Source organism: Panthera uncia, chromosome A2 (assembly GCF_023721935.1).
Source record: "Panthera uncia isolate 11264 chromosome A2, Puncia_PCG_1.0, whole genome shotgun sequence".
In the NCBI taxonomy this organism is placed as follows: Eukaryota; Metazoa; Chordata; class Mammalia; order Carnivora; family Felidae; genus Panthera; species Panthera uncia.
In genome coordinates, this window is record NC_064816.1 from 54567147 (window position 1) to 54637181 (window position 70035).

Below are 70035 nucleotides of genomic sequence, written 5' to 3' on the forward strand. Positions count from 1 at the left end.
TGCACCACCTCATCTCAGACGAGAGACTCGGCTTCTTCAAATCCCCGAAAACAGTCCCCCCTCCCAACACATTTTTGAGCAGCGTAGACCTTACTGATGACGGGAGGGAGGAGAGATGACATTACAGCGATCATTTTTTATGAATATTTGCCATCCCGAGTCATCAAATGTCATTTAACCCCACATCCAACCAGGGTTTTCACTGTTACTTCTCCCAGTCTACACCCAGCCACTCTCCACCCTTCTCTTCTCTGTTTTCTTTCTTCCCATCAGCCAGCTCTCTTAGATGAATGCCTGGAAGCCTGACTCTAACTGACTTGGGTTAAAACAGTGGCTTCTGGGAAAGTCTCGGCATACCAGCTTCAGGCATGGCTAGATCAAGGTACTCAAACAATGTCACCAGAATATAGAAGCTCTGCCTCTCTCTCAAGCAAGTTCTCTCTCCTGGTAGCCTTTGGGGCACTTACCTCCTCAAAGCTCTAAGTCCAATAGAAAGATCATCTCTCGTCTGAGACATCCCAGTGAAGTCCTGGAACTGGAAATCATTGAACCAACTTGGAAACATATTCATCCCTGAACCCATCAGTGGGGGTGGGGAGCGGGAGGTAGAGGAGGGCCAAGAAGATTTGATGTTCTGATTGGCCAAAGCTTAGTCACATACCCACTGCTGGAGCCACAGCCAGCCCCATCGGACTGTGGGACTGAGCCCCTCCCAGGACAATTAAGGAGGAACATATCCCATATGTGTTAAAAAAACACGTATCCCCCACCCATGCCTCTCTCTGGAGCCTGCAGCCCAAATCCCCCTTCTTGTCTTGAAAAATAGGCCAACTCTGGCAGCCGGAGACTCCCCGGACAGTGGAGGCCCCGGGGAGGAAGGCTGGTTTAGCTGCAGAACAGGCTTGTCTCAAGGTTGGCTTTTCCAGGCTGCTGAATGCTTTGGGTGGTTAGGGGCATTCCGCCCTCGCCATCCTGTGCCTGTTCAGGCGCTTCGGAACTTGCTCGGAGAGTGGGCAAAAAGGGTCATAATAACTGGTCTCCAACACTACGTGTTGGCATTTCTGTAGCCGGGCACCCAGCCCAGGGCTCGCGGTAAGATGGTGAATGAATGGACGCGTGAGCGTATGGATGGATGCGACCTCAGACGTGTCTTGGTGAGAAGGGCGCGGGCACAGGGGACTCCAGCACAGGGTCAGCCCTGGGTGAGTGGTCCAGTGGACAGATCCTGCTTCAAGGCGGGTGGTGCTCCTGGAGGAACTGCCCTTGACTCAGTGACCGTGGGTTTCTGGCATCTCCACCTTGAAGCCTGCCTGCCCCTGCTCTGCGCTGAGCCTGGGGCCAGTACCTCTGGGCAGGGGCTGAGCTGAAACTTACAGAAAAGAAGACAGAAAGCTCAGCTCAGCTGGAGCAGGGAGGAGGGGCTTCCGCCTGGCCTCTGTGGCTTTGTTGTCCGGGAGGGGAAAGATGAAAAGGCCCCGTGGGGGTGGGGGCAAGTAGGACAGCTCCTTCGGCAGACCAGACCACCGTGGAAGGGACACAAAGATGAGGCCATTGGAAGGCCAGCTCCTTTCTTCTGCCCCACTGCGGCAGCCCAGCCTGACCTGGGGGGGGGGGGCCGGGGGCACGGGGGGGCCAAGTCAGCAGGTCAGGGGAGGGAGGAAAGCAGACAGGCAGAGGCGGGGCAGTGGGGCATGGGGTACCATCTGGAGCTAGGAGGCGTCTGGTCACGGATTCCATTAGTCTTGGAAGCAGGTGTGTGGGTGGCCACTGGTGGGAACTGAGGCCTTTCTCTCAGAGACAATACCCAGGGCTCACAAAGAGGCAGTGGTGGTCAGGCACCTGCCACATGCCCCAGCCTGGGACCCTCCACAGATGGGCTTGATGGGGAGGTGGGGGGGTGGGGGCAGGCTCAGGAGGCCCAGCCTGACCTGCGTTTGAATCCCAGCTTTTCCACATATTTTCTGTGGGACTTGGAGCCCTTCCCTTTCTCTCTGTGAGCCTCAGTTTCCTCATCTGTAAAATGGGGATGACGAGAATATTACTACTAATAATACCCATTTCCTGGGGTATTTGAAGATTCAGAATGCTAACATGTATAAAGCACCTAGAAAAGTGCTTAGTGTTGAGAGAAAGCTTAATGAATATCATGTTACTATTATTATTGATCCCTTATCACAATACCCCCCATAAATAGTAACGGTCATGGTGGTTGGTGTTAATAGTAACAGAGCCCGACCCCTAGAGAGCCTTCTGTCTGGAGACCAGCAGCAAACAATGGACAGTCTCAGCTGATTGTAGACGGGACCCTAATCAAGTTGCAGAGTGTAGACAAGCATGGAGGAGGCATGAATGAGGCAGGGGGGTCAGGGCATCTCTTAGGGTTATTCCATCATCCAACCTGGGTATTAAAGGATGAGTAGGAGTTTTCTCCGGCATTGCAAATGCAGGTTGCAGTGAGTACAAAGGCTTAGAGATATGAAGGGCTTGGGTGCCTCCTGCGAACAGGGAGACTTACGGTGGGAGAGGGTTTGAAGTGGAAAGTGGCAGGAGAGGAGGCTGGAAGGCAGGCAGGGGGTGGCGAAGGACCCTGAGCACCAGACTGAGCATGAGACCTTTACCCCAGAGAACAAGGGAGACAGAGAAGGGCTTAAGCAAGAAGGGCCTAATCAGATTTGAGCTTCACGGAGACCCCTCTGGCTGTGTCTGGAAGACAGATCAGGCAGGAGGGGTGGCGAGAGGCAAGGAGACAGGTGAGGAGGATATATCTGGGTCTAGGGAGAGAGAACGCAGGGCCTGACCTCCAGTCCCTGAGAAGGGACAGACCCCCAGTCCCATACTTGGAGGCCTTGCCAGGAGCTCGGGGGGTGCCTCAGGACTGCTATTCTCTGTTCCAAGACAGAGCCTTCTGCAAGGATGGAACCTTGGGATTTGCGGGCTGAAACAGACTTTAAAGTTTATGTATTTATTTTGAGCAAGAGAGAGAGAGTGTGCACACACGTACACGAGCGGGGGAAGGGCAGAGAGAGAGGGAGAGAATCTCAAGCAGGCTCTGCCCTGAGAGCTCGGACCCCGACGTGGAGCTGCAGCAAATGAGTCTTTGCAATGTTCCTTCTGACGTGTGGCCTCCACAACCCTATTAAAGGCAGAAAGAAGGGGGACATCTGTTCTTTTCTATCCAAAAAAGCAAAGCCTGCTGAGAAACCACTCACCAGTGGATGTCTATGTGAACACAATGGCCAGAGCGGGGTCACGGAGGCGCAGAAGGGCCCGAAGAAGGAGTGAGGCCTTTTCAGTCCCAGGAATGGAGACGGCAAGGCCAGAAGAGCTGCGGCGTTCTTTGCTCAATAGTATCTCCGCAGAGAAGTCTCCCCTCAGGCAAAGCATGCCCCCAGCCAGATTTCTCTGAGAGCAGAGCTGAGCCCACCCTTATGGCTGACGGCCCAGGGTCTGGGACTTCATGTGCCTACCAAGGAGCGGGATCTTGACCGTACAGGCTAATGTGTGCAGCAAACGTGTCCTTCAGAGAAGAAGCTGGAGCCCAGAGACGGACAGTGATCTTCCCAAGGTCACCCAGTAAGACAGGGCAACCCCCAAGCGAGACTCAGTCCTCAAGAGTCCCAGAGTCTAGGGCTGCGTGTGCTGCTTCCCTTGGGTGGTTGGGAACAAGCTGCAGTTCCTGTGTCTTTGTGCTCAGATTAGGGGATGGGCTCTGCTTTCCGGTCCCAGCTTGTCCAGTTCCCAGCCAGGCAGGTAGCCTGAAGCATACAGATGGGTCCCAAGTGGACGGGGGTCCCCAGGTCAGAGCCAGCCACACGGACCCAGGGTGGCCTGAGGGGCCGCACCAGCCATGTTTGGTCACGACCCACCTTGTCCACTTACCTCTATGTGCGTCTATTTTCTTTGGTGCCTTGACACTTCTTGGGAAGCTCTGACTCAACCTATCGTGCCTCAGTTTCCTCATCTGGAAAATGGGGTTAATGTTAGTGCCTACGTCATGAAGGAAGAATTAGCCAGGATGCAAAGGGCACTTCAAATTGTGCCTGGCACGTACTTGGCACTCAGTAAATGTCACTGTCATCAGTTGGCCTCCCGTGGCGGGGGCCTTCTCGTCTGTGGGGAGCATTCGTGCGTCTGTCTGCTCCACACTCCGGAGCAGATTTAAATCCCCATGCCGCCAGCACACTCTGTGCATCCTGTATCTCTGCTTGTCCCTGCTTGGTTTTACCCACGAACGTGGCTGCGGTGAGCCCAGCTTCGGTGACCCAACATCCTGCTTTCTAGCACCTGTGGATGATGTCCCAGGAAAGTATCCATGGCTGGGATTCCTGAGGCCAGGGTGCTGGGAGACTCCATCTGGCCAGGGCCAGAGCACACACTGAGCCCTGAGGTCTGGGAGAGGTGGGTGCTTAGCCTGGGTGTGGGGGCAGGGGAGTTCCTCAAAGCAATGTGGGTGCCGTTACCTGGAGACAGAAGAAGGATGCAGGTCAGACAAAAACAACAAACGTCTAACCTGTGAGCTTCCTTTCTGGAAGTGAAAATCCAAGAATCATAAAGGCCGCAGCATGGCACCAACGAAGCAATTTTTTTTTAATGTTTATTTATTTTTGAGAGAGGAAGAGAGACAAAGCACAAGCGGGGAAGGGGCAGAGAGAGAGGGAGACACAGAACCCGAAGCAGGCTCCAGGCTCTGCGCTGACAACAGAGAGCCCGATGTGGGGCTCGAACCTACGAACCGTGAGATCGTGACCTGAGCCAAAGTTGGACACTCAACTGACCGAGACACCCCAGGCCACATGGCACCAAGTAAAGGGAAGATGAAAAAGCGGATGTTTGGGCCCCTGAGCCAGATGTGGGAAGTTTTTTTGGAAGTTTGTTGTGTAGTGTAGTGGTGTTCCAGAAAGCCAGAGGTCCTTGGTACATGTGGATGGTTCCCCTCGTCTAGGGTGGTCCCGACCACATAAGGAAACACAAGGAAGAGGCCAGTGCCGGGGTGGAGGCCTGGCAGGCCTTGTTGCTTCAGAGGCACTATAGAGCCAGGATCCTGACATCACCTGTCTCGAGTTCTGGGTGGTGTAAATGGCTTCTGCCTGAGACCCAAGCCAGAGAAACCCTGGAGCACATGAGGGAGTGGGCATCATGGTCTCCAGGATGTTCTGATGCAACGACCTGGGGTATAGACCATCAAGGTGCTCTCGTGTGGGGGAAATGGTGAGAAATAAATGTATGCTTTTTTGGAGGTAGCGGAATATCTCTGTTATATCGGACACTTGTCGCCAATGGCAGAAACTAAACTGAAACTGGCTTAAATTTAAAAGTTGGTGGGAGCGGGGTGCATGATCTGCTGAAAAGCACAAGAGTATGGCTTCAGGCATGGCTGGATCTAGGAGTACAAATAATGTCATGTGGAATCTCTCTCTTACCTCTGCTTCCCTCTTGTGGGCTCCACTTTCAGACATTCTTCCTATATGGGAGCAAGAGGTCTGCCAGCATCACAAGGGTGAGTTTCCACCCTCTGAATCACCCCCAACAGAAAGAGCTTTTCTTTTCTGGTAGTTCCAACAAAACCCTTAGATTAACTCTGATTATCCTGACATGGTTATATGCCCATCCTTGAACCAATCATTGACAACAGGGACACGGAAAGTAGTGATGGGCCCAGGTGGGAGTCATGTAACTACTCGGAACCAATCACTGTGATTGACCAGGCCTGGGTCTCATGCAGGAAGTTGAGGCAGGAGCTCCTAGACTGGGAACTTCTTGTGGGCAATGATGGCACCCAGCGCCCCTCTTTTCTGTTCCTGCTGCCACTGAGCCTAGCAGAGGCCCAAGCCCAGGAAAGACGAGGGCTGCCTACTGGCTGGCAGGTGCTTGGACTGTTGGAAACATCTGAGGATTCCCACTGCCTGCTCTGAATTGGGAGCAGTGGGGACACTTCTCCCAAGAGGACTGAGGTGACCTGGAGAAGCTTGGGGCCAACAGCAGTCAGAGACCCAGTAAGCGTGGAGGACAGAGAATCCTCTCTTAGTCTCTTCATCGTCTCCATCAGACATAACTACTGACTTTTCTTTATTCACCCAAATTTTGTTGCATGCCCAGAGAGTGCCGACGCTGTCCTGACAGCTATGACCGAGACAAAGTCTCTGCCCTCATGGGACTGACATCCTGGGTAGGGGATATGGTCAGCCAATGGGTGACAATAAATGGGATGAATAAGATATGGGCAAGGTGGAAGAGGTTTCTTTACTATGGCGCTTGGGACAGTGTATCAGTCAGATTGGCTGCGTGACAAATACTATTGCCGGCTTAAACAGACATGCATCATTTCACCGTCCTGGAGGCCAGAAGTCCAGGATCAAGGTGTGGGCAGGGTTGGTTCCTTCTGGGGGCTCTGCAGGAGAATGTGTTTGCAGATGGCCGTCTTCTGCTTCTGTCCTCACATAGCCCTCCCTCTGCACATGTTTGGATCCTAATCTCCTCTTCCTATAAAGACATGAGTCAGATTGGATTAGGGCCACCCCAGTGACCTCATTTTAACTTGATCACCTCTATCAAGACCCTGTCACCAAATACAGTCACTTTCCGAGGCTCTGAGGGTGAAGACTTCATGTAAATTCAGTCCTGCCTGGCAGAAGGCTTCCTTGAGGAGGTAATGTTTGAATTTTAAGTCTCCAACCTACCTGCTCCCCTTCAGCCACACCTGCCACCCACCAGCATCAGCACAGATGTGACTGCTGTCCCTAGCTCTCTAGCCCACTAACCAACCACACAGTGGCTGGCGGGGCAGGGGAGGGGGGGAGGCTTTCTAAACCCACATCTAACCTTGTGGCTTCCTGTTGCCCTTAGAATAAACACTGGCCTCCTTGCATTGACTATCGTGGACCTGAGTGATCTGGCCACCACCCACGGATCCAGCCCCAGCGTCCTCCACTCCGCCCACTGTCCACGTCACTCTGGCCACAGTGGCCCTTCTGCTCCTTGATCGTTTAGTTCCTGACCGCTCTCAGCCCTGCCTTGCCTAAGTCACCGGCCTAAGTCATCCATACTGCCGGTCTCCTCTGCTATGGCTCACTTCTTCAGAGAGGCCCCAGCCCCATCTAGTCTGCTCCCCTGTCATCTCTCACAGCCCCTGGCTTCTTCCATCCTTAATTTACTGTCCTGACCCCTTCATTAAGGTCTGTGTCCCCTGGGGGAAGGTGAATTCCATGAGGCTAGGGCTGTCTGCTGCTAAGTGCAATACCTCTGGCACTGGGCGCGGTGGCTGGCTCAGTGATGCATCTGTCGGATGAATCACAGAACAAAATTAGCAGCTAGGCGGAGAGACGCCTCTAGAGACCACTCAGTGGCAGTGTGACCCCTGCACCGAGACCCTGATGGACACACTCCCATTGCACCTGCCTCCCACCCCAGGAAAGGCAAGTAGGAGCCAGAGTTGAGGAGTCATGGACAACACTTCCCAGGCCCAAAGCACCCCTGAGGACTGTCCCACACTCCCCTCTTCGTGATTTATTTTCAGCTCACCCTCCACAGCCCCCTCTCAAGCTCTTCTTCCTACTGTTGTTCTCTTGTTTTCACATGCTGACCTCCGTTTCCTGCGAGGCTTCGCTCAGGAAACGCCGGCACGCAGCGAAGGAAGCACGGTGTGCAAGCCCCCAGGCCCTCCGGGGCGGGCTCAGCGGCCTGGCCGGCTGCCTGGAAGCCCCCACCCGTCGGTGGGCCCTGGCCAGGCTCTAGACGTCCTGTCCGCCCTGCAGCTCCCCAAAGCGCACAGAGGGGCTGAGTGGCTCAGGCAGCTGAAAGCAGAAAGGGAAGCGAACGCAAGTGACATTTTCCAGCCATTCTAGGAAAAGCCGGGCCGGGGAGCGGTGACGGTCTTCTGATGTGTCACTTGGTAACAGCCCCAGGCGGTCCAAACACAAATCGAGGCTCACTGTGAAGGCATTCTGCAACTGTTATTAAAGTCTGTGATCAGTTTACTTTCAGCAAGGGAGGTGATCCGGGATAATCTGGGTGAGCGCAATTTAATCACTCGCAAGGCTGAGGACTTCCCTGAAAGAAAGAAGGTTCTTCTTTCACAGGTTCTGCCTGTGACTAGAGCTTCTCTATGCCCAGGGATCCCAGCCTGCCTGTGATCTCCCCCTCTTAGGGATTTCAGACCGGCTGAGCCAGCCCCCCAACCACAGAAGCCACTTCCTTATAATAAAGCTCTTGAGACAGTGCTGGAACTACAGACGTAGGCACAGATCAATGTCCCCTGCTGGCCCCAGTCCTCTGGTTGAACCCTGACTCACCCCAGGGCTAAGGCAGGAGGGGAGAGGCATTAAGACTGCAGGCTAACATTTCTGAGCACCTGCTGGGCCTGAGGCTCTGCGCTAAGGACTTCACATATACAACCTCACTTGATCCCCAAGCAGCGCTGTGAGCCGTTTTCGGTGACAACACTTTAGGCTGCAAGAAACAGAAAACCCAACTCCAAATGGCTTAAATCTTAAGGACGCTGATGATCACCCATAAGAAGTCCGGGGAAAAAGCAGTTTCTTCGAAACTCAGTGATGTCTGCAAGGATTACAATTCTTCATCTTCCCACGCTGTCTTCCTCAGCTTGTCGTCTTGGCCTGTCGGCAAGCCTCCCTCATGGTCACAAGATAGCTGCCATGGTCTCAGGCATCACTGCCACATGCACAGACAGAAAAATAACTTCCTCCTTGGACTTCCCTTTTCCCAGAGATCGTCCTGGAACACTTCCCTTCCCTCTTATTGGCCAAAAGCACATAACATGCCTATCCCTAAACCAATCCCTGGTAAAGGGGAGGAGTCACCATGATCCAACACAGACCAATCAGATCTCTTCTCCAGAAGCACATGGCCACTCAGTGCCTGAAAGGGTAATTGAGGTTGTGTGTGCAGATGGGGCGCGTCTGTTTGGCAGTTGTGTTTGGTTTCTATGCAACCGTAACAAATTACCATAAACTTAGTGGCTTGAAACAACACCCATTGATGATCTCACGTTGTGTAAGCCAGAAGTCCAGGCAGGCTTGGCTTGGCTCTCCTTAGGCTCTCACAAGGCTGAAATCAAGGTGTCACTGGCCAGGTATAGAGGCTCAGGGGGAGAACATGTGTCCAAACTCCGGTGTCGGCGGAATTACATTCCTTTCGGTTGCAGGACTAAGATCCCAGTTTCCTTGCTGGCTGTCAGCTCCAGGGTCACTGGTCACACTGCACCTCGCATGGCCCATTCACCTTCTGGCCAGCGAGGACCCAAGTCCTTCTCACACTTCAGGTCTCCCTGAAGTCCTCTTTGGACCGGAGAGCTCTCTGTTATTAAATTTTTTTTTTTAATGTTTATTGATTTTTGAGAGAGAGACAGAGCACGAGCAGGGGAGGGGCAGAGAGAGAGGGAGACACAGAACCCAAAGCAGGCTCCAGGCTCCGAGCTGTCAGCGCAGAGCCCGATGCGGGGCTTGAACCCACGAACCACAAGATCATGACCTGAGCTGAAGTCAGACACTTAACCAACTGAGCCACCCAGGCGCCCCAAGAGAGCTCTCTGTTTTTAAAGGGACTCGTGTGACTGGATGGGAACGTTAACCCCCTTGACATCAGCTGTAACAACATAACATAACACCATCAAGGGGATGATACCTCCCCACAGTCAAGGGCTGCAGGAACCTTTGAGTCATTGCTAGAAACTCTGCCCACCCTGCCGTAACCATGGTGCACACCATGTAAGTAAGACATTTTTGTGGAAAGAAAGTTGAAGTTGAGAAAGGTGATGTGAATTGCTCAAAGCCATACCAGCTGGGGGACCATGGTTGCAAACAACAGGAAGTGACGCTGGCTCACTAAAGCCAGAAGGGAATTACTTGGCAGGGTGTCAGGGGCCAGCACATCGGAGGGCCAGACTCAGGCCAAAGCAAGGCAGAGCTGACCCGGCTGGTCTAGGAGCAGGCTGCTGGCGTCCCCTCCTGCCACCCACCGCTCATGCCCTCTGCCATTAGATGCCACCAATGAGCTCGAGTGAGCCTGCACCTGTGAACGTGTGTCCCACAGGCTGTCAGCCACCCACTCCCTTAGCATATCAGCCACAAACAACATCCCTCCCTCCTGCTGACCCAGATGGATACGCCATGCTGCCCATTCAGGGGGTCCCCACTCCCCTCAGGGTGGTCTTTCTGGCCCCAGCCAGATGGCTGCTCTGTTCCATCTCTCATTCAGTGCTCTTCACAAATCCAGAAGGTGCTGGCTGGCTGGCCTTGGGGGCAAGGTGAGCCCTCAGTCTACCACACCGATTAAACACGTTTTCTCTGGACGAAATTCTGTCCACTGGGGGCAAAAGTCATCAATTAAACCAGGAGTTCGCAAACTACAGCCTGTGGGCCATATCTAGCCCCATGCCTATTTATGGACCTTATGCAAACTATGATTTCAACCTTTTCACGTGGTTGAAAACGCGAAAAGGAACAATATTCCTGGCACAGAAGAATTTCATGACGTTGCAAATTTCAGTATCCATAAAATAAAGTTTGGAACACAGCCGTGTTCATTTCCTTGTGGATTGTCTGTAGCTGCTTTTGCACCTGAAAGGCAGAACTGAGTAACTACAGCAGTGGCCACATGGGCTGCTGAGCCTGAAATATTGACCCCCTGGCCCTCTACAGGAAAAGTTTGCCAGCCCCTGAGTTCAGTGATAATGTCCTACAGCTGCCGTGCTGCTCATCGGTGAACATGTAGACTGACCCTTGGAAGGTTGTGTACTCAGAGCGGGAGACTTGGGTTGGAGCAGGGGTACGAATGGATACTTTCTCCCCTTCTCTTCCCACTTCCCTGTCCGCCCTATCGGCAACCCTCCTCAAGTGACTTCCAGGTATCTTCTTTCCACTGTGCTCCGGCAAAACGTGTGTTTCTGTGTCTGCGTTCCGCGTCCGTAACGGCACTGTGTTCTGTGTCTCATGCCGCGTCTTGCATTTTTCACTCAGCCTTGCATGTTTCAGGTGCCTTGGCTGTGTGCACGGCTGCCCCTTGTCCCTCCCTCCTGGTGAGTCTCCCGCCCAATCCCAGAGCCGCCTCCCAGCTGCCACCTCCCCAGATGACACTGATGAGCATTCTCCTCCATGCCACCCTGCAGACGGGTGCTAGAACTTCCCCCAAAAAACAATACCCCGGGGCGGAATTGCTGGGTTGTGAGAGGCTTGCACAGAACTTGACCAAGGGACGCCAGCCGGCTCCCATGTGTCCTTTGATTAATCAAATTCATCAAATGCTTTGGGCCTTGTGATTTTTGCTTTTGAGTTTTTGTTTGAGCTGTCCCCCACCCCTAGGTCTCAAAGCCACTCATCCTGCTGTATGTTCTATTTTAATTCTGCCCTTCATATTTAGGTCTTTAATCCACCCAGAGTCCACCCCTTCAGTGGGTGTAGACGGGGACCCAGTTTGAGTTTTTCCATGTAGAGAGGAGTGCATTGGATTATGGCAGGAACCCACTTGTGATATATTTTGTTTATACATACAACAGGGTCAATTTCTAGGTTCAGATAATTGCAATTTAAGCAGAATTATCACTGCACGAACGTAATAGTGAATTGGACAGGCGACTTACAAGTCAGAATTATGGTTCGAGGCAAAATGACTGTGAAGTATTACTTTACCTTCTTACCATAACCTCAGTGCTGTCCAACAGAACTTTCTGTGATGATGTAAATGGCTTATATCTGCACTGTCCAATATGGTAGCCATAAGCCACATGTGGCTACTGAGCACTTGACATGTGGCTCACATGCTGAGGAGCTGAATTTCACTGTAATTAGTTTAAATTTCAGTAGCCCAGTATGACAAGTGGCCACCATATTCATCGGCACAGGTCAGATTAAGAAACTGGGCGACTATCCCTGCGCTGAAGCATTTATTTGAGGTTTTTAAAAAACAAAATGAATAGAGAAGGAGGCAGTTGTGAACAGAGGATGGGAGCTAACAAGAGTTGGATGTGTGCCTACAGTGTGAACAGGTGCACACGTCCCTCACTTAGCCCCAGCTCTCATCCATGAGCAGGGGCAACTTCCCCATTTAAAAGCTTGGGGCTGCTGAGTCTCAGTGAGGGGAAGGGACTTGATGAGGGCACCCTTGCTTGAGAGGCTGGCCCAGGAGTAAACAGATACAAGCCAATCCCCCATCCTTCGTGGCTCTGCAAGCCCAGAGACCACATGGTGGGGGGGGGAGGGGGTGGCCAGAATGGCTGCAGACCAGAGGGCACTGGCCAATGGAGATCCTGGGTGCTTCCCCAGGGCATTGGCATGGTCCAAGTGGCCGAACCGGCAGCCTCCAAGTCCAAATCCATCAATTGGGCACCTTATAGTCCCCCCATGAGGCAGCCTAGAGCCAGGTTTGGGTGGAGGCTCCCATAGCCAGTGGGACCTGAGGTTAGAACAGGAGCAAGGAGGGAGTCTGCAACAAGGCATCTCTCTGGAAGCAGCTTCCCTCCAGGGATGTTCTGGAAACTTGTGGGGAGGGAGTGTTTGTCTCAATGAATAGGGGGACAGCGTTCCTGGCCCTTGAGGGGGGCCCTCCCAGGGACGCAAGCTTCTGCACAGGTCCTGTACAACCCAGGATTGCCCTGTACCCCACACGGCTTCCAAATGTCTGGACATTCATTCTGTGAAAAACTTGCTGTCACTACAATTGTCTGAGACTGGGATCTAACGCTGCTTTACATATAACCACAAATTCTTTGCATAGCTTTAACGTACAATGGATTTTCCAAGAATGTAATGCTGCGTGAGTAGTGGGAAGGTTATACTTTGTTTTGTTTGGAATTTTCCAAGAATTGCTCATCATTTCAAAACCACATCCTACACACTGACAACACTTGTGCTTGACCAGCTGATAAGGAATGTCTGTGTCCACTGGCATTTATTATGCTGTGTCCCAGTGAGTCTGCTTATCTATCAACCCATCTGTCCACACATCCATTCACCTATCCATCCACCCATGCGTCCATCCATCCATCCATCCATCTATCCATCCATTCACCTATCCATCCATCCATCCATCCATCTATCCATCCATCTATCCATCCAGTCACCTATCCACCCATCCATCCATCCATCCATCCATCCATCCATCTATCCATCCAGTCACCTATCCATCCATCCATCCATCCATCCATCCATTCATCCATCCATCTATCCACCCATCTATCCATCCAGTCACCTATCCATCCATCTATCCATCCAGTCACCTATCCATCCATACATCCATCCATCTATTCATCCATCTATTCATCCATCTATCCATCCATCTATCCATCTAGTCACCTATCCATCCATCCATCCATGCATCCATCCATCCATCTATCCATCCAGTCACCTATCCATCCATACATCCATCCATCTATTCATCCATCTATTCGTCCATCTATCCATCCATCTATCCATCTAGTCACCTATCCATCCATCCATCCATCCATCCAGTCACCTATCCATCCATCCATCCATCCATCCATCTGAATATATTTTCTTAGCCCTTATTTCAAAATGCCAAATATAGGGAAAGAATGTCAACAACATGCAATTGAATATTACCTCATGACTCTCAAATTCAACTGTAGCTGTTATAACAAAACAAACACAAAGTAGAAACAGACCCATAAATACAGAGAACAAACTGATGGCCGCCAGAGGGGAGGGGTGGGGGGATGGGCACAATGGGTGAAGGGCAGTGGGAGATACAGGCTTCCAGTTATGGAATGAGTAAGTCATGGGATGAAGGTACAGCACAGGGAACATGGTCACTGGTATTGTAACAGTGTTGTATGGTGACAGAGGACAGCTACACGTGTGGTGAACACAGCAGAATGTGTGATCACTGTGTCATACACCTGAAACTAATGTCACATTGTGTTAAGTACACTTTAACTTTAAAAAAGCCATTATACATAGGTTTAACCACCTAAAAGTATCATTACATCTGAATATTTACATGTTGAAATGTGTATTATAACATTCCTTTCTCCTTTAAATCACTGTTAGCACATCACATTAATTTTTTTCGAATTTTTTCGAATATTTGTGAGGATTGAGTATATTATTTATCCAGCTCATGTGGGGCCATTCCAAAATAGCCATTGTAAAAAGAGGGTGCCCATATTTAGAGTTGGGGCCCTTTCCCCTGAGGGGCTAACCAAGTGGCTGAGGCTGTAAAGAGTGCAGCTCTCGTAGCTCCCGGAGCTTACCGTGTGCTGGTCTAAGGCTCGCCAAGCTTCAGACATTCTCCTAGGCTCCGTGTCACTTTTTGCCATTATCTGCATAGCACCTGTGCTATTATTATTTTTACTATTTTTCCTTAAATCATCTCACTCTTTTTACTTAAATAAATTTATTGAAAAGAAAGGTAGGGGCCCCTGGGTGGCTCAGTCTGTCGAGCATTCAACTCTTGATTTCAGCTCAGGTCATGATTTCACAGTTCATGAGTTCAAGCCCCACGTCGGGCTCTGTGCTTACCGTGTGGAGCCTGCCTGGGATCCTCCTGCTCCCTCTTTCTCTGCCCCTCCCCCATTCATGCTCATGCTGTCTCTCTCTCTCTCTCAAAATAAATAAACATTTTTAAAATGAGTAAATAAATAAACATTGTTTAAAAAGAAAAGAAAGGGGGCGCCTGGGTGGCTCAGTCTGTTAGGCGACCGACTTCGGCCCAGGTCATGATTTCACGGTTCGTGAGTTCAAGCCCAGCGTCGGGCTCTGTGCTGACAGTTCAGAGCCTGGAGCCTGCTTTCGATTCTGTGTCTCCTTTTCTCTGCACCTCCCCTGCTCATGCTCTGTCTTTCTCTGTCTCTCAAAAAAATAAATAAATGTTAAAAAAAAAATTTTTTTTTTAAAGAAAAGAAAGGTATAACACTGTCATACACAGAAAACTGAAATTGTTTGGTGTGCTTGTTATTTGTGCTTCATACATGTCAAAATGAATGCTCAGCTGTTTAAAACACACACACGCAACTATCCATCTGAGCACCACCTTGGATGGCCTCGAATGTTAGTGGAGGCCGGGGCTCCCCAGCTTTGGAAGTACTGTGTCATTTCATGTCACCCTCATGGGACCCAGGACCCCTCCGTGTTTACTCACGAGTGAATGGGAGGATGAAATGGAGACCCGGGGGTCACACTGCAGAGCCACAGTCCTGCGGGACGCGACCCAGATCAGGCAGTTCCCAAGACCCCTCTCGGCATCGTGGATCCCAAGAAGGGGCCTGTGTGTTGGGGACCTCGAGCTGACAGCCAAGAGCCGCAGGACTGGAGGAAGGGAGAAAGCAACATCTGGCCTTTGTCAGATTGCATAAGCCGCCGGGCTGGTGGCCAGATGTGGCCGTCGGCCTCCAACAGGAGGGAGACATCAGAGGTTCACCCCAGCCTCCGGGAAGTGCACAGATGCGGCCAGCTGGAGGGAACGCCCAACCGCACACGAGGACTCGGGTCTGTCCGGAAGCGAGGGTGTAAGGGGACAGTGGACAGCCTCCAGCACCCACCTTGCCCCAGAACCGCCTGGAACTGGGAAGGGGGTCCTTCTCCAGTGCTTGCTGAGTGACAGGTACCTCTACAGTCACAGGAGTCCCCCCCCCCACCACCGCCCCCAGTTCCTCCATGGCTCCCAAAGGAAAGTGGCACCGAGGAGCAGAAGGGGTCACAGGCCAGGGAGGCATGGAGCGAGGAGGCTGGGCCTCCTCAGTCCTGGTTTGGAACAGGCAAATCTCTAGGGCCTCCGGGCTAACCCACTTTAAGGGAGAAAAAGCAGTCTCGGGTTCAGAGGCAGACAGAAACCTCAGGGCTAGGTAGAATCGACTCACTTTGTTTTGTTGTTCTTTTATGTATTTTTGTTGCTGTTGTTACTTTCTATGTGGGACGAGATACCGGCTTTCCACGGCTGGTAATCGTGTTTCCTAGGAAAGGAAACCTATATTAGTAAGCAATAGGGTCAGTGGCCAAAAAGGTGTGCAGTTTAAGAAAGCACGACACCCTCTCACTTTGAGGGTCCGCCCCTCAGTGAGGTGCACAGGAGATGAGCCCTGATCCACAGGAAAAGCTGATCAGAGCTGGGGCGCCACCCAGGCCTTGTGGCTTCACAATGAGTGCTCTCCTCTCTGTCCTTTCTGGAACAATCCAAGAGCACAAGGTGAGGGAGGAAGCTGGGATCCTCACCCAGGCTCAGGACTTGTCCAGGCCTGACCTACCCTTCACACATTCATGCCCTCATTCACTAATTCATTATTGGGCCGCTCTGTCCCTGTGATGCCCGGAGGAAACCTCTGTCTGGTGAGGGACATGTATCATAACAGGACACCTGAGAGCATGTGAGCTCTGGGAGTCCAAGTGAGAGATAGGGGAGTTCTGAGAGGAAGTGGTATTTGCATTGCAGAGGGGAGAGCAAAGGGCCAGTAGGATTTTCCAGGCTGAACTTGCTGGGCTCAGGGTGCACATTGAAGATGGGGCAATCTGTGTGGCCTTGGGCAAATTGCTCTCTGCACCTCAGTTTCCTCATCTGTAAAATGGCAGTAACAAGAATCACTCCTTCAGGGGTGCCTGGGTGGCTCAGTCAGTTGCATGTCCAACTCCTGATCTTGGCTCGGGTCGTGATCTCGTGGTCGTGAGATCGAGCCTCACCCAGGGCTCCAAACCACCAAGTGCAGAGCCTGCTTGGGGTTCTCTCTCTCTCCTTCTTTCTCTGTCCCTCCCCAACTCATGCACATTCTCTCTCTCTCTCTCTCTCTCAAAATGCACAAAGTAAAAAAGAAGAAGAAGAAGAAGAAATCACTCCTTCTTAGGGTTACTGGGAAGAATAGAGCAGTTTGCATTAAAAGACTCAGAATGGTGTTGTGTCTGGCACACGGTGAGGCCATACGGGTGTTGGCTGTGGTTGTCACGCGCAAAGGCCCCAAGAGCAACACACAGGAGTTCGGTGGGTCTGGCTGTGCTGTGCCCGGTGGTCATCACCAGTGATGAGGCTGGAGGGTTAGGTCAGATCTTGGAGGACCCTTGATGTTGTGTTAAGGATATTGAAGTTCTTCCTGGTGGCCACAGAGAGCCACTGAAGCATTTTGAAGGCAAGAGACACGGGGTCAGAGCTGACCTCTGCTCCCTTACTGTACTCCCGTACAGTGGGGACTGGAGGGCAGGACGGGGGATGGGGAGGGAGCAGAGGGACTTGTCCCCACCCAGAGGGCCCTCCTGAGCAAAATGTGTTCTTTCCTCCGTCAGATCTTTGCTTTGCAACTTCAGAAACTCCTCCATGGAGGGGTTCAGATATCAGGGGATCTGGACCTCTCCAGTTGGCCATGGGAGCCACAGAGGGCTTTGGAGCAGGGTCAGAGCTGTCTTCCAGAAAATGACCATGATAGCAAGTACTGATGGCCCAGGGGGTGGGGAGGGAGGGTAGAGACGTAACATGATACAGTGTCTGCTCTGTGACCTTGGGACTGGTGTTTCAAGGAGGCTGGACCTGTGGGTCGGCGGGGAGGGGGGGGGGAGGGGGCCATAGCACCCAGCTCATTCAGCAAGATGACAGGTGACCCTCTGCCTTGTCCCCAAGCAGTTCCATCTCCTGCCCAGAGCTGACTCGAAGGGACCCATTCTTATGGGAAACACTCCTTAAACCACCGGGCTATATGGCCCAGTCCTAGGGTGGATGGCTATCAGCTTTCTAGGCCCAGAAAACCCTTTTTTTCTTTTCTTTTTATTTCTAAGTAATCTCTATATCCATCACGGTGCTTGAACTCACAACCCCAAGATCAAGAGTCACGTGCTCCACCGACTGAACCAGCCAGGAGCCCTGTAGGCCTAGAAAATTCTAACAAAGCCTCTCACAAACCAAGGTACTCACCGCTGAAGTGACAGATTTGCAACCGATCAATTGAGAGACCTTATCCATACACATCCTATCAGATTGAACCATTTTAAATTCCCCTTTGCAGGTCTAAATCAGCAAAATCAGCCTGGGTGGCTCAGTCGGTTAAGCATCCGATTTCGGCTCAGGTCATGATCTCGTGGTTTGTAGGTTCAAGGCCCCCATTGGGCTCTGAGCCAACAGCCACAGAGCCCGCTTCGGATCCTCTGACTCACTCTCTCTCTCTGTCACCACCCCCCCCCCCCCCCCCCCCCCCCCCCCTTTCCCCCCCTTCTCTCCCTCTCCCTAAAAAAAAAAAAAAAAAAAAAACCAGCAAAACCCAGCAATTCCATATGGTTCAACCTCTGCTTGCTTCCACCATCTATAAGATGTGGGAACTTCCAAGGCCTGGTGACCTAGGGAATGGAACAACGGAACAAGGTGAGGTCAGGCTTTGGAGAGGAAGGACCCAGGTCCGGATCTCTGCTGGCCCTCAACCACCTGTGACTTAACCTTTTCCTGCTCTGAGAGATATCGACCTCCTAAGTCCATTGAGCAGTACTCAAAACAGCACACATAAGGCCCAGCCCGGAGTTGGGGTGCCCAATCAGGGCCTGTTCAGCCCTTTCTGGTCTACTGTGACTCCTTTTCTCTGGCCCTGCTGCCCCTGATCTGTCCCCAGAGACACCTGCTGCCTTTCCTCTTCTGCCCAAGCCTCTTTCATTCTGTTCAACCCCAAGTCCTGCCTCCTCTAGGACACCTTCCCTGCTTTGCAGACCCAGCACCCTCCTTGTCTATGAGGGTCTGGCCCCGAGTCCAGTGGGCACTGCCTTGAAGAGTGAAGGGTCTGGACTCCCTGTCACCGAGAAATCCACTGAGGGCAGGGGCTGCACTCCCCCTGCCTCCTTCCCACTTCTGTCCCCACCTGCCCAAACCCAGCATGGGAGTGGCCACACAATAGCATTATAGAACGGCCCTCTGTCTCCCTCCAGCACCCCTGGTCTGGACATGGGATCAGAACTGAGTGATGGGTCAGACTCTCCACCTTCATGTATGACCTCTACTTTGGGGGGCCAAGTGAGTGTTGGCGCTTTTCACTGAGGGCGAACAGAGGGAGCAGACGGAGAAAGACAAGGATACTCGGAGGCATCTGCAATGCCTGTGGGACATCCAGGTTGAGATGCCAAGGCAGCAGTTAAGCTGGGTAAGGCTGTCATAAAACTGGATCCCAGAAGCCAAAGCTGGAGATACATTTGGAAGTCATCGGCTCTTACGGCCATGGCATTGGCTGAGACCCTTTAAAGAGTTAAATGATATAAAATTCTCAGGTGGGGTCTGAGGGCATGCCAGCCAGCACAGAGGAGTAGGGAGGAAGAGGAGGAACGAGCCAAGTAGACAAGGAGGAGCACCAGGGAGGGATGAGCTGTCTCCTGGAAGCCACCTGAAGAAAGTGACCAGGTGAGGGAGTAATGTAGTGTCCATTGCCTTCTATATAGTAGTGTTCGTGAAACGTACCCCATGAAATGTGCACTATGGGGACACCGGCTGGCTCCATAGGTTGAGCGTTGAGGATCTGACTCTTGATTTTGGCTCAGGTCAGGATCCCAGGGTTGTAGGACTGAGCCCCGAGTTGGGCTCCACACCGAGCTTGAGATTCTCTTTCTCTCTCTCTCTCTCTCTCTCTCTCCCTCTGCCCCTCTTCCCTGCTTGCTCTCTCTCTCTAAAATTAATTAAAAATAAATGTGAAAAAAATGAAACGTGCACCATGACGTGTGCACTAGGAAGTGTAGTGTTCATTTCACCGGCCAGATGAGCACTGAGAGGCAGCCATTGGGTCTCGCAGGGCAGCCGTGGTGGGTGACAAGGTGAGATCAGAATGGCATGTGTAGCCGAGGCAGCTCTTTCTAGAAGTTCTGCCCTAAACCGGACAGAGAGAGGGGTGGTAGGTGGGGGAACCTGTATGCTGGGGAGGGTTATTTCATTGGTTGGCTTTCGTTGTTGGTATTAAGGTGGAGATATTACAGCACATTTACGTGACTATGCGAATGACCCTACAGAGTGAATCAGCAGGAAGGGGTTGGGGGGGGGGGGGGAATGACAGACTCGGTCAAATACCAGTTACTAGACCAGGTAGCACACGCTCGGCGTCCCTGGGGACACTCTGTTGCTTTGCAGCCACATTTTACTTCTTGGAAAATTCCGAGGCATATCCGCCCCCGTCCCACTCTCCACACTCTGTTCTCAGTGGCTTCCTCTTCCCGACTTCATTGCCTGTGGCCTATAGTCACCTAATGAGAATGGCGGCTGGGCTGGGTCACTCCAGACCTTGCCTCCCAAACTTCCTCAGGGCCACGGAGGTGTGGGCCCGGAGCCAGTGGCCTGAGCGTGAATCCCAGCAGCTCCAGAACTGAGTTGTGAGGCTTGAGGAAGTTACTCTGGCTGTCTGTGCCTCTGCAAAATGGGGGTAATGGCAGTACCTACTTCCTAGGGTTGCTGCGAGGAAAATGTTTAAAGCACTGAGAACAGTGCCTGGCACCTAGTAAGCATTCTGAAAGATGTAGTTGTTGTTTTTGGTTATTGTTGGTAATGCACAAAGTTGCACTTGGGGCAGGGTTTCCAAGACTCAAGTGGCTGTGGGCATGTGGGGAGAGGAGGGACCAGGGTGTCAGCGCTAGCCTATACTAGGAAACTTGTAAATAAGGGCTGGGTCCCTCCGTCTCATATTGTTTGTTGAAGCCCTTAAATAATTTAGGGGGAAAGCAGCATTTCAGAGTGGGAAGACGTAGATATTGTCAAGTTCGGCCTCCAACTCTGTTCAAAATTCCAGCCCATTGAAGTCCCTTACCTCCTTACATACCTCCTTGGCCCAGAAGCTCATTACCTTACAAGACAGCCCATTCTGTTCTTGGTCAGCAATCCCTGTGAGAAAGTCATTCCTCACAGTGAGCTAAAACTGCCTCCTTCTGATTCTCCAAATCTCATCTTTGCTTCCCCCTCCTTCTCTCCTTCTGGGCAAGCATCGCCCTCTGGGGCCATAAAAAGGCTACTTGTCTCCACCTTTGAGTCTTGGAAACAGTGACCCTATACCCTCGTGTCTTCTCTTCTCCGGGCTGTATGAGCCTTTGGAAACCTCACATGGCGTCATGCTTAAACAAGAATACCCGCCCATGGCCTTTTCACACTGACGGCTGCCAAGCCAGATCCCTGTTCTCGGCTTGCATTACAGGAGCTTGAATACAGGACTTAATCAGTCAGAGTTATTGGCTCGTAAAGCACAAAAGTTTAGGGGCTCCTGGTTGCTCAGTCGCTTGAGCATCCAGCTCTTGATTTCTGCTCACGTCATGATCCCAGGGTCCTGGGATCGAGCCCCGCATTGGGCTCTGCACTAAGCGTGGAGCCTGGTTGGGATACTCTCTCTCTCTGCCCCTCTCTCCCAGTCGCGTGCTCGTGCTCTCTCCCCAAAATAAAAAATTTTAAAAACATACACACAAAAGTTCAGGGTTACCCCTGATCCAGCAACCCAAATCATGTCATTAAGGACGTCGTTTCTGTTGTCATCTTCAGGCTCTCTCTGTAGCTCCCTGCATCTCCAGCCGGACCCCTGGGCTGTCACATCTCCCCTACGTGTCCTCAGACCTCACCAGGCAGGGAGCCAGTGGGTCCGCGAGAAACCCCAGCAGACAGTTCCTTTGGTCTCATTGGCTACCTGTGCAGGCCTGGGCCAATCACGGTGGCCAGGGATGGGCTCATGCTAATTAGCATGGGGAGGAGCCACGCGCCACGCCCTCCTCTGAGCAGACTAGCTACTGGTGGTAGGGGTAGGTGAGCAGGTGAGACATCTGGGTGGCAGTCGGGGAAGCTGCCACCAACGGGGAGGAGGTGCTGGGTGGCCCCAGGCGGCCAATGCCCTGCTCTGGGTCCCGAGTGCAGTCCTGCAGATCCCCTCTTGTTTGGCTCAGCAGACAGTCCCCCCGATGCTGAATCCACCCAACAAACACTGGGCACCCACACCTGCTAGGACTCTCTGCAGTGCCGCGTCCCCGTGTCCCACTCACTCTGGAACGGCTGCTGTCGTTTCCCTGACACGCATGCTGGCCAAGCTGGCTCCTCTGAATACTCACACAGGCCTGATCACCAGAACGCAAGCAGAGATGGGAGGACCTCAGAGGTCATCGGCTCCAGCGACCCATCTGCAAAATAGGGACCAAGTCCCACTGCCACTTCCTCATTGGCAAGGCCAGGGCTGGCACCAAGGCCCCCGCTTCATCCACGGTGTCGTGTGGCTTCTATCTTTACAGTGGTCTGTGTGGGCAAGGACTGACCGGTGACTTCAAACAGCAACTCCTGAACTGAGCAGAAGGGTCCTCGGTTTCCAATAATACTTGGCCCCGGAGAGATCCACTGAAGTGAATCTGCACAAAATGGGACCAAAGAGAGTGGCCTGTGTCTGATCTGACTGAGGCTTTAACTTGAAAAATAAACCCAAAATGTATTAAAGTGAGTTTCTTGTGCTACTTAGCAGATAAAACCAGGTGATGTTTTCAACTACTTATTCCTTCTTTTTTTTTTTTTCCATTGTACCATGTATACATAACATACAACTTAACCATTGTAGCCATTTTTTAGTGCACAGTTCAGTGGCGTTAAGTACATTCACACTGTTGTGCAACCATCCCCCCACCCATCCACAGAACCTCTCTCATCTTCCCAAAATGTAACTTTGTCCCCATTAAACACTAACTCCCCGTTTTCCTGGCCCCCAGCCCCCGGCACCCACCCTCCTACTTTCTGTCTCCAGGAATCTGAGTGCTCTAGGGACCTCACAGAAGTGGGATCATACAGCATTTGTCCTCTGATGACTGGCTTCTTTCGCTGAGCACCAAGTCAAGTCTTGTCCGTGTCGTAGCGCATGTCGGTATTTCCTCCCTTTGGGAGGCTAGATAATATTGCATTGTATGGATAGATCACACTTTATCCATTCATCCATCAGTGGACACTTGGGTCACTTCTACCTTTTGAATCATGCTGCGGTGGACAAGGGTGTGTCAACCTTTGCTTGAGTCCCGGCTTTCAGATCTTTTGGGTACATACCCAGAAGTGGTCTGCCAGGTCACATGGCAATTCTGTTTTTCACTTTTCACTCCTTTTTTAAAAGCAATCTTCATGACTGTAGGACAGTGTATTAATTCTTAGATGTAGACTGTTTCCAGGTTGATTATATTCCTTTTGGAATAATTTTCCCAACAAAACTGTGTGAAAACACAATGGGGCGTCCTTAACGTCACATTTTCTTGTTGTTGCAACTTGGTCATGAGGAGGGTCTCTTATGCAAAAATATTCGAGACTTTTGATCGTTTTTCTAAGGGCTTTTCCCAGTCCCCCGAGTCTCTTCTGGTGCTCCTGGCCCTTCCTAATCCTGTTGATTTTTCTCTTGTTCGGTTGTAAACTGGCCCAACTCTGCCACATTCCCACCATCAGTGGCTTTGCCTGTGAGTCCCATGGTTCCCCAGTACCCCTTCAACGACACCCCCACAGCCTCTTCTTTTCCAAGATGTGAAATTTCACTTCACAGCCCTTTCTTTTCTATTGGGCTGTTACATCCGACAGGGAGAGGTTGAGTAACAACAGATTCTGAAGAGATGAAAGACAGATGTGGGTATAAAATGAAAGAGGAGGAAAGGACTAGTTTAATAAGCAGCCAGTTCATTAGTGAATATTTTCATGCTAGGATAGATTTGTTTTTCTTTTTTTCCCTTGATTTTGTAAGGGCAGTGACACGGACCCTGAAGATTCAAGTGAGGACCTTAGAATATCAAGAACATTGATTGATGAGGGTGAAGTAGGTTCTCCAAAGCCCAATTAAAAGTAACTGAAACAATTAAGACTTTTAAAAAAAATCTCTCCCATAATAAGAAGTCCCGCAGTGGGAGGTCCAGGACTCTCAGCAGCTGAAAGATATCAGGGCTCTTGTTCAACTACTCCATAATTCTCTCAGCCATTTCCTCATGGTCACAAGATGGCTGCCAGTGCTTCAAACATATCCACACGACAAAGTCCAAAGGCAAGAAGGAAGGGCATTTTCTTTCCTGATTTACTTTTAGTAAGGGATAAAAATCCATTCCAGAGGCTCCCCAGAAGATTTTTCCTTTAGCCTCCTTGGCTAAAATTAGATTGCAGCCTGTGCCTTAGGTGCAAGGGACACTGGGACAGGGAGTGTCTGTCATGGAAGTCTGACTCTAACATCCTGGCCGTTGGGTGGGGAGCCAGGAAGGTCAACCACAGAGTCTTCTTCAGGCACATCATAGACAGCTCACCTGTGCAGAGTAAGCAGTGGCAGAGGGTGGGTCCACATCCCGCACTGCCGGCAGGAAGCTGGCCAAGCCCCCTCCTCCCTCTAAGCACCTGTGTCTTCTCCCCTGCCCACAGGTCAGAGGGCACCCAGCTCCCAATCTCCTCACGAGGCAGCCCAGAGCCAGAAGCCAAGAGTGGTGAACCTGAGGAAAGTGGGACCAGAAGCCCAGACACCTCTCCAGAGGGAGCCTGGCAGTCAGACAGCAGCTCCGGGAACAGACCCCTGGACAAAGGTTTGTCCCTGCACACAGTGTTCGCTGGGCTCAGCCATGGGCAGGCACGGAGGGGCCGCTGGGTGCCATCTTTCCCGTTTATCTTCAGAGCCCCTTGCCTGCCCCTGCCTCGGGCACCAGGACGTGTTAATGACCGTGACTGTAATGATACCACACACACATACACGCATATATACATGCACACATACACAACACACATACACACAGCACCAGGAAATCCCGAGGACGAGAAACAAACCGTCAATATTGGGAACACGATTCACGCAACCAAAATGTCATGGATCAGTCACCTCAACCCTGGTTCTGTTTGGTCCGGGACAGTTTCTTTTTTTTCTTTTTTAACATTTATTTATTTTTGAGAGAGAGAGAGAGAGAGCGCGTGAGCGGGGGAGGGGCAGAGCGAGAGGGAGACACAGAATCCAAAGCAGGCTCCAGGCTGTCAGCACAGAGCCCGACGTGGGGTTTGAACTCACGAACCATGAGATCGTGACCTAAGCCCAAGTCAGACACCCAACCGATTGAGCCACCCAGGCGCTCTGGTCCGGGACAGTTTCTACTGAAACAAAACGCAAGGGCCCTGAGCCCACCCAGCTGGGACAGTCAGGCTGGAGAGACGGGTGTCCCAAGTCAGGATACCTGAATCAGTGGTTCCCAAACCTGCCAGGTGGCCCGGATCACAGATGCCCAGGCCCACCTCAGATCTGCTGCTTCTGATTCTCCTCTCCCTCTACGGGGGGAGGCATGCACAGCTTTGCTGCTCAGGCTACTGTCTGTCTGCGAGGGTCAGGCCATTGTCACTGTCAAACTGGCCCGAGTTAGATGGAAGGTACTGTGCAGGGAATTAATTAAAAAGTCCAAGTAGGCTTTGGGCACAGCTGAGATGTCAGCAGAACTGCACCCCTTGCTGCCTTGCCTTCGTGGACCCATCGTGCGGAAGGCGCTCCCCTCTTACTGACCAGACAGCCCCCAGGAGCTCCAGACCCACACCCTCCAACTCCCAGGCCAGGGGAATGCAGGCCCTTCTCTTCCCTGGAAGTTTGAATCAGATTTTGGCCTGATTGTCCTCGGCCCGCCCTGGGTCTGCTGCCCTGGCGGAACCAGTCCCGTGGCCGTCTAGTCTGCACTCTGCCTGGCCAGGCTGGACATCTGTGTCCCCGGGGCTGGGGTGGAGTGGGGAGGAAAGGGAGGGCTCCCTTGGAGAGATATTCGGGGGCTGTCCCCCCCCCCAGAGACTCAGCCTGATGCTGGGTGACGGGACACCAGGAGGCCACAACCGACCCGGGGTTTCTGATGCACAGCCAGACTGGGGGACACCAACCAGACACAGCCATGCTGATCACACAGAGTCACGCGTATGACTGCTCTTCCTCTGCATCCCCTGCCCCCCGCTCGAGTGTCAAAGGCATGCAGCCCCCTGCAAGCTGAAAACCTGTTCAACCTGGTGTGTGTGCCAGCAGAGCCCCAGCCCCCACCCCACGGCTTTCCTGGCTGGGATGGCCATATCCTCAAATGGGAATAATATTGCATCTCTGAGGGCACAGACAGGTCCCGGCTGGTTGTGTCATCGTAGAAAGCGAAGAAGAAAAAGGGCTTCTCTCTCTCAGGGTCCCTGGGTAGAATGTCAGGGAGGGGCTCCGGGTGGCCGGCTTGGCTCCTGGTGGAGCCTTGGTGGCTTCCCCCTGGGGCAGGCTGTCTGGTTCCCTCCCTCTGTCCCTTGTCCCCACATCCCGTGTTTCTCCAGCAGTGGACGGGCAGCTGTTCCGCTCAGTGGAGGGCCAGGCCGCCTCCGACGAAGAAGAGGAGGCCCAGAAGTGTCAGGAAGAGCAGAGGTCACTGGCCAAGGTCAAGACGCTGCTGGCTCGCCTCTCCAGCTGCAGGAGTGGGTATGTGTGCCACGGGGGGCAGCGGGGGGGGCGCGAGAGGCCCAGAGCCCCTTCACACAGTGACAGAACTTGAGCTTAGGAGGCTGACAGGCCTGATTCTGTCCCCTAGTCCATAGGAGGGAAGTGATCAGATGCCCCGCCCCCCACCCCCCGGCATGTGCGGGGATGAAATGAGGGGACTGGCAAAGGCACACTTTGTGGGGGGCTTTAATGACCGTTGGTGTCTTCTCAGTCCCCTGGCCGCTATCCCAGGACATGGCCCACAGCTCCGTGTAATTCCAGGACATACCAGACCCTTCCTTACCCGGTCGCTCCTGCGAGAAACAGTGTTTACGGTGCCCTCCTCCAGCCTGGCCCAGGTCAGGGGCCTTCTGACTCCCCAACTTATGTAATCCTCACAACCACCCTAGAGGGGAGAAAGACCCAGATGCCTGGGGCACCTCAGACAAGTCTCCTGACTCCTCTGAGCCTCAGCTTCCTCGTCTCTAAGGCAGGCAAGAGGTTTGTGAAGATTTGTTGTCAAGGCTATAAAATGCCTAACAGGTGCCTGACCGCAGTAGGTACGCCACCAAGGGGCAGCGCTGATGTTTATTATTATCTTGTATGGTGCTCTCAGCTTTCCAGGACTATTGTCACCACCGACCCTTAAGTCAACAACAAGCATTTATTAAGCACCTACTTCGTGCCAGACAAATCTGGAGGCTCTGAGAGAACGGCAATAAACAAGACAGCAGCCCTCCTCTCCTGGAGCCCCTATTCTAGTGAGTGGTGACAAGTAGGAGGAAAATAAGGTGAAGCAGCAGAAGAGGGAGGGGCGAGGAGATGCCAGGAAGGCCACTCTAAGAAGGTGCTATTGGAGCAAAGACCTGAAGGAAATGAGGGAAGAGCATTCCGGGAAGAGGGGACAGCAAGAAGTGCAAAGGCCCTGAGGCATGTTGGAGGGGCAGTGAGGAGGTTTCTGTGGCTAGAGCACAGTGAGTGAAGATGGATGACAGGGAGGCCAGGGAGATCAGAGGGGCACATTGGGTGAGGCCTTTGGCTTTTCCTCTCAGTCAGATGGGGAGCCATGGGAGGGGTACTGACCAGGGGGTGTCATGGCCTGGCTTTTAGACTCGGTGGCAACACCCACTTTCTGAGGCTGGAGCAGACTCTGGAAAGCAGCGCCACAGTGCTGGTGCTCTCCTTTGCTGCAGGTGTGATGAACAGACAGCCAAGAAGCTCGTGACTTACTTCGGCCACTTTGGCAGTGCTGACCATGCCTGTACCCTGGGGGAGCTGGAGGCTCGCATCGCCGTGCTGGTGGAGCAGACCCTGGGGACACCTGGGGAGGAGGTCAGCTGAGCCCCAGAGGCCGAGGTCTGGACCAATGCTAAAGTCTCTCATAGCTGGAAGAACCCTGAGGGATGTCAGCCAAGTCCTGTGCCCTGTTCACAGATGGGTAAACCAAGACTCAAAGAGATTTGTCGTAGATTTAACGAAGAATATTTTGGTTGCAAGTTAAAGGAACCGTCTCAGAACAGCTTGCGTGCAAAATAGGTATTTATTAGAATATGGAGCTGGCAAGAACAGCCGAGGAGATGAGCGTCAGAAACAGCTGGATCCAGCGACTCAGACTAGATTGTTGCCACCTATCTGCTCTGTGTTTCTCTTGGCACTGGCCTCATTTCGCCCTACTTCAGAAAGGCTTCCTCCGTATGGTGGGGAAAGGGACCAGAGATGGCTCCAGCCTCCCACTGGCCCACCTAAGAAAGCCCAGGGGGATAAGAGCCCAATATACTAAACCTCAGGGAGGAATGCAAACCGGCCCAGCCTCGGTCATGGGAGTGTCCCTGGGCCAGTCCCTGTGGTAGCCGGGCAAGATTCAGTGATTAGCAGCTCCGTCAAAGTCAGATGAGGGGGAGGAGGGACACTGCCCCCCAGGAGAGTTATGGAGGGTAAGGGAGGGAGCCGACAAATAACACCAACAGCCAATGGCGAGGTGTCTCCATTTCAATGAGACCGCTTGGCCTTTTTTCTCATCTCTCCACTCCGAGCAACTTCTCCATCCCACAGTAATCAAGTGGGGAGTGCTACTGAGAGTCGCCATTTCATTAAGCCCCAGCACATTGCGCTTTTGCCAACTGTCGTTTTGAGAGAAGATCGTTTTATGTTTATATACCTGAAATTCTAAACCCATGCTGTCTTTGACATTGGTCTGATGCAGTTCCACAAGGCATAGCCACCACCCCTTTTCTAAGTAAATTTCCAGGAAGTGGGGATCAGGAGAATTACTGAGGCACACCAGCTGTGTCCCCAAGCCCACCTTCCAGGCCCGTCTGCAAGGAGGCATAGGCACCACGCCTTCTCTGTCCTGCCCAAAGCCCAAAGAGGACTCAGAGTGTCCAAGGGCACCACGTCTTCGGCTGCTTCTCTTTCCCTCCATCAGTGCTAAGAACAGGGACCACCTTACTCCTGGAATCCCTGCTTTAGAAAGCAGATAGCCGTGTGACACTTTATGACTGCCTGGCATCTGCCCCCTAGTGGGTATCCCGGTGGATACCCACGGTCTCAGTGCTCCCCTGGCCAAGGGTGGGCCAGTGACTCACACTGGCCCAATCAGGCCCCTCTCCTGAGGCCTTCCATCTTGAGAGAGATGGGAGAGTTGCTGGAAAGTGTTCTTCTCAGCTCTGGCCCCTGGACAAGAGGCCTGAGACCATCCTACTGTCTCAGCCCCCACTGCTGCCCCATCCCTGAGCTTCTCCATCCACCGGTCTGTTCTGGGAATGACCCATAGCCCACTAGTGAATTTTTTTTTCTGTTTAAGCTAGCCAGAAAAGTTTCTGTTGCTTGCAACCAAAAAAAAAAATTTTTTTTTCATTTAAATTAAAAAAAAAAAAATATATATATATATATATATATGAAAAGAAAGCATATGCATAGAGAAGGGAAAATGAAGTTCTCCACTAGAAACCAAAATATGCATATTCTCACATTAACCCAACACACTGTGTGACCTTAGGCCAGACATGCAGCCTCTCTGGGCTGTGGGGGGGGGGGGGGGGGGAGAGGGGGCCAGATGACCTCTGAGAAAGGGTCAAGGCAAGCTGTGGGTCCTGCCCGGAGACAGCACGGTGAGTGTGGGCGCTGAGTCCCCGTTGGTCCTCGCAGGCAGAGCTGCAGCGGAAGGTGGAAGAGAATGAGCAGCTGAGGCTGGAGCTGCAGATGGTGGAGACAGAGAGGGTGCGGCTGTCCCTGCTGGAGGAGAAGCTGGTAGACGTGGTGCAGCTCCTGCAAAGGCTCCGGGACCTGGTAGGCTCACAGGAGGTGGCCCACCCAGGGCAACGAGAGGGGCTCTCAGAAGGGGGCACCGGCCTATGTTGGGCACCTGGCTCTGAGCTTTCCTCACATTAGGCAGGTGTTATCTCCACTTTCCAATGCAGAAAAGGAGGCTCAGGGAAGGTAATTAAAAACAAGAGGAGGCTCTCTAATTTGTTCTATAAAGCTAACCTAACTTTGATTTCAAAACCACAGAAGGATGAATATAAGAAAGGAAAATCATAGGGGAGCCTGGGTAGCTTAGTTGGTTAAGCATCCGACTTCAGCTCAGGTCATGATTTCAGTTTGTGGGTTCGGGGTCCGCATCGGGCTCCATGCTGACAGCTCAGAGCCTGGAGACTGCTTCGGATTCCATGTCTTCTCTTTCTGCCCCTTCCCCACTCACTTGCTTTCTCTCTCTTCTTCAAAAATAAATAAACATTAAAAAAAAAAAAAAAAAAGAACAGTAAGGACCCTCCTTTACCAGATAAGGAGTCTCAGCCAACTACGTCTCACAAACCTCACGGATATTGGTGAAATGTTAGAAGGAATCCTTCTAAAGTCAGAATCAAGACCAACATGACTGTCCTCACTGTCTGTATTCCAGCTAGTTGTTCTAGCCAATGCGATAAGACAAGAAAAAAAAAGAAAAGGTGTAAGGATTAGACAAGAAGACATTAAGTTATCAGTAATTATATATCATATTCATCTACACAGAAATACCCAAGAGAATCCATAAGCAAATTATTGTAATTTCTTGGCAAGGTGAATGATAAAATATCAGAGTACAGAAATCAAGCGTGTTCCTAAATAGCATCAGCAAACTATTTAAAAAAAAAAATTTTTTTTGAGGGGTGCCTGGGTGGCTCCATCAGTTAAACATCCAACTTTGGCTCAGGTCACAATCTCATGGTTTGTGGGTTCGAGCCCCGCATCAGGCTCTCTGCTGTCAGCACAGAGCCTGCTTCGGAGTCTCTGTCCCCACTTCTCTCTGCCTCTCCCCCAACTCATGTTCTCTCTCTCTCTCTCTCTCAAAAATAAATAAACATTTAAAAATTTTTTTCTTGAGAGACAATTAACTTAGAATTACATCCGCTGTAAGGTGAAAGTGGGATCTGAACCCGGCTTGCCTGAGCTTTAAGCAGGCTCCTACCTGTGCACCAGACTGCCTAGGATACAGAACCAGCAAGGCCCAGGCCAGATTAGCACAGCCTGGGAGAAGAGCTGAGGGGCAGCCAGCACCAGCAGGCAGCTTCTGGCCATGCAGCCTGTGGGTAAATGCTGGTTGTTCTGCCTCCTTGCTGGGTGGCTATGGCCGAATGTCTCATTCTTTCTCAGCACTGCTTTTTTCACCCATTAAAAGGAGCCTAATAATATAAGCTGTTGCAAAGGTTACATGAGACCATGCATAGAAATGCTCTTATTCATGTTTATTTCCCAAGTGCCTACTTCTCCTTGGGCACATGAGTGGCAATCCACAAATATGTGATCTTTGATGGAATGGGTCCCGCATACCACTCGATCCACCCACCAAAAGTCTCTGAGAAGCCCAGCAAGCAGTGTTGCCAGCCTAGGGCCAAGGGGCCAGGAAGGGAGAGGGTTAGTGACTCTCTGTGCCCCAGGGAGCCATACAGAAGCCCGTAGGGGCCACCAAGTCCGACCCGCTGAACGAGGACACAGCAGCCACAGTGCAGTCCAGCCCTGTCTCTATTTCTTTTTCAGAACATATCGAAAAGAGCCCTGGGGAAGATTTTGCTGAACACGCTGGATGCTTGCAAGGACCCCACACATGGTAGGAGATCTCTCCTGTCTATCAGAGCCTGGACAGCATCTGACGGTAGCCTGACTCAGCACTGTCTGTCCTGAGTGTCTTGTCTGCAAAATTCCACTGTCATTACCACCCTGAAAGTACATAGTCAGGAACAGTTCAAAATGCTATTTGACAAGAGCAGGGGAACAGAAGTCCTGGGGAGAAGAGCCCAGCAGAAGCCAGCAGGGCCAAAACCCCCAAGGGAACTGGGCAGGGTTCCCTGCTCTCAGTTCAGTCGGCAGGCTGACTATGGGCCAGGCTCTGGAGAGGCATCTCACATGGTTTTAACCCCCTACGTCATGACAGCAGCCCACTGAAGAAGGTTCTGTTATTGTGCCCATTCCACAGATGGAGAGACTGAAGCACAGAGCGGCCAAGTGCCAGCTGCACCCAAAGCCTTAGGTCTCTCCTTTAAGCACTGAGCTACATGGTCGCCATTTTTAGATAAAGTTCAGGGGCAGTAGGATTACATCAGTGCCAGATTGTGTCTCGTGAAATCAAGACGAGCCAGGTCAAGCTCTCTCCTCAAAGGGCCTCACACGCTAATGAGATGACCAACTGGTCATAAGCCTTTGCTCGCTAGCCTCACAGGGGATTGCTGGGCAAGGCTTGGGTATGTCTAGCACCTGGAATGGCCCCTGGAATCGAGAGGGAGGTCAGAAATTATGTGCTAGGAGCCGGCTTCTCTGGGGTCCTCAGTGGGAGTGAGACAAGAGAGGGCTGGGGAGGGCCCCAGAAAGAAAAGTGGCTCTGTGGGCCATGGTGAGCAAACTGACATGCCCTCCCTGTCTACTCTTCCCTTCCAGAGGGGAGATCTGGACCCTCAGCCATCCTGGACGCCCTGCACACGGCTTTGGCTGGCTGTGAGCTCTTGCGGAGAGAGCCCTCGGCACCAGCCTCCACGGCTCCTGCACTCGCCAACCCCCTCCTCATCTCCTGCTGAGGCCACTGGCCCAACCTGTGGGCACCTGGGTCAGCCCGACCTCCATCAGACCAGCCTCCATGTCAGCCTGACCAGCATCACATCTTCAGAACCCTGGAGACCCAGACTCCTTCTGAGACTGGACTTAACCCCAGAGCCTCCCACGACAGAGCCTGACAGACATCCTTTCCTTTCGTTCCTCACAGATTCCTTTGCGTTCCTGCTGCCAGAGTTCACGTTCAAACCCTGGGGCTGCTGGATCAGCCCATACCTGCTGCTGCTTCCCCTGCCCTCAGTGCAGAGTTGCCTACATTCATGCACAAACCGGCCCAGAATCCCCTCCCTGGGCTCCTGGAGTCTATTCCCCTTCCAGCACTGCCCCCTTCCTGTCACCCATGTGCCTGATGCAGGCACACTGTGCCCAACCTCCAGGCCACACAGGCTGGGGAAACATAAGGAGGGGGTGATCACTGCAGGCTTCCAGGTAGAGGCTGCCCTTGAACTAGCTCCAGATGAGAGGCAGGATTTCGATGGACAGAGAGAGGAGAGAAGGACATTAAATGCTAATGTGAGGAAACAGCAAGAGCAAAGTGTGGGGCCAGAAAGGGCCCCCATTAGTACAGTACCTGGAACACCTCTTTCACAAGCATGCAGTGGATACTGGGTTTCATGGGGTCACAGGAGAGAGTAAGACAAGCTGCCCGTTCTCACCTACCTTAACATCTCATAGGAGAGAAAGATGTGTTGGCAAATAGCGCAACATGCATGAAATCAGTGCTAAATCAAGGTAAAATAGTTACTCAGGAGTCCAGCCTAGAGGGGTTCATCCGAGCCAAGGAGGGCAGATGCACCACAGAGGGGAATGGCAGGGGTGAGGGCAGGTGCCTGGGGGGACAGTGGCAAGGTCGGGAGTGGGGGAACCCAATAGCAGATGAGGATCCGGGACTTGCTTCCACAGGCAATCAGGAGCCACTGGAGGATTCTGAGCTGCCCCATGGAGCATGGATGGAGAGGAGGGATGAAGAGGCAGCTGCAGGTCCGTGGGAGGAAGGTGGCACCAGCAGCTTGGGGCCAAAGCTACAGGGACACAGAAGGGGATCATGGGAGAAGGAGGACCAAGGGGTACCCAGGGGGAGCCTGGGAGCAGCAGACACTCCAGGGCAGGGCAGCAGGGACTGGGGACAGACAATGACCGACCTCCTCTCTGACCTCAGACACTCAGCACCTTGGATGGGGCCAGAAGGCATCAGGGAGCCACTGCAGGCTCCTAGCAGGGTGACACAGGCCCCAACCCAGTTTCTCTATGGTTCCTCTGGGAATGGAAGGAAAGAGACCAAGGCCAGTGGCCATTCCAGGGGGCCACCTCACCCCTGGTCCTGTCAGATGAGCCAGGCTTTTTTGAGAAGGCCCCTAGGACTCTTCAGGGGCCAGTGGGCAGGGAAGAGCCTTGAGGAGGCTGGTCTGAGCCCTGAGGAGGGGGCTGCCCCCAGCTTGCTCCCCTCAGCTCAGCCTGAGCCCACCAGGCCCGCCTCCCCCGGCTGTGCTGCTGACTGCATGACCCAGGTTGAGCCTCACCTGTGCCCCGCCCAGTGAGAAGGGCCAGCTGTTCTGTATCCTGACCATGGCAGCAAGCATAGGACACTACACGTGTGTTAAGATTCACAGACCTGGAAGCTGTCCTCAAAAAAGTCAACTTGACCGTTATGTTAATAAAACCCAAGAGCCACCGGAAGACACATTCCTACAGTGCCTCCAGGTCTAGCCACCTGAAATCTGCAGACAGAGGCACAGAGGGCTCTCATAGGCTATAGTCACAGTAAGCTTCATCCTCGGGATGTCCCTCATTAAAATCTGCTCTTACCAACTGCCCGGCCATCCGTGGTTCATCGCCACACTTGTATGCCCCTCAGCTCATTGGAGGCAAGTTGAGGTGGATTAGGATGGAGAAGTGCCCAGAGAGCATAGGTGAGCTACCGGGTAAATCAGCATCCAAGCCTGGAGCAGGCCTGTTTTCGGCCCGTATCTCATGTACTTTCTACCACAGCCAGCTGTCTCTGGCTAGGAAACTCTGGGCTCGCTAAGGGTTTGGGGTCTGGATTAGTTAGGGTACAGGCTAAATTGCCTTGATAAAGAGACCCCAAAATACTCTGGGTCCAAGAGGATAGAACTTTACTTCCCTGCTGTAAGAATCCAAAGGTGCGTGGTCCTGGTTGGCAGAGCAGCTCTGCTCTATGTGGTCACCCACGGACCCAGGTCCCTTCCACTTTGTGGCTCTGCCATTCCGTAGAGTGATGTCCTCCCTTGCACTGTGGAAGCCAATTCATCAGAATTGTATCTGCCTTCCAACCCATAGGAAGGAGGAGAGGGGAAGGGAAGGAAAGGCTCTCTGGCTCACAAGGTTTCTACTTACACCCCACTGGCCATGCCTAGCTGCAAGGGAAGCTGGGAGATGTAGTCTGTGGCTGGGCAACCATGTGCCCAGTTTCCAGTCCAGCATGTAAGGAGCTTGGGAGTCATCAGCCCATCCTAACGACAAGTAAAAAGCTGAACAAGCTGGAAATTCAACAAATCCTCTTAAATCCACGAACGTCACAGGACAAAGGCTGCCCCCCAAATTGGAGAGACAGACTGCCGAATGCAGAGAATCACAACTTGCCAAAGCAGAAGCCACCTTCTCAGGAACCGGTACCAGAATAGGAAAAGCTCAACTGTGATTGACAAATTGGTGGAGGCTCAGTGTGGACAACTATGAGAGTTAAAACTCCAGGGTGACCCAGTCACGGAAGGGGTGGAGTCCCACACCTTTGTGAGCTTTACCTTCTGAAGCTCTACCAGGTCCTCACAGTGAAACTCAGAGGAAAAAAACCTGCTTCTCACAGTAGAAGGGAAAGTAACCATGTTGAAATATGCCAGAACACTCTGTTTTTCTTAACAAGGCCCTTAAGAGAAACTATTTTGCCAGAGCTTAACTTATTGGGGTTTTATCAGAGCCTATATTAATTTTAGACAGAGCAGACTTCAGAAAAGGAAAAATGTTGAGGCATTATGTAATGCCTCTTTTTATAATGATGATAAAGGGTCAGTTCTCCAAGAAGACATAACAATCCTTAATGTATATGCGCCTAACAACAGTGTCAAAATATATAAAGCAAAAACCAGTAGAACTACAAGTTGAAATAGATGGATCCACTATTATATATGGAGACTTCAACCCCCCTTTAACAGAAATGGGCAGATCCAGCAAGTATAAAATCAGTAAGGACACAGTTGAACTCAACAGTACCATCCACCAACTGGATCTAATTGATACCTATGGAGGACTTCATCCAGAAAATACAGAATGCACATTTTTCTCAAGATCACATGGAATATTCACCAAGATATACCATATTCTGGGTCATAAAACACACCCTCACAATTTCCAATGTGTTCTGTATGCTCTCAGACCATAATAGAATTAAACTAGAAATCAATCAACAAAAGTAGGTGGAAAATCTCTGAATATGTAGAAATTAAACAACATACTCCTAAATAACATGTAGGTGAAAGAACAAATCTCAAGAAGACTTAAAAATGCTTTGAGCTAAATGAAAATGAAATAAAATCTACCAAAATTTGTGGGATGCAGTGATTACAGGGAAGTTTATAGCATTGATGCATATATTGGAAAAGAAAAAGATGTAAAATCAAAAACCTAAGCTTCCACGTAGGAAACTAGAAGAATAAGAGCAAATTAAGTCCAAAATAAGCAGAAGAAATAATTTTAAAAATTAGAGCAGAAATCAATGAAATTGAAAATGAGAAAACAATAAAGAAAAACAATGAAACCAAAAGCTGGTTCTTTGACAAGGTGAATAGATTCAATAATCCTCTAGCCAGGCTAATTGAGAAAAATAGGAGAAGACACATATTGCTAATATCAGACATGAATGAGGATGTATCACGATGGATCCCATGAACATTAAAACGATAATAAAGCAATGTTATGAAAAACTTGAAGTCCCCAAATCTGATTACCTAGATGAAATGGCCCAATTCCTTGAAAGACACAATTGGCCAATACTCACACAACAAGAAATCTGAATAGGCCTGTATCTACTAAAAAGGTTGAATCAGGGGCACCTGACTGGCTCAGTCAGTAGAGCATGTGACTCTTGATTTTGGGGCTGTAAGTTCAAGCCCCACATTGGATGTAGAGATTACCTAAAATTAAAATCTTTTAAAAATTAAATAAAGGGATTGAATTAATAATTAATAACCTTCCCAAACAGAAAGCACCAGGCCCCCAGATGGGTTCACCGGTAAATTTAAGGAAGAAACATTTAAGGAAGAAATTCTTCCAATTTTCTGCAATCTCTTCCAGAAGATAGAAGCAGAGGGAATACTCCCTAACTCATTCTGAGGCCAGAATTACTCTAATACCAAAATTAAACAAAGCTATTACAAGAAAATAAAACTACACGGGATGCCTGGGTGGCTCAGTCTTAAGCGTCCAACTCTTGATTTTGGTTCAGGTCATGATCTCATGGTTCGTGAGCCCCATCAGTTCGAGGTCCCATCAAGGCTCTGCACTGACAGGCTGCTTGGGATTCTCTGTCTCTCCCTCTCTCTCTGCACCTCCCCCACTCATGCTCTCTCTCAAAAATAAATAAACATTTAAAAAAAAGAGAGAAAAATACAGAGCTACATCATGAACACAGGTGCAAAAGTCCTCAAAAAAGTAAATCCAACAATGTACAAAAAGAATTATACACCATCACCAAGTGGGATTTATCCCATGTATGCAAGGCTGGCTCAACATTCAAAAATCAACTAATGTAATCAGCACATCAACAGGCTGAAGAAGAAAAAAAATCTCATGATTATATTAATAAATGCAGAGAAAGCATTTGACAAAATCCAAGACTTATTCATAATAAAACACCAACCCATCAGCAAACTAGGCATAGGGAACCTCCTCAACTCGATAAAGAACGTCTACAGAAAACCTACAGCCAACATCATACTTAATGAGAGAAAAACTAGATAATTTCCAACTAAGACCAGCAACAAGGCAAGGATGTCCCCCTCTCCTTTTCAACACCTTATGTCTCCCACCATTCCTTTTCAACATCTTATTGGAAGTCCCAGCCAATGCAATAAGACAAGAAAAGGAAATGAAAGGTGCTATGGACTGAAAACTTGCATCTCCTCAAAGTTCATATGTTGAAACCCTAAACCCCAGTGGGATAGTATTTGGAGCAGAGGCCTTTGGGAGGTAATTAGGGCATGAGGGTGGAGCCATCATGATAATTAGTGCCGTTATAAGAAGAGACCTGAGACTGCTTGCTTCCTCTGTCTCTCTGTCTCTGCCATGCAAGGATACAAGAAAGTGACCGTCCATAAACCAGGAAGAGGGCCCCCACCAAGAATCCAATGATGCTGGTACGCTAATCCAGCCTCCGGAACTGTGAGAAATGTTTGTCGTTTAAGCCCCCCAGTCCATGGTGTTTGTTATTAGCAACCCAAACTGATTAAGTCAAAGATACACAGATTGGAAAGGAAGAAACACAACTTTCTTTGTGTGCAGGTGACATGATCATCTAAGTAGAAATCCTAAAGAATCAACAACAGCAACAAATTGGAACTAATAAGTGATTATAGCGAGATTGCAAAATACAAGGTTAATATACAAAAGTCATTTGCTTTCCTATATACCATCAATTAACAAGTAGACCTTGAAATAAAAAACACCACACCACTTACATTAGCACCCCCTAAAATGAAATACTTTGATATGAACCGAGCAAGATATGTGCAAGATCTACATGAAGAAAAATACAAAACTCCAGTAAAAGAAATGAAAGAACTAAACAAATGGAGGCGTATTCCACGTTCACAGACAGGAAGGCTCAGAAGTATCAAGACATCAGTTCTTCTCAACTGATCTCTCCATTCAGTGCAGCCCCAATCAAAATCCCAGCAAGATATTTTGTGGATATTGACAACCCGATTCCAAAGTTTATATGGGGAGGCAAAAGGTCCAGAATAACCAACACAATATTAAAGACAAGGACAAAGTTGGAGGACTGACACTACCCAACTTCAAGACTTACTATAAAGCTACAGTAATCAAGACATACGGTGCTGGCAAATAAATCACTGGAACAGAGTGGAGAGCCCAGAATAGACCCACACAAATATAGTCAGCCGATCTCTGAGAAAGGAACAGAAGCAGTACAGTGGAACAAAGATAGATTTTTCAATAAATGGTGCTAGGACAAGTGGACATCCACATGCAAAAAAAAAAAAAAATTTAGACACAGACCTTACACCCTTCATAAAAATTCAACTGAATCATAAACCTAAATATAAAATGCAAACCTACAGGGGCACCTGGGTGGCTCAGTCGGTTAAGCGTCCGAGTTCGGCTCAGGTCATGATCTCACAGCTCGTGGGTTCAAGCCCTGCGTCAGGTTCTGCGTGGACAGCTCAGACCCTGGAACCTGCTTCGAATTCTGTGTCTCCCTCTCTCTCTGCTCTTCCCTCACTCACGCTCTGTCTCTCTCTCCTTCAAAAATAAATAAAAACATTAAAAAAAATTTTTTTAATGCAAACCTACAAAAACTCCTAGAATGTAAAACAGGAGAAAATCTAGACGAACTTGAGTACGGTTATGAGCTTTTTAAATATAATACCACAGGTGTGATCCATCCAAGAAACCACTGATACTCTGGAATTTGTTAAAATGAAAATCTCCCGATCTGAGAAAGACACTGTCAAGAGAATGAGAAGAAAAGCCACAGCCTGGGAGAAAATACCCGCACAAGACACATCAGATGAAATTATTATCTGAAATATACAAAAGAACTCTTAAAACTCAATAATAAGAAAATTAACCACCTGATTTTTTTAATGAGCAAAGACCTTGAATAGACGACTCCCCAAAGAAGATACAGAGGAGGCAAATACACGTATGAAAAGATGTTCAACAACATGTGTCATCTGGGAATTGCAAATTACAACAATGAATTCCACTCCTCACCTACCAGCATGGCCAAAATCAGAAACACTGACAGCACCAAATGCTGGTGAGGATGTGGAGAAACAGGCATTCTCGTTCCTTGCTGATTGGGGATGCCACTCTGCTGGTTGGGAATGACACAAGGGCTACGGCCACTTTGGAAGACGCTGTGGCACTTTCTTAAAAATTTAATATGTTCTCACCATACGATCCAGCGGTCACACTCCTTGGTATTTACCCAAAAAAGTTGAAATGTACATCCATACAAAAACTCACACAGGGATGTTTATGGCAGCTTTAATCATAGGTGCCAAAACTTGGCAGCAGTCGAGATGTCCCTCAGTGGGGGATCGGATACATAAACTGTGGCACATCCAGACAATGGGATATCATTCAGCACTAGAAAGGAATGAGCTATCAAGCCATGGAAAGACATGGAGGAACCTTAAATGGATATTACTAAGTGAAAGAAGCTGGTCTGAAAACACTATATACTGTCCAAGTGCATCTATAGGTCATTCTGGAAACGGTAAAACTTCGGAGACGGTAAAAAGAGTGGCTGTTGCCAGGGGTGCAGCGGGGAGAGATGACAGGGTGGAGTGCAGAGTAGTTCAGGGCAGAGAACTATTCTGTATGAGCCCATGGTAACAGGTATGTCTGTCAAAACGCGTAGAATGAACAACCCCAACAGTGGACCCTAATGTAAGCTGTGGACTTGGGGAGGTGGTGGGGGAGGCTGTGCATGTGACAGGGGGGCGGGGAGTATAGGGGAACTCTATACTTTCTGGCCAGTTTTGCTGTGAACCTAAAACTGCTCTAGAAAAATAAAGTCCACTTAAAACTAAATAAAGGAGGGGCGCCTGGGTGGCTCAGTCGGTTAAGCATCCGACTTCGGCTCAGGTCATGATCTCGCGGTCCATGGGTTCGAGCCCCGCGCCAGGCTCTGTGCTGACAGCTCAGAGCCTGGAGCCTGTTTCAGATTCTGTGTCTCCCTCTTTCTCTGACCCTCCCTGTTCATGCTCTCTCTCTGTCTCAAAAATAAATAAATGTTAAAAAAAAATTTTTTTTAAACGAAATAAAGGAAGAATGGGTACAGAAGTTCTCTCGGCCACCTTTGCAGTCAACCCCGGGGTCAAGTGCTTCCTGGCCCCTCAGCATTGCTGACTTGCCCCTGGGCGGCCTTCCTCTTGCCCGGTGGGGAGAGCCTGGGACCTCCTCAACTTCAAGACCCTGAACGTGGGTGTGACCTAAGCATCTGCCTGATGCTCTGTTCTGGGTCAAGGTCGGCCTGCTGCCCCCGGCCACGTGGAACTTGGCCCAGGGAATCTGGCCCCATGCTGCCTCCAGGCGTGACATCCTGAGAAGACCAAGGGACTTAGGGACTTCCCTGGAAAAAGGCCCAAGTCAGGGACCAACAGAAGCCAGGCAGGGTGGGGGTGGGCAGGGTTTCTTTCCTCTCACCTCCACCTCTGACTAATGGCGGCCCTCGTCCACCGCCACACAGCTCAATAGCAGAGCCAGGATTCAGGCCCCAGCCTGTCGCTGTGATAAGCAGGCAGGGCTTGTACCGAGCACCAGAGCCTGAGGTCGCTGACAGAAAAGAAGGTCAGAGGGCACAATTTCCCCAAAAGATAGGGCACACCTTTGCTGAGCCGAAGGCCGGGGTGATGTCTCCCGGGGGAGAAATCGTGGAGCCCAGGGAGCTGCCATCACGGGAAACTTGGGTTTCCTCTGGTCAGAAGCAAAATAAGTGTTCAGCTCCTGAGAAGCCCTCACTGTAAAAGGGGCCTCCCCTGATATTTGGGCCTGAGGATCAATCCCAACTCTGACCCAGAAGTTTCCTGACAGCTGAGCCTCCTGGGAGCTACCATTAACTAATTAATCCCTGGGTAGATGCCTCTCAATAAAGCTTTAGCGTTTCCTTGAGAGCAACCTTAAAACTGTGTTAAAGTGTCCACAGTCTTCGATACTCTTCCTTCAACCTGTAAGGCCGAACTCCCTTCCCCGTGAGCATGAGCTAGACTTAGCAATTCAGTCTTCTTTTTTTTAATGTTTATTTATTTTGAGACAGAGAAGGAGAGCACACGCACAGGCGTGAGGGGCAGAGAAAGAGAGGAAGAGAGACAATCCCAAGCAGGCTCCACGCTGGCAGTGCAGAGCCCAGTGCGGGGCTCGATCCCACAAACCGTGAGATCATGACCTGAGCCGAAAACCAAGAGTCTGACGCTTCAGCGACTGAGCCACCCAGGCGCCCCAGCAACCCAGTCTTAACAAAGCCAGTATGGCAGAATGGGTGGTGTGACTTCTCCTATGTGGTCATGAGAGGCCCTGTGCTCCCTCCTTGCTCCCTGTGTCATGAGGGCACCCAAGCACCCCATGAAAGAGGCCGTGTGACCAGGATCTGGGTCTCCTGTCAGTAGCCTGCGAGGAACTGAGATCTCAGACCAACAGCCATGGCTCACACTCAAGAAGCAGATCCTCTAGCCCTAATCAAGTCTTCCAGAGAATGTAGCCCTGGCTGAGATTCCAAACGGAATATCCAAGCCACTCCCAAGCTCTCAAGCCACGAAATGGCGAGATCATAAACGAACACGTGGTATTGCTACCAGCTGCCAGTATGGGTGACGATTTGTTATGCAGCTGGAGATAACAGATACATTTCCTAATTAAAAAAAAAAAAAAGGCTTGGGGAGCCTGGGATTCTCTCTCTCCCTCTCTCTCTCTCTCTCTCTCTCTGTCCCTCCCCTGCTTGTGTGCTCTCTAGCTCCTTCAAAATAAATAAATAAAGATTTTTAAAAATTAAAAATTAAAAAAAAATTTTAAACAGAACACAGGATAATTTGGATATGTCTGTGGTGGGTGTTTAGGTACATTAGTATGTTAGTAACCATTGGAGGCCTGACAATAATCACTAGCACGTTGGAAGGAGGACAAGGGTCCCCCCCAGGCACAGAGCTGGCTGACTAAATACACCCTGGCAGGAGGGCAGCATGGGAGTCCAGAGGACCAGTGCGGCAGGGGAGGGAGTAGGCAACCAAGAATCAGGGAGGTAACAGGGTTAAATTGTAGCGTAGGGTTAACCTGTAGCTTTAAGAAATAACAGCTTTGTTTTAACACTGTAGGTTAAGAGATAACAGCCTTATCCTGTCCATCAAGGGAACAAAAGTTTAAGGAAAATCAACCGGATTAGTGTTTGATTCGACTGGGGCAAGGGCACGTCTGAACTGTTTACACCCCCATCCGGGAACTATTCCTTTGTTCTGTTCCCAGGTAATAAGACAATGTGGTCGGCTATAAAAACTCTGTACCCTGGCTGTTTGAGACCGCACTTGGGTCAGGAGTGTCAGTCCCAATGGATCGGTTTGCCTTGCCTCTCATTGCAATAAACTTGGTTGTGACTGTCACTGGTGCCCACAGTCTTGTTTCAGGAGTCATGTGGATGCAACAGTATGTGTTAGCCAGGCTCCAAGTCCCCGGTGCCTGCACCATTGTCCTGTTAGACTTTGCTTACAAAACAAATTCAAAGTTAAGACAATTAGGAATTTCAAGACAGAAGCCACAGAGCATTAAACTCCAATCGTAGGGCCTTTCTGAGTGGGGAGCCCTTGCAACTACACTGGATACATGTCCTGAAGCTGGCGCTGGGTAGAGAGAAAAGCAAGGAGGAGGTGGGGAGTGGGCTAGTAATCCTACCGTGTTTCCAGGAGAAGAGGAGAATTGAGTATTTGTGAATAGCCTCCACATCTATCACTCTTCTCTTGCCTTTTTTCTAGAGAGGATTCTTTGGGATTGTTCAAATGGCCTGCAACTAGTTACAAATGTTTTTCTGGGGGGAAAATGTTTTACTGGGAATTTCTAACTAACACACTTTCTCAGCTTCTGGTGACAAAATTGTGTCGACCTGAAATGGCTCCCATTTCTCCAAACATCCTGTAATTTCACACTCTTGCCACTAGGTGGCGAGCGCACTCACTGAATAGAGGAACTAACAGAGGGTTCAAAATCGCCTTAAGCATGAGGTCTGGGAGTCTGGGATTGAACGCATCCGGATGCCCCTCCTTAGATATTTGCCGTATCTTTGCACTACTTGTGCTATTACCAACTCGATATTTTTCTTAGAATCAGCCCCCCTTTTAAACTTACGGAAATGGCTTTAGGACGAAAAGTTGTTGTGCTCTTATTTAATTGAGAAAGCAGTCCCGCCTGCCGAACCAAGAGAGTAATGTAACAGGAAGTTCACAGAAAATACGACGACTTGTAGCTTCTGACCAGATGCATTTGCGGAGCCTGAGGAGACAAGCAAGGGGCAAAGCCCCAGTGCTCAGGGGTGCCAAGCTAGACTGTCTGATCCTTTCACACAACTGATTTGGGACGGAAAGACGAATGAAAAATTAAATTTTCTTACAATTTACACCCCACTGACAAGTCCTTGAGACAGGCAGAGTGACCTTCCTCTAGGAGCTCGGCTGCCAGATGACGACACTTTGCTCAAGGCAAAAGGCAATCTTAGCCCAACCCTCCAGGATCCTATAAGTCTACTTTAACATGTAAAAATTCCTTTGGAAACGTCTTTTATCTATTACCACCCACTCCCCCGCCAAAATATATGTTGGCAATCATACTCCAAGTTTAATGGCCCCCTGGTACACATCTGAAGGTCTCATGACCGAGGTTTTACTGAACAGTAATAAATGACTTTCCCTAACAGAAGCTAGCCCCCAAGGTCCTGGAAACCTTGCTTCCAAATTCCTTAGAGATTTACACTATCCCTAACCCCCTCCCAACCTGAAGGTATATAATCAGTCACCCAACACAACCCCAGTGCAGCTCTTTCTGCCCACGGGTCCTGTCCCCATGCTTTTAATAAAATCACCTTTTTGCAACAAAGATGCCTCAAGAATTCTTTCTCAGCCGTCAGCTCCGGACCCCCACCCCCACTCAAAACCACATCACAACCAAAGAGACGAGAATCCTCTGAAACCACAGACAGATCCAAGGGTGTCAGGCCCACCTTTTATGCCCTGATAGCAGACAGTGCCTTGCCTGTGGCTGGCTGGACCAGCTCGGACTGTACCAGGCTCCAAGCAACGCGCTTCAAGTGCCTGACTCACGCAGCCCTCATGGTTCCCCAGAGAGGCAGCTTCTTTTATTCCTCCATTTTACAGATGAGGAAACTGAGGCAGGGAGAAGCTGAGACTGTTGCCCAAGATCACGGAGCTAGGAAAGTTAGCAACAGGTGGGTTTGGAGCCACGCACGCTGCCCTACAGCCTGGTCCCAGACAGCTTTATTGACAGAGATGTGTATCCGCAAAGAACCAGCCAGCAGAATTTCTGGTCAAAGGGGCCCCAGCAGCTAGGGCAAGGGTGATCCTTTCACTGCCTGGTTGCACACCAGCTAAAAATGCTAGGGAGTAGTGGGGCACCTGGGTGGTTCAGTCAGTTAAGCGTCTGACTCTAGATTTCCGTTCAGGTTGATGAGGTTTTGGAGTGGTGGGGTCCAGAGCTGATGGCCAAGAAAGAATTCTTGAGACACCGTTGGTGCAAAAAGGGGGGGTTATTAAAGCACCGTAACAGTGTCTGTGGGCAGAAAGAGCTGCCCTGGGGTTGTGATGAGTGACTGGTCATATACTATGGAGTTGGCGGAGGTCAAGTCAAAAGGGAGGCCTCCAGGAGGACTTTCACATGCTAAAGAGGACTCAGAAGATGCCAGGGGCCTTGCTATTGTCAAGCTAAGGGTGTTTTCCCTCTAGTAAGGCATTAACATGAAGACAGAAGGGAGTTCCTGGAGAAATGTTCTACTCTGTATTTGCCTCAAGTATTTGTCAATGAGCTGCAGGCTATAAGGAAATTTAATTTTACCTGCCATTTCCTTCTTGTCCCCCACATCACTACGGCGGGGAGGGTGATGTTGGGGTTCCAGGAAACTGAGTCTCTAGGTTTCTGGAGATCCGGCTATTGATAAGATGGCCTTTTTCTTGCAATTAACTAAGATTTGTAAACTGATCAAGACCCGGTGTCCTGAAGGACTGTGATCTCTATCAGTTAACCATTTGTTTCCTTTCCTTTCCCAGGAGAGCCTGGGGAATGTCACACACATCCCACCTGGGGCGTGCTAGCTGTGCATTGCCCTGTTTGCCTTGCGCTCCCTTATCAAGGTCATGGTCTCACGGTTTGTGAGTTCAAGCCCCACCTGGGGCTCCGCGTTGGCAGTGTGGAGCCTGGTTAGGATTCTCTCTCTCCCTCTCTCTCTCTGCCCCTCCCAGCTCACTCTCTCTCTCTCTCTCTCTCTCTCAAAGTAAATAAATAAAGTTTTTTTAAAAAAACCACAATTAAAAATGAAATGCTAGGTAACAGTAATCACGTCTTATTCTCCTCTGCTTCCCATGAGAAGAAAAAATTATTTCAGGAGGACAGTGAAGGATCCTGGGGCCCCCAAATAAAGGGTTTCTAAGCAGCTTCCCTTATACAATAAGCAGACCAAGGCTCTCTCCTTTGATGCGGTTTTGGAGTGGTGGTGGGGTCTGGAGCTGATGGCCAAGGAAGAATTCTTGAGACATCTTTGGTGCAAAAAGGTGAGTGTATTAAAGCTCGGGACAGGACCGGTGGGCAGAAAGAGCTGCAACGGGGCTGTGAAGAGTGACTGATGATATACTGGGGAGTTGGGGGAGGTAAAGCCAAATGGGTGGTTTCCAAAAGCGCTTTCATATGCTAAAAGCTAGACTATTCCTAAGATACCTGAGGCCTTGCTATTGTCAAGCTAAGGGTGTTTTCCCTCTAGTAAGGCATTAACATTACAACAGTAGGGAGTTCCTGGAGAAATGTTCTACTCTGCCTAGGCAGGTTATAAGGAAATTTAATTTTACCTGCCATTTCCTTCTTTGTTCCCCACATCACTATGGAGGGGAGGGTGAGGGTGGGCTCCAGGAAACTGGGTCATAGGTTTCTGGAGATCAGGCTATTGATAAGATTGCCTTTTTCTTGTAATTTACTAAGATATTTGGAAACCAATGGAAGCTCATGACTGTGATCTCTATCAGTTCACCATTTGTTTTCTCCTCTGCTTTAGCTTTAGGGCAGCCAGGAGTGACTGAGGAATGTCACACAAATCCCACCTGGGGTTGGGGGGGAGGGGCTTGCTAGCTTGGGCTTTGACCTCAGCTTGCCTTATGCTCCGACATCACCTTTGGGTCAGGGGATGGGAGAGGAGTGACTCTGTCCCTCCTGTGTCTCAGTATGTATGTCAAAGGCATGTGTATGTGCTGAGATCACCTGAGAAACTCAAACAGCTTTGAGTCCTTCCTCACTCTGTGAAGCTCATCCATTATACCTCTGTGGGTGCCTGCAGTCCCCAAGGAGCTGGGCTTATGGGCAGACAGACAGGCAAAACAGCAGGGCCACTAACTCAGCTGGGGAAGCAGGTCTGGGAGGACTTCTGGAAAGAGGTCATGTCCTAGGTGAATATATGTATATATTTTTTACATTTATTTATTATTGAGAGACAGACACAGAGCATGAGCAGGGGAGGGGGAGAGAGAGGGGAGACACAGAATCTGAAGTAGGCTCCAGGCTCTGAGCTGTCAGCACAGAGCCCGACGCGGGACTCGAACTCACGAACTGTGAGATCAAGACCTGCGCCAAGTCGGTCACCCAACCAACTGAGCCACCCAGACGCCCCTGAATATATATATTTTTTAATGTTTACTTACTTTTGAGAGAGAGAGAGACAGAGAGAAAGAGCATGGAGGGGGTGGGGGGTGCAGAAAGAGAGGGAGACACAGAATCCGAAGCAGGCTCCAGGCTATGAGCTGTCAGCACAGAGCCCGATGCGGGGCTCGAACCCACGATCCATGAGATTGTGACCTGAGCCAAAGTCAGGTGCTTAACCGACTGAGCCACCCAGGCGCCCCTCATCCTAGGTGAATCTTAAAGAGAGGAGTGTGACAGGAAAACCAGCTGGGGAGGGGAGCAGACTCCAGAAAGAGAGAGGCACAGAGAGGGAAACCAGCATGTGGGTGGGGAGTAGCATCAGAGATGACCTACCCTGAGGCTTCTGGTCAGGAAGACATGACAGGGGAGCCTGGAGTGGATGGCCGAGGAGAACTCTGAGGAGGAGTTGGACTTCATCCTGAAGATAACCAAGGAGCCATGAAAAGATGTTGAGCAGCTGAGTGTCAAGGTCAAACTTCTGTAGCCAGAGGCAGAGATTGGCATCCAGGAGACAAAAGTCCTGGAGAGATATGGACTAGCCAGCACCGGAGGAGAGCTGGTCAGCAAAACTGACAAATATGTATTAGGCACATACTATGTGCCAGGCATAGGTGTGGTTATAAACAGTAGTTAACAGAGTCCCTGTCTTCTTGAAGTTCAGCGTCAGGGGCACAGACATTTAAGAAATGCTCAAAAATGTACATAGAAGGGGCGCCTACGTGGCTCAGTCAGTTGAGCCTCCAACTTCGGCTCAGGTCTCAAGGTTCGTGAGTTCAAGCCCCGCATTGGGCTTCTATGCTGTCGGCACAGAGCTTGCCTCAGATCCTCTGTCTCCCTCTCCCTCTGGCCCTCCCCTGCTCGTGCATGCTCTCTCTCTCTCAAAAATAAACATTAAAAAAATAAAAAATAAAATAAGATAATCTTAGGTCCCATCAAGTGCTATTGATGAGGGAGCATAAAGCAAGCTGACACCCTTCAAGCACCGCCCCCCCACCCCCGCCCCAGGTGGGATGTGTGTGACATTCCCCAGGCACTCCTGGCTGCACAAGGACAAAGGAAAGGAAAGAAAACAAATGGTTAACCAATAGCACAGTCCTACAGGACTTGAGTTAACAAATCTTAGTTAATTACAAGAAAAAGGCCATCTTATCAATAGCCGGATCTCCAGAAACCTAGAGACTCAGTTTCCTGGAACCCCAACATCACCCTCCCCGCCGTAGTGATGTGGGGGACAAGAAGGAAATGGCAGGTAAAATTAAATTTCCTTATAGCCTGCAGCTCATTGACAAATACTTGAGGCAAATACAGAGTAGAACATTTCTCCAGGAACTCCCTTCTGTCTTCATGTTAATGCCTTACTAGAGGGAAAACACCCTTAGCTTGACAATAGCAAGGCCCCTGGCATCTTCTGAGTCCTCTTTAGCATGTGAAAGTCCTCCTGGAGACCTCCCTTTTGACTTGACCTCCGCCAACTCCATAGTATATGACCAGTCACTCATCACAACCCCAGGGCAGCTCTTTCTGCCCACGGGCACTGTCACGGTGCTTTAATAAACCCCCCTTTTTGCACCGACGGTGTCTCAAGAATTCTTTCTTGGCCATCAGCTCTGGACCCCACCACTCTAAAGGAATTGAATGGAATACTATGGGGCAGAATAATGGAGAGCTGCCTTAGCGGGTGGGGGGAGGGCCTTTGAGAAGGAGGTCACTTCAATTGAGACATGAATGACGGTCAGGAGGAAGCCATGGCAGGGTCTGGGGGAAGGGTGCTCCAAACAGGGAGATCTGGGAGTGCAAAGGCCCTGAGGCAGGAAGATACTGGAGTGTTTGAGGAACAGAAAAAAAGGTCAGCGTGGCTTAGATTAGGGAGCAAAGGTCAAGAACTGGGCGGGGGTCAAGCCACAAAGGACCTCATAAAACACGGAAAATGGAGTTTATTCTAGTTGCAATAGGAAGCTGAGAAAGTTTACAGAAGACCAGGGCAGTGGCAGTCCAGTGGGTAAATTCTGTATATTTGGGGGCTGAGACAACAGGAATTACTGATGGGTTGGATAGCAGGTGAAACCAAATCTTTGGAGGAATTTCGTGATGGACAGAGGCAGGAGAAGTGGAGGAGACTGGATTAAAGTGTGGCATTAGGGAGGGTTTTATAAAAGGACGATATTATAGACCATTTGCAATCTAATGGGAATGGTACTGTAGAGGATAAATTTGATGATGCGGGAGAGTGGCTAGCTGTGGGAGCAATGTGCTTAAGAAGGTGAAAGATGATGACCTTAAAAATAAAACTATCAGTTACCTTGCCGGCAAAAAAATGGGCTTATTCGGGAACAGCAGAGAATTACAACTGGAGACAAAGAAGCTACTGCAAAACCATAAGCAAATCCGCAGAATAAAAGAGAAGGCTCTTTTATAGAGGAAAGGGAGGAGCTGGGAGGGGCTGTCTTCATTAAACAAAAAGCCTATTTGGCGTAAACTAGGAGCTCAAAGTGTAGTGACTTCTCATTGGCTGAGTTGCGACAGCCTCTCATTGGCTGGGCTGTTGCGAAGGCGGGGCAAGAGAAACCTTCCTTCCACCTGCTAGAGAGTAAAGTAGCATTCAAGTGCCAGGTCCCTCTCTTCCTATTGGGTCTATAATTGACCATGGGTGGTAGGGCATGAGCGCTCCCCCTGCCTGCCTCCCCGCTCCATTCTGAACAAGATTTCCTTTCATGACTTTTCCCAAAGGGGATAGAATGCAGAGCACCTGAGCGGAGCCTGCCCTTGGCGCTGGTTTTCTCTTGCTGCTGTGAGAAATTACTACAGACTTGTAGTAAGGCTTACAGCAACACTCGTTTCTTATCTCACATTTTTCAAGGGGCAGAGGTGTGGGCCCAGTGTGGCTCTTGGTTCTGTGCTTAAGGTCTCACAAGGCTGAAATCAAGTGTGGGCAGGGCTGTCTGTGTTCCTTCCCAGATGCTCTGGGTTAGAATCCACTTGCTGGCTCATTCCCGCCGTTGGCAACATTCAGCTCTTGCTTTGTCTTCAAATCGGAAGTCTCACATCAAGTCCTCGTGGTCAAAAACCGACCTCTGTGCTCTGGAGCTGAAATATAACAGGAGGATGGAGTTTGGGGATAAAGAGGAACAATTGTATTAGTTTGCCAGGCAAAAGGAGGCTGCAGCAGGCTTAATGCCTTCAAAATTTGAATGACTTCAAATGCCTTCTAATGCTTTAGACCTGCCCAGGGTAAAAGGCTGAGGGGTTTTATAGGGAAATACAGGATCTGGGCAGTTTTGATAAGAATCTGGTACGCTTCAGTCACGTGTGTCATGTCTTCGAGATGATCTTATAACTGGCACTGGCACGGGCCATCCAAGCCTCATTATTAAGTATCAATACCAAGTTCCAGAACAAAGCATTCTACAGAAAAACAGGTGAAGGGGAGGGGGGAGGCCTCAAGAATGAGGGAGAAGGGGGCACCTGGGTGGCTCAGTAGGTTAAGCGTCCAACTCTTGATTTAGGCTCAGGTCCTGATCTCACGGTCGTGAGATTGAGCCCCGCATCCAGCTCCACGCTGAGCATGGAGACTGCTTGGGATTCTCTCTCTCTCTCTCTCTCTCTCTCTCTCTCTCTCTCTCTCCCCCCCCACCCCTCCCCCACTTGTGCACACACTCTCTCAAAAAAATTAAGTGCGGAAGAGAAACATTTGTTCAGTTTCAAGTCCCCCTTCCTGAAGAATTAGTGTGTCCACCTTAATTTCTATCCACCTTGACATTTCTAGAGCGATTCCATTCTTACACTCCGGATCTCTCCAGCTTCCCTTTCTGCTGCATCTCTCTCACTTCCTCTTCTGCCAGCAGCCACAGAAAGTTCTCTGCATTTAAGAGCCCACATGTGTGGATCAGGCCCTCCTGGAACACCTCCCTTTGTACGGTCAACTGTACCATAAAACACAGCACCACCATGGCAGTGATGTCTCATCAGATTCACCAATTCTGGGGATTCGGATGTGGGATCTTGGAGTTAGGGAGGCATTCCTAGGAATTCTGCCCACCCAGCCTTATAACAGCAGGACCTTCTTTTTTGTTTTTCTTTTTGAGAGAGTGAGAGCGAGCAGGGAGGGGCAGAGAGAGAGGGAGACAGAGGATCCGAAGTGGGCTCTGTGCTGACAGCAGAAAGCCCAATATGGACTGAGCTAAAGTCAGATGCTTCACCAACTGGGCCACCCAGGTGCCCCAGAACCGCAGGGCCTCCTTGCACTGTAGCAGATGGCATGGCAGAATGTGTGAGGGCAAACCTACGGGCAGACTGGCGGGGTTTGCCCTCAGAGGCACATAGGCTGCTGAGGCACATGCCTGAGCCTGATGGCAGTTCCAGAACCATCAAGAACCCGGGCTCCTTCTTTTTGCTCTGCTATCGTCAAGTCAGGGCTATTCCTCATGGACCAAGATGGCTTTCCCTGCCCTCTGCAGCCAGTGGAAAGCAGAACTGATCACTTCTTCCTCTTTCCCCATTGGCCTACACTTGGTCACATGACTACACTGAAAGGCAAAGGAGGCTGGGAAATATAGTCTTTAGCTTGGCGGCCACATGTCCAGCTAAAATTCTATTTGTGTGAGAGAAAGGAAGAGTGGACACTGAAAGACAATGGTCATCCCGGAGTCAGCTTGTGAGGCCATGACATTGAGAGTATAAAAGGACCATGATAAGGCCACTGGCCTGGAGATCTCGATGAGGTCAGAGAAGGACCAGAGCAGGTATGCTCAAAAACTTGTGCTGGAATGGAGAGGTATAGTCAAGGGGTGGGGCACTTGAATCAAGGGTTGGAGGAGGGGTGGTTGCTGGTGATGGCCAGTCTGGGGTAGGATTGTGAGGGTGAGTGGCAGAGGGCAGGAGTACAGTGCAGGGAGAGGCCAACGGACTGTGAGGCCAGGGGGACCAAGGGTCATCCACGTGGATGCTAGAATTACAGAGAGTGAGGGCAGTGTTCATGGTGGACAGGAAGTCATGTACCCGAAGTGGGGGTCACCCAGACGAGGAGTGACCAGGATGGGGAGCTGCTGGCAGGAGTAGGTGGCCTGGTAGACAACAAGCATCAAGAAGGAGCAAGAGGATAGGGTCCTAGGGAAGAGCTGGGTTTCCATTCTAGAAGTGGAGAAGGATGTGAGAGGAGAAAGGGGAGTGGTGAGGGTTGCTTGAGAGAGGTGGAAAGCAAGGCCAGAGGAGGGGGACATAGAGTGAGCAGAGAGCCACCCAAAACGGGACGAAGTCTACAGATATGTGGGAGGCATTTGGCCAGCTTGGAGGCCAATGGGATATGAGAGTGGGGAAGAGAGGACATCCCTAATGGTATCCCAGGTTTCTGGCTGGGTGATGGGGTGGACGAAGCTGGCCCTCCCTAAGGTGGAGAACACTGAGAAGGGCTGGCGTTGGGGAAAAACAACCAGGTTTAGGCCATGGTGGGTGTGATCACCCTGTAGGACACTCAGAGGGTTTGTCCAGGAGTTACAGGATACCCAGGTCTGGGCTGGCATTGGAGATGGGTAGGCGAGCAGTGCAGCTGGACTGGAAGCTAAGAGAGAACACACAGGACTGAGGTAGGACTTGGTGCCTGTGGGACGTAGCAACTGTATCTGGGATGGTCGTCATCCCAAGGGGATGAGGGGAATGGGCAGGGAGCATGCTGTGGTATTCAAAACATGCACACACACATACACACACGCACAAGATCTTTCCAGAATATAAGAGGTCATAAGCATGTACAGGAATTGAGAAGAAGGAAGGGGCCAGACAGAAGAGGCCTCCACATATAGAGAGTGGGGGGTGACCTGGTAAGGAGCCTGAAGGGGCAGGAATGGAGAATGCCTCAGTTTCCCCACAGGGAAAATGGTGTAATAAACCAGGCCAGCCAACTTGGGTTGGCCTGGAAGGAGGAGTCTCCCCACCTCAGGAAGCCCCAAGAGCTGTCCCCCTCCCACCCTCAGCCCCCACAAAGGCCTGTCTGACCGAGATAAGGAGAGCAAGGCATGTTCCTTATGCCCAAAGAGTCCTTAAATAAAAGGTGCCACATCCATACAATGGAGTCATGGCGAATGCTGGTGACATATGTGGGTGTTTCACAGGTGGGAGGAGAAGATTCCAGAAGAGCATGGGCCCCAAGTGACCTGATTTGGGTAAGAAAAAAAATACACACAGGGAAAAAGTAAAAGGCAAGCCTGCTTGGTATTAGAATTGAGAGAACATTTTATTGTCTCTTTCCTGCTCATCTGAACGCTCAATTTTTCCACAACAAAAATGAGTTCTCATTTGTCCCCTTTTTTGTTTTTTTTAGTTGTACATGCTAAAAATAAGAAGGCGATCTCAGAGGGCCAAGAGGAAGAAAGAGCGTGGGCCCAACTAGGTCAGGTCAGGTCAGGGAACACAGCCTGGGGGCTGTGGGACCCCCACTCACCGGGACTCCTTCCCCAACTGCTGTAAACTCATGCAGGCAGAGGGAGATGGGACAAGGCCAGGCGTTCACAAGTGGACCTCCAAGGGAGGGTCCATGGAGGCCGAGGTTCCCGTCTGGGGTCCAGGCTCTACTGAGAATGTTCACCAAGTACCTGCCAGGGGACCCCACCTGGAACAAGCAATCTCCACAGCAGGCATGATTCCAGGGGCCCGAATGACACCTTTCCCACCCTGCTCTGGGCCAGGCATCAGAAGGTCGGGGAGGCTGGCCCTTTGGCAGGTGCATGGTAAGAAATAAGAAGGCCTTGGGGCGCCTGGGTGGTTCAGTCCGTTGGGCGCCCGACAGTTGATTTTGGCTCAGGTCGCGATCTCACAGTTCATGGGATCGAGCCCTGAGTGGAGCTCTTCGCTGACCTCGCGGAACCTGCTTGAGATTCTCTCTCCTCCTCTCTCTGCCCCTCCCCCCTCACATGCCCGCTTTCTCTCTCAAAATAAATAAACCTTAAAAAACAACAAATATAAAAATAAATAAGTAAACTAAACAAGAAGGCCCCCATTCTCAAGCCCCCCTCTCCCCACCCCCCGCCCCGCCCTGGGCAAGGATAGTTTGGATAGTTTGTCACAGTTTGTTTTACCGAAATGAGGTATTACATTACACTCAATACAATGGAAATTCCTTCAACACAATTCATGCAGTTTTATGTCACTTAATGTAATGTCAGTATCATATCCCGGGGTGTGAATGCACCAGTACCTATCCCTTTTGCTTCTGGCTCTTTGCTACCATTAACAACACTGCTTTGGGTATTTAAAAACAAAAACAAACCCAATCCCAGGTGTCCTAGGACCAGAAGTCTGCTCAGAAGCCCGGGGCCACCGTGACAGGTGAGGCTCTTGGTGAGCCAGGGCTCCCCTCAGAGCTGCCTGCCAGCATGCGGCATCCACACAATGAGGGGTCAGGTTAGAAGAGGACCAGGGTCCCCCCTGCGGATGGGATCGGTCAGAGTCAAAGCACTGGCTCCCTCCTGCAATCACCCGGCACAAACTGAGGACCCGCAACGTGCAGGCACTGACCCGGGCACTGTCACGGGACCGCGGAGACGGTTCCCGCCCTCAGGGACCCCTGTGCAGTTGAGGAAAAGGCAGATGACAGATACACACAAGAATGGGAGCAATGCCATACCTTGAAGTGGCCTGGGAGTTGCCAGATGCTAAAAAAATAAAACACCCACATTCCATGTGAACACAGGAATGCTCCTGTGGGTCTAGGGTAGTGTGTAAACGGGGTGTTTAATGTTGTTTTTTTTTTTTTAATGTTTATTTATTTTTGAGAGAGAGAGAGAGAGAGACAGACAGAGCGTGAATGGGGGAGGGCAGAAAGAGAGGGAAACACAGAATCCAAAGCAGGCTCCAGAATCTGAGCTGTCAGCACAGAGCCCGACGCGGGCCTCGAACTCATGAACAGTGAGATCATGGCCTGAGCAGAAGTCAGACTGAGGCACGGTCTAAATATAATGCAAATTAAAAATGGTCTCTAGCTAGAGACCAGTGTTTGATGGAAACTGAGCCCCAGACTGCAGTGTCCTGTGAAAAACAGGGTTCAGCAAAGCGTTAGAAGGCGCTAAAGACACAGGGGAACCAAAAAAGCGACTTTCTCCCTGGCCTATTCCGAAGAACCGAAGAAAATGAAAACCCACGTCGTTCTCCCCCTGTGGGGTTCTCAGCCCATAGGAGCTGCCCAGCCCACACCCCGTGTATGCAAGCAGGACAGACATCATCGCTCCCATTTTACAGATGAGGAAATCTGAGATTTGGAGGAACAGCCAGCAAAGTCACTCAGCTCCAAGGCCTCTTCTTCCTGGAAACCTTCCCCACCGCCGGGGACCTGGTGAGGGGCCTCCTTGGTCCTCCCACAGACCCTGAACTGAGGCCCAGTGAGGCGCTGGTGGCACATAGCGTACCTTGAGGGACCCCCTTCCATAAACTGGGGTCGACTTACCGTTCTGGGCCCAAGCCCGCTGGATCCCTGAGTGCCCGCTGCCCCCGCAGATAGGGCCCCCCAGCGGCTGCATTCAGGGGATAAGCCAGGCTATTTTCATCACTTCCTTCCTCCCACTCGAGCAGCGCCCACCATCTGCCGCCTCACATCCAGCTGCCAACTCAGCCTCCACCAGGACAGTTCAAACCACAGAAGAGGGTGCCGACTGCAGGCCTCACAAGTAAGTGGCCCTCCCTATTACCCATCGCCCCCTCTCACACACACCCCCGCACCCAGGTAGGACAATGGGACAGGGCCTGGCAGGGGAGGCCAGCCACCGAGGCCTGCCTGTGTCCCACCTTCAGCTCTCCGCTCCAGATGGGGCTGGGCGGGGGGCACTCGCTCTGAGACACTGGCTCCTTGGTTTATTCAACCCAAATTCACAGGAAGCCTGTGCGGGCCAGGCCCTGGTGGGGAGGGCCTGTCTTAGGAAGGGGAAACGCTCGTAGGGAAGTCACCTGGAGCTCACGAGGCCTGAGTTTGAGTCTGTTCTCTGACCCTGCACAAGTCACGCTGGGTGACCCTGCACAAGTCACGCTCCGTCCCTGGGCCTCAATTTCCCCAACTCTGAGCATTAGCCTAGATGCATGGCTTCCCACAGGGAACCTCTTCTGTTCTCCTTCCCTGTCTGCGCCTCAGCATCCAGTTTTCAGCATTGGCTTTCACCTAAGAGTTCACTCGGCCTCGGGGCGAGCTGTTTGGCATGGTTGGGAGGAGGTGTGGGCTGTGAAATTCACACTGGCTGCCTGACCCCAGGCTTAGAGGTAGGAGGGCTGGGAGGAGCTTGGGAGCCAGGGGTTGGAACTGGGAATCACGTAGCAGGCATCAGCGCCCCTCACCCATGAACTGGGGGTGGGGTCTCTGTTAGGGGCCAGGAGGTCCCTTCCCAAGAAACTTCATACCCTTCCTCCCGTCCCCCATCACAGCCACGCTCACCATCCTGCCTTCTGAGTGTCCAGTGAGGCTCAGCGAGGCCTGGGTGGGACGCATTACACTTGCTTCTGTCTTCACCACCCCATTTCAACACAGGAGAAAGTTGAGGCCTGAGAGCGGAGGTGAGTGGTCCCTTGTCTCAGGTTCGATCCCCCTAGCCCTTGGCATGGGGTGGAGGCTGCCGGGCCCTCCCTCACCCTCCCTCACCTCACGGCCACCCTCCCCACAGCCAGCCTGCCAATGCCTGCCTGGGGGGCCCTGTTGCTGCTCTGGGCTGCCGCAGAGGCCACCAAGGACTGCCCGGCGGAGTGCACCTGCCAGGCCCTGGAAACCATGGGGCTGTCGGTGGACTGCAGGGGGCGGGGGCTCACAGCCCTGCCCGCCCTGCCCACCCAGACCCGCCACCTCCTGCTGGCCAATAACAGCCTTAGCTCCGTGCCTCCGGGGGCCTTCGACCACCTGCCCCAGCTACAGGTCCTCGACGTGACACAGAACCCCTGGCACTGCGACTGCAGTCTCACCTACCTGCGTCTCTGGCTGGAGGACCGCACGCCCGAGGCCCTGCTGCAAGTCCGCTGCGCCAGCCCCAAGCTCGCCACCGCCCACCCCCTGGGCCAGCTCACGGGCTATGAGCTGGGCAGCTGCGGCTGGCACCTGCAGGCATCCTGGGCCTACCCGGGCTTCTGGCAGGACGTGGCACTGGTGGTCGTGGCCACGCTGGGCCTGGCTCTCCTGGCTGGCCTGCTGTGCACCGCCACAGAGACCCTGGACTGAGCCCGGGGCCCCCAGGGTCACTCCCCCCAGCCTGAGCCCCCAGTAACCCAAAATAAACTGCTCAACCATTGTCTCCAAGCTCAGAAAAATTGTGTTTCCTCTCGGTACCCAAGTCTGGCTCCTTCTGGAAACCTGGGTCCGTTTTGTTATAACCTGATATCAACTGGGGCTTCTCTGTCCCCCAGGTTCCTAGTAAAATGGGCTGTTCCACCTCCCCCACACCAGCCACCCCCAATTCCACCATCTGTGGACATCCCGAGCCCTTCTTCGGTGCCTGACAGGTCCCAGGACTCCGGTCCGCACGCTCTCCTCTGTCCCGGCGCCCACATGTGACACTCTGGAGGGCCCAGGCGAATTTCACATCAACACGTGGCTCCCGTCCAAATTCTGCAGAAAGCTGGCTCTCACGACACAGCAGTGAGCAAGCGGGAGGCGCAGAAGACCCCAGGCAGGTGGGAGGAGTTTCCATCTCTGTGACAGACATACCTTGAAAGGCACACCACCGTGTCCAAAACAGCCTTTTGTGTCCTGGCCACAAAGACACCTGCTTTTCCAGCCCCATCCTTTCTCATCTTCTCCTGCAGGCCTTCTCTCCTTTCCTCCTCTCTCTATCCCTCTTTCTTCAGAAACAAAAGTGGGGCTCCTGGGTGGCTCAGTCGGCTCAGCGTCCAACTCTGGCTCAGGTCATGACCTCACGGCTTGTGAGTTCGAGCCCCACGTCAGGCTCTGTGCTGACAGCGCAGAGCCTGGAGCCTGCTTCAGATTCTGTGTCTCCCTCTCTCTGCCCCTCCCCCCCAAATATAAATAAACATCTAAGGCATTTTTAAAAAAGAAACAAAAGAAATTTTTCCCTTTCTCATGGAAACAACTCCAGGTACTGACATCAGACACCTCAAACTCTGGAGTCCCACCTCTACCCCAAGCAATGGTCACCAAATTCTTCAAACAAGACTCTTCTCTCCCTCAGAGGATTCTGGTGCCAGCAGTTAAACTAATAAAACATTTCTCCACTGTATGAGAGTGTTTCCAGGTCTGTTACGGCCAATCCGAATCCAAATATAATCACCCCAAGGTCCTTCCCTCGAGGAGATCCTGCATGTGGTGGGCCTGGGGCTCAGAGGGTACCATAAGGAAGGTCAGGTAGGCACAGAGCACCATGGGAGGGCACTGAGCCACAGAGCTGAGGCTGGAGCAGGAGGCCCGAACTCGGGGGCGGGGGTGAGCTATAGGGAGAGACTGTGGCAAACCCCGACAGCCCATGTTCCATCTGTGCTGCCCTGTGCAGATGTGAACCCTGTCTTCCCATTCGTCTGGAGAGATCGGAAATGTACATCTGTATGTGAAATCCCAACCTCAGTGTTGGCAAGTAAATCCGGAAAAAAATACATCTACATCAACAGGACACATAAAATACATTGATTGACTGGATGGAGTCCGTAGGCTGAGAGTCTGTGAATTTTACAGTCGGGATCAGCTGGAACGGGGTGGCCTTGGGAAGCAGGAAAAGCTGGCATCTCCCCACAGGGCACTTAGTAGGTGTGCAGCCCTGAGTGAACCACCCGCCATGGGGCCTTCTTATATGCCCCGTGAGGAGGGCACTGCTCCCCCACACCGGATGGAGGACACAGCCCCAGGGCCCACGACACTCTCTTCACAGGTGTGATCTCAGACAGGTCCCCTTTCGTACCTGAAAAGTGCCCCCTTGACAGCTTCCTCAAACTAAGGCCCTTCAGCAACCCCAGGGCCCCCCATGTAGGGTGCCCCTAAATCCTGCTACTGCCCCTTCCTGAGGCCCACACATGCAGCCACAGCTCTGGCACAGTAGTGATCATAAGCCTTGATCCTACTGGCCAAGCAGCTGGTCCCATGAGACCCTGCCAGAAGCCCAGACAGCACAGCATCGTCAATGCAGAGGGTGACGTCCCCGCGGAGGTAGGGAGGGCAGGGATCTCCCGAGGTGGATGGCGGATTCACACGAGAATCCCCAGGGAAACAGGTGCGCTGGGAAACTCAATTGGCCACCTCCGTTGTCCCCATGGTCTTTGTCCCAGGCCAGCAAGGTGGCCACCACAGCGCCACGCGCATAGTCCCCACCCACTCCACAGCCACCAACCCAGCATCCACAGATCCCGTCACCACGGCCGACCATCCGCCGGCCACCACTGTCTCCTACGGGTCGGCCACAGCCACAGACATCAGGTGACACTGCCCACCTCCTGCCCCGCCGGCCCCCTACTGCTTCTGTCACCTCTAGCACCAAACAACCAGGGACCTTGGCCCCATCATAAGCAAAATGTCATCTCTGTCACCATTGTCAATCTATCCCACGGTCACCCTGACGTCATCCTCATGACCATCTCCCTCATGAGAGTTTTCAAAATCAAGCAGCACGTGGAGAATTCGCTAAGGTGACTTTCACCAGCTGCTGACCCCCTTGCCGCCTCGGCCTTCTGCCCCTGCTCCAAGGCTCCTGCTCCACTCGGTTTCTAGGGCCTGCTCAGAGCCCTCTGCTGGTCCTCTGCAATCCTCTGGCCAGTGGGTGAGCAGAGAGACCAAAGAGGAAAGCGCGGATGTTCGTGGCCGGGCCTGGAAGTGGTAGGGAGGGCCTTTGCAAGCAGCTGTTGTCTGGAACCAGCCACCGGCCCCGCCCTAACCACAAGGGAGGCCTGGAACTGCTCCCCCTGTGTGCCCAACCGCAGCAGCAGGCAGGCATCTGGCCACTGCCGGCCCCACCCGGTCTACGCAAAGGTAATGGCACTTGATCAGAAGGCAGGCACACTGTAGAGAGGGAATCTGTGAAGCCTGGGCGGTCTCAGGGGCACACGCCGAGTTTTGGCCCTGAGCCACAGCCAGACCCAGCCCCTAACACGGTGCCCATCTCATGTGTTTTGCATACACACTTAACTACACCTCCTGTAAGTGCATGTGTGCACAGAGTCTCCTAAGACTCTATGGCCCAGCCAGGACCCTCACCGTCTCCAGCCCCTGAGGTTGACACGTCAAACCTGATAAGAGTGAATTCCTTGTCCGGCAAAGGATGCACTCCATTTCTTGAAAGCGGCCTGAGCCAGCCCCTGTGCATGTGGCTGAGATGGCAGAGAGAAGGTGGAAGGCTCTGCCCTCCCCGGGCTCCGCTCCAAAGGGGGACGCTGAGTCCGGGGCCTGAGGAATCTTCTAAGAACAGCATCTGACTTGACAGAAACCCCTGGCCTCTGAATGTCAGCTTTCTTAACAGCTCTGGGGCCAGAATCCTCATTTTAAATCACTACAGGCACTATGTCTTAAAATCTTGGGAAAGTTTTGTTTCTGTAGATAGATCTCTAACCAAGTGGGTTAAATTCAGAGAGGAAAGCAAAACTGTAATACTTTCTTTCTTTTTGTGTGTGTGTGTTTATTTAGTTTTGAGAGAGAGAGACAGAGTGTGAGCAGGGGAGGAGGAGGAGACAGGGGGAGACACAGAATCCGAAGCAGGTTCCAGGCTCCGAGCTGTCAACACAGAGCCCAACGAGGGGCTTGAACCCACGAACTGTGAGATCATGACCTGAGCTGAAGTCGGACGCTTAACTGGCTGAGCCACCCAGGCACCTCTATTTTCTTTTTTAATGTTTATTTATTCTTGGGAGACAGAGAGAGAGAAAGAGAGAGAGAGAGAGAGAGAGAGAGCGAGCATGAGTGGGGGAGGGGCAGAGAGAGAGGGAGACAGAATCTGAAGCAGGCCCCAGGCTCCAAGGTGTCAGCACAGAGCCCGATGCGGGGCTCGAACCCACGAACCGTGAGATCATGACCTGAGCTGAAGTCAGACGCTTAACCAACTGAGCCACTCAGGTGCCCCAAAACTATATTACTTTCTTAATAAACACACACACACACACACACACACACACACACACCAAAACAAAACAAAACAAAACAAAAAAAACCTCGGGGTTGTGAGGGCAACAATACAGAAGGAGCCAGATGGAGCCCCGGATCAGCCCTATTGATCCTGTCCTGTTTGTGTTCAGACTGTTAGAGGGACATAGATTTAGTCCTATTCCTTTCTTTTAGATCTTTGTACCCCTATTAAGTAGAAAACAAATATGAGGTTTACAACGATATCGTGAAAAGAGAGGTCGGGCTCTGAGGTTCATCCAACCTGCTGGGTTCTTTATCTGATGCTTCAGGGTGCTGACTTGTTAGTGAAAACAAAAGCATGAATACATGCATTTGACGTTTCAGAGTCTAAAAGAACTCCGCACACCTGCATCGCAAGCTGAATGACTATTCCTTCCTCTGAGTTCAGAAAGTTTGACTTACCATACAGAAAGTCTTTGTATATTTATGCAGTATCTTTCAACAAACACGGATAATTGTATTCTGTAATTGAAGCCTTTAAAAAGTCGACAGTGAAGACTCAGGGGTGGGGAGTTTGGGGAGCTGTTGAAGGCGTGTAGAGTTTTGTTTTGCAAGAACTAAGACGAAGAAGCTCTGGAGGTGGATGGTGGCAATGGTCGCACACCCACGTGAATATACTTAACACTCCGGAACTAGACACTTAAAAAAGCTTAAGATGGTAAATTTTATGCTATGCATGTGCTATCACAACTTTTTAAAAGAAATCTAGAGGGGCGCCTGGGTGGCTCAGTTGGTTGAGCATCCGACTTCGGCTCAGGTCATGAACTCGCGGTCCGTGAGTTCGAGCCCCGCATCGGGCTCTGGGCTGACAGCTCAGAGCCTGGAGCCTGTTTCAGATTCTGTGTCTCCCTCTCTCTCTGCCCCTCCCCCGTTCATGCTCTGTCTCTCTCTGTCTTAAAAATAAATAAATGTTAAAAAAAAATTAAAAACAAAACAAGTACAGCGAACTGTCTCTGAGGACACATGGTCTGGAAATGGAAAGAGGTACCCGTTCAAGAACCGCAACACTCAGTCCTCCCAGATTAGTCTCTAAATTCAATGTCATCCCAATCAAAATTTTTGCTATAGAACCTGACAAATGAGGGATGAGACCGGCGTCACTGGAACCTCCTTATCAATCCTCGTGAAAGGTTTAAGCAGAAAGTCAGATAAAGCCAGAGCGGCAGCTTGGAGGGGCGTGGGTGAGGCGGACAGAATTTTCCCCAGACTGCTTACGCTGAGCATGCTGACCACATGGGACAGACAGCTCTCCCTGCCTCAAGCCCCATGGAAGTTATTAGATGATTGTAAAAAAAAAAAAAGGGTAAGTTCAAGGGATACAGGAGTACTGATGTGTAGGGGCACTTGTACCCCAATGTTTACAGCAGCACTCTCAACAATAGCCAAATTATGGAAAGAGTCTAAATGTCCATCAACTGATGAATGGATAAAGAAATTGTGGTTTATATACACAATGGAGTACTACGTGGCAATGAGAAAGAATGAAATATGGCCCTTTGTAGCAACATGGATGGAACTGGAGAGTGTGATGCTAAGTGAAATAAGCCATACAGAGAAAGACAGATACCATATGTGTTCACTCTTATGTGGATCCTGAGAAACTTAACAGAAACCCATGGGGGAGGGGAAGAAAAAAAAAAGAGGTTAGAGTGGGAGAGAGCCAAAGCATAAGAGACTCTTAAAAACTGAGAACAAACTGAGGGTTGATGGGGGGTGGGAGGAGGGGAGGGTGGGTGATGGGTATTGAGGAGGGCACCTTTTGGGATGAGCACTGGGTGTTGTATGGAAACCAATGTGACAATAAATTTCATATATTGAAAAAAAATGTAAAAAAAAAAAAAGGGTAAGTTTCCAAGGATGGGTTAATAGAGGAGACAACAGTAGGAAAGTGATGCCCACAAGCTTCTGTAAGACGGACAGTGGACAGAGGAGTCACCACTGCCTCAGCAGGTGACAGGAGGCTCCCCCCATGGCCTGCACTGGGACCACCGAGGAGGGGCCGCGGCGTCGCCCCACTGAACCCCCAGGAGGCTCCATGCTCCCCTGTTGCAATTGTGATGTGACTCTTATTCAGAAATGAAACAAAAGAATTAAAAAAAAAATTTAATGTTTCTTTACTTTTGAGAGGGAGAGAGAGATGGAGTGTGAGCGGGGGAGGGGCAGAGAGAGAGGGAGACACAGAATCCGAAGCAAGCTCCAGGCTCTGAGCTGTCAGCACAGAGCCCAACGCGGGGCTCAAACCCACGAACCAGGAGATCATGACCTGAGCTGAAGTCGGACGCTCAACCGACTGAGCCACCCAGGCACCCCTCTCATCAGATTTATTACTTATTTCCCATATGAGCATGTACCCATATGTACCTGTGTCTATAGCTAGATATAGGTATATAGTTACACACACTTATGTAATATGTATCAATAGGATACATATAAAATACGTTATGTATATATATATATACATATATATATATATATATATAAAAGATAGTTCCATTTTTAAGATTTATAAAAGAAAGAAAAGAAGGAGGAAGTTCTTCATAGCTCTATTTTAACACAATCGCTGTTAACATTTTCATGTCCGGACTTTCTTGTTTACATCAGTCGGAACACTTCTTTACTTGGGTACTCTGGATCGTTTGCTGACTATTGCATCATATTTTTGAACGTTACATTGTTTTCCTGACTCTTCTGAAGTATATATATTATGCCTTTCTATTACAAAGATAGTAGATATTGATTATGGAAGACTGGAGAGTGTAGAAAGGCAGAAGGAAGACCCAAGCTCCCCAGCCCTTCACTGAGAGATGGTCCTACATTTCCAGCATTCCAACATACTGTCTAAAATACTCTGCAGCGAGGGATGGCTACCTCCTGGGTCCCCCTCATATGGGAATAAGGCTATCATGGATATTCCTGTGCGTAGAGGTTTTATTGTTTTTAAGAATCATTCCTCGAGGGGTGCCCGGGTGGCTCAGTCAGTTAAGCATCTGACTCTTGATTTTGGCTCAGGTCATGATCTCATGGCTCATGAGATCGAGCCCCACATCGGGTTCTGTGCCGACAGCACGGAGCCTTCTTGGGATTCTCTCTCTCTGCCCCTCCCCTGCTTACATGCGCACAAACTCTCTCTCTCTTGCTCTCAAAGTAAATAAGTAAACTTAAAAAAGAAAAAGATGTGTTCCTTGAGATAGATCCCTGTAAGTTTTCCGTTCTTTTCAGACCTGTCCACTTAGAATTGAGTCCCTTTCGTCGAATCTAAACCTGAGTACACGGCACTGTCACTGCAGCCACAGTCCCACCCGACGAAACCCAAGGGGTCCCCCCAGGATTTCAGGGGGGTCAAGGCACGACCCTACAGCACCACATCGAGGCCTCGCATCTCATCTCTGCCGTTCACTGGATGTGCATTTGAGGCAAGGCCTCAAATTCTACGTGAATTCTCTTGTGAATCCGTATGTTTTCCAACTGGAAGGTCTACAGCTTAAAGGGGTCACAGATCCAGACAAGACCCAGAACCCGCATCAGGCACGAGCTCAAATGTTGCCAGAGGGGGTTGGAGTATGATGGAAGAGTGCTGGGTGTCAGGTGATCTGGCCATCAGAATCAGACCCTGCCACTAGCCCTTTGCCTCTGATGTCCTTTGCCTCTGTGCAGAGGACAGAAAACATTCTTCAGGGGTAAACGGGCAAGAACCTTCGGCTCTTCTTTTTTAGGAAGAAACTAAAAACTTCTGAGGCACAAAGACCTGCCCAGGGGACACATGAGTGGGGTGGGCAGGCGGTGCAGACCAGGGTTCCTCAAACTGTAACTTGCATGCAGATCCCTTGGGGAACTTACTGCAATCTAGGTTCTGACTCAGGAGCTCTGCTGTGGACGCTGAGATCCCGTGTTTCTAACCGGCTCCCGGATGACGCCGGGCTGGCGGCCCGCGGACCACACGTTGGGCATAAGGTTGGAGCATGTTGGCCAGGAGCTAACTCACCAGCCCCCTGACCACCCTCTCTGTCTCCTGGCCTCCTTTGCTGGGTCCGCGCCTCCTGATGTCCCCTCAACCCTGCACACGGGGCCTCCAGTTCCCTGGTGGACACCGTCATCACTGTGCTGGTGAGGAAGCAGCTTTGAACCGGCAACCCCCACGTCTGCGGCTGGCTCCCCAGGAATCGTACTGAGGCCATGGCTGCAGCAGGACTCGAGGTTCAGAACCGCTGCAGGGGACAGAGTCCCGAAGCACACAGCCCACGTGGGGGAGGGCTGGGACTGTCCGGGCTCCGTCCAGGGCCGAGGTGGGCGGGCAGAGCCGTCCTCGCCACACCCCCGGGCTGGCCCGCGTGAAGGCACACCACGGATGTCCAGGAGGCGCGAGTGGGAGCCCAGCCTGCCATCCGGGCTGGGTCTTTTCTTTCCAGGGTGGGGAACCGACGGCAGCGATGGGGTACAGCCCTCTCTGGGGCTGTGTGTGTGGGAGGGGGTTCCCCACGTTCTAGAGGGCTCCTAGGAGTAGCTGGGAGTGAGTGTCAGGACCAAGCAAGGGGGCGACCCGGTCGGTCAGTGCATGGCCTGCTTTAGGAAGGTGTGTGGAGACCGGAGGCAGGAGCCAGGTCAGGCAGAGGCTGGGCAGAGACTGGCTGGGGTGGGGAGGGGCCGTGTGGGGAAAGGGACAGAGGACGAGGAGAGGGGATGTGACTCGAGAAGAGGGGATGTGACTTGGGTGAGGGCACCCTGCTTCCTGGCTTTCCCAAAGGAAGGGTGGCGCAGTCCCTCCTCAGCTGAGCCCCTGGCTGAATGTGTGGTCGGGGGTGGGGCTTTGGGGGCCCCCCGGGGGGGGGGGGGGCGCTGGGACCAGACTCCGCTCTGGGACCTAGGACCCAGCCCCAGCTTGGTCTGGGACAGGGGCTCAGGAGCCAACTTACTGGGGGCTTTGAGTGAGTCCCTCAGGCCCCTGGCCTCACTCTCCGTTTCCAAGCCCAGGACGTTGTCCCAGGGTCTGGCAGTCCCATGGTGCGGGCAGAGGCAAGAGAGGGCCCTCAGCACAGCCTCTGGGAGCCACGTGGTGGCCCGGCTCAGACCACCCAGTTAGGGGTTTTTCTTCCAAGGGCCACATGCAGGCTTGGGGCCGCCCTGCATTCAAGGACACCAGGAAATTCAAACAACAGGTATCTCTCCCTGGAAAAGGTCACGGAAGAGACTGCGGTGTGGCCCCTCTGGAACGCCCAGGGCTCCAGGCCCGCCTCCGTCATTCAGTCCGTGGAATTCACAGGTTTCAAACCTCTGGGACAGAGTCAGAGTGTCACTGCTCCTGTCCTTCAGTTTCCAAAGTCCCACCCAGCTGGGATCTCCTGGTGGCTTCCCAGGATGCAGGCAGGACAGGAATTCGTGTCCCACGTCTGAGGAAGCTGAGGCTGGGTGGAGAAATGACTTGCCTAAGGTCACACTAGTCATAGCGGACCTGGGATTGGAATGGAGGTTGGTCTGACCCCCATGTTGTCAGCGTGTCTCAGAGCCAGGCTGCCAGACTGGGTACAGTTACTACCTGGCCACCGTGCACAGTCACGCTATCGTCATCTGGCCCCTGTGTCAGCATAGGCCCCCTTCTGAGAATGACCGGGGACAGATCCCAGATGGCCTCGGCGGGCTATGGTTCCTGGTGGCAGGGGCCCCATTCAGGCACTTGGCAGTTTTTTGAGCACCTACTATGCACCCAGAACCATTCTCTGCCCTGGGAACATAGCAGCAGTGAGCAAGACCAGTCCTGGCCCTTGTAGGGCCTCTCCTGACTTGGAATACAAGGTCTAACTTGTTACAGCTGCAAGGCTCGGGCAAGACACTCCCAACCACTGAGTCCACTGGCTTATCTGCAAAGCACGGGGATGGTAACACCTCCCCCACAGGGTTGTAGGTGTGGGAGAGGCCTGGTTCCCCCGGGCATCGCCCAACCGTACTCCTCAACCTGCCTCCCCAACTCAAATCCAGCTGAAGGAACCAGAGGCCCAGGAGTCGTTCAGTGACTTGCCCGTGGTCTCCCTGGCTGAGTGAGGACCGAACCCAAGCTCTTTCCTGCCCCTTGGGCACTGACTGCTCCTCTGCCAAAGGATCCCACATTGGCCTGGGGCAGAGAAGTCTTAACAGGGCTCCAGGCAACAGATGGGCGGTGAGAAGTGCAGACCCACCCGTCCACTCTGGGCCTGGAGACTAGTCGGGGAAACCAGCTGGGCAGGTGGGACCATCTGTAGAGATGTGGCCACCTGGGCCAGCTCTGGGCTCAAAGGTGAGAGAAGCAGTCTTGGGCGCCATTGACTCTTTGCAGAAATCTGTTTAATGGTTTAGGAATGTGTAGACTCTGGCTCTGCTAAGTTTCCATAAAGGCAACTTTCCCATGTTTTAAAAAATAGATTTGCTATAAAGATTTATGTATCATAAATAGGTAACATGAAAAATTCCCAAATGCAAAATGGCATTGCCTTATTGCAATGCTGAGGCCCTCCCTGCAGCCCAACAGTCCAGTCCAGCAGGGCTCAGAGGGTCCTTGAGGCCCCCACCCGTGGCAGCCCTCCTGGGGAAGAGTAACTGAATTCAATATGAATTAGGAGCTTCCTCTAGCTCCATGGCTGCCTGCCGGGGTCTGTGTCCTTGAAGCCCTTTTCTGGAAGGACAGGGACCCTCTGGGCAGCCCCGCTCCTCCTCCCGGGAGTAGAAAACACCAGCCTTCTCCTTCTTCAGCCCACGCCCCATTAGCCCCACCCAGGCCACAGACTGCCCTGTCCCCGGGGACCTGGTGGCGGCCAGGATACTTCCTGGCCCTCTGATCCCTGCCTCCTCTCCTAAACCCTGGCCTCTGACCTCACCGGCTCCTGCTACTGGGTAATTTATAAACAGAGGGAGAGATAAAGCTGTTTCCCTTCAGCCCCAGAAGGCCTGGGCTGTTGCAGGAGGAAACAAAGGTGGGTTGTGTTCTGTCTCACACAACTACCCTGTTTTCTCTTACCCAAATCCGGGTCCCCACGTGACAGAAGACTGAGGCCCAGGAGGTAGTGAGGTTCCTACCTGATGCCTCACTACAGGCAGCCCACCAGCGTGGGGCCCTGAGCACTAGCATTTGCGCCTGTGACTGAAACCCGGAAATGGTCTCTGTTCGAGGCTGCAGGAAATGGCTTCTGCCCAGGAAGAGGGGGAGAAGGAACTCAATCTCACCAGAGGGTACTATGGGCTAAGGACTAGCTTGGGGTGGGGCCAGTGCTCAGAGGTGTCCAGCTGGGTCATTTGTGGGACTCTGAATGACACGGATAAAAAGGCTGGGTAAGTGGGGGTGGGGGAGGGCAGGAAGGGCGCGGCCTGCATAAAGGGTGCTCCTGGAGGACAAGGTGCTGGGAGAAGCCAGGGCGCAGCTGTGGAGGCCTTGGACACCTAGATTGAGTATGGGCCATATCCCAAGGGCCCCAGGCACCCTGGAATGGGGAGGGGGCAGCAGCATCAGTTGTGACCTTCTACAAATGCCACTCTGACTGCAGCACGAGGGTGGCTTGGGCTGCACAGGCTAGAGGCCCAGGAGCCAAAGAGGTCCATGAGATGTCCAGGGGATCCTGGGGCCCATCCAGAGCAGGGGCGGGGGGGGGGGGGGGGGGGGAGTATGGAGGCAGGATCCCAGCACTGTGGTGGGGAGGGGAGAGGGAGGGTCCTGGCTAGACCCTATTGGCTGTGGTGCCTGAAGGAGGGATGGCCAGAGACCAATCAGCCCACGTTTCAGACACCTTGGGACTCTGAAGGGAGAAGAGAATTGTGCTGGGGGTTGTTGCTAGGTGAGCCAAGAGGCTGCCAGTGAGGAAACCTCCCCAGTCCAGGCTGGGCCAGCTGCTCCCTGCCCCCTCTCAGCCAGGCCCTTGCAAAGTTTCAGGTCTCCATCCCAGGGGTCTGGAGGAGGAGGGAGATGGCTCATAGAGAGGAAATGAAAGGTCTCCCCACCTTGCCAAAGCCATCCCAGCCCTGAGGCAGAGAAGGTGCAGCAGGTAACAACGGCAAGGGCCTGCACCTGTGCTCAGCTGGAACTGTGGCTGCAAGTCAACGATGGGGGTGCAGGCCCAGACCCGTGCTCCAAGATCCCCCGCGTTCCCGCCACCACCCCCCAAAGCAGCAGGCCTCTGGAAGGTCAGGCTTCATGAGATCGCTCTTCCAGCTTGGGCCCTGGTAGACGGCTTAGCTCTGCCCCAAGATCAGCCCTTAGAGGCCATGGTCTGAATGTGTCTCAGTGACAGGCACTTTCTACTTTGGAGGTAGAGCCCAGGCACTGCAATGGAGGGGCCTGGCAGACACCAGCTCTCCCTGCCAGCAGCTGGGCCCCAGGCCCCGCTCACCCCATCTCACTGACAAGGCCACTGAGGAAGGAAGCCAAGTGGCCTTCTTGCTCCCAGCTCCCACCCCACCACGGCCACCAGTGGGCCGGCTGCCCTCAGCACAGGACCCTGCTCAGCAGCTCTTGGCCCAACCAGGCCAACATCCTTCCCTTCCAGAACTGGGCTCAGACATGCCTGCCTGAAACAGAGTCATCAGCCCTGCTGGTCTCGGTCTCAGCCAGGGAAGCCTTCCATGCCCAAGCCCACAGAATGCCGTGGGTCTGGCTTCTCACTCTGCGGTCAGGCCTGCCTACAAGAAGGGGTGGGACGGTGCAGACGAAAGTGCAGGAAGTGGAAGGCAAGGGAAGTCGGCTGGAGCACCGCCTGGGCCCCACAAGGCTCTGGGCTGCACCTCCACGATGTGACCTTCCCCACGGCTCTGACGGCAGTTTATTTCCCGGGGCCCTCCACTGAGGGGGCCTAAGGGGCTAGACTGGGCTGACATGGGGGGTCCGGGTAGTACGGGGAGATCACCCGCCTCCCCCAGCTCAATCCCTGTGACCCTCTGAGCTACCCAC

General features: G+C 51.6%; 3 protein-coding genes across 8 annotated transcripts in view; 2 read left to right on the plus strand and 1 right to left on the minus strand.

The window, feature by feature from the left end:
* The first annotated feature begins 9708 nt into the window (after window positions 1-9708).
* Window positions 9709-34074, plus strand: LOC125930386 (EF-hand and coiled-coil domain-containing protein 1-like). The gene is made up of 8 exons (XM_049642249.1): window positions 9709-9722; window positions 10160-10261; window positions 10656-10716; window positions 26061-26326; window positions 27520-27658; window positions 29474-29614; window positions 31343-31412; window positions 32237-34074. The coding sequence occupies exons 1-8, from the start codon at window positions 9709-9711 to the stop codon at window positions 32371-32373; spliced, it is 930 nt and encodes a 309-aa protein (XP_049498206.1). The 3' UTR covers window positions 32374-34074.
* A 21536-nt stretch (window positions 34075-55610) lies between these two features.
* On the plus strand, window positions 55611-58311 carry GP9 (glycoprotein IX platelet). 5 transcript variants are annotated; one of them, XR_007459931.1, is made up of 5 exons: window positions 55611-55713; window positions 56172-56296; window positions 56459-56587; window positions 56695-57691; window positions 58114-58294. XR_007459931.1 is itself a non-coding variant. In XM_049641103.1 (3 exons), the coding sequence occupies exon 3, from the start codon at window positions 56706-56708 to the stop codon at window positions 57237-57239; it is 534 nt and encodes a 177-aa protein (XP_049497060.1). In that variant the 5' UTR covers window positions 55611-55713; window positions 56459-56587; window positions 56695-56705; the 3' UTR covers window positions 57240-58311. The 5 variants fall into 5 exon arrangements, 1 of the variants encoding a protein (XP_049497060.1); XR_007459933.1 differs by lacking the exon at window positions 56172-56296 and having other exon boundaries at window positions 56699-57691; window positions 58114-58300; XR_007459932.1 differs by lacking the exon at window positions 56172-56296 and having other exon boundaries at window positions 56401-56587.
* A 9112-nt stretch (window positions 58312-67423) lies between these two features.
* RAB43 (RAB43, member RAS oncogene family) overlaps window positions 67424-70035 on the minus strand; it is a 33478-nt gene continuing 30866 nt past the window's right edge. For both annotated transcript variants that reach the window (XM_049641097.1, XM_049641096.1), the window contains exon 3: window positions 67424-70035. This exon is cut by the window's right edge and continues 1334 nt beyond it. The gene's annotated coding sequence lies outside the window, so the exon portion shown is untranslated.

Excerpts from the sequence above, each read along its gene's own strand:
- GP9 (XM_049641103.1), top strand. The coding sequence starts at position 56,706 with ATGCCTGCCTGGGGGGCCCTGTTGCTGCTCTGGGCTGCCGCAGAGGCC.
- LOC125930386 (XM_049642249.1), top strand. Across the intron at positions 10,717-26,060 it reads AGCTGCCGTGCTGCTCATCG|AATGTCAGGGAGGGGCTCCG; the intron begins GTGAACATGTAG and ends GTCCCTGGGTAG. Across the intron at positions 27,659-29,473 it reads TGGGGACACCTGGGGAGGAG|GCAGAGCTGCAGCGGAAGGT; the intron begins GTCAGCTGAGCC and ends TGGTCCTCGCAG.